The 64406-nt window shown below is 41.8% G+C and overlaps 1 protein-coding gene across 1 annotated transcript; it reads left to right on the top strand.

Moving 5' to 3' along the window:
• Nucleotides 1–27635: 27635 nt before the first annotated feature.
• On the top strand, nucleotides 27636–31847 carry LOC115790440 (extracellular calcium-sensing receptor-like). The gene is made up of 9 exons (XM_030744257.1): nucleotides 27636–27871; nucleotides 28016–28310; nucleotides 28462–28548; nucleotides 28795–29061; nucleotides 29295–29501; nucleotides 29610–29885; nucleotides 30413–30640; nucleotides 30727–30850; nucleotides 30937–31847. Exons 1-9 carry the CDS (start codon nucleotides 27636–27638, stop codon nucleotides 31845–31847), a joined length of 2631 nt encoding a protein of 876 aa, XP_030600117.1.
• Nucleotides 31848–64406: the final 32559 nt, after the last annotated feature.

Below are 64406 nucleotides of genomic sequence, written 5' to 3'. Positions count from 1 at the left end.
CCCATTTTATTTACATTATACATGCTTCCCTTGGGCAGTATTATTAGAAAGCACTGCATCAATTTTCATTGTTATGCAGATGATACTCAGCTTTACCTATCAATGAAGCCAGATGACACACATCAATTAGTTAAACTGCAGGAATGTCTTAAAGATATTAAGGCCTGGATGACCTCTAATTTCCTGCTTCTAAATTCAGATAAAACTGAAATTCTTGTTCTCGGCCCCACAAATCTTAGAAACATGGTGTCTAACCAGATACTTACTCTGGATGGCATTACTTTGGCCTCCAGTAACACTGTGAGAAATCTTGGAGTCATTTTTGATCAGGATATGTCCTTCAATGCACATATTAAACAAATATGTAAGACCGCGTTTTTGCATTTGCGCAATATTTCTAAAATTAGAAACATCCTTTCTCAGAGTAATGCTGAAAAGCTCATTCATGCATTTATTACTTCTAGGCTGGACGATTGTAATTCATTATTATCAGGCTGTCCTAAAAGCTCCCTGAAAAGCCTTCAGCTGATCCAAAATGCTGCAGCTAGAGTACTGACAGGGACTAGAAAGAGAGAGCATATTTCTCCCATATTGGCTTCTCTTCATTGGCTCCCTGTTAAATCTAGAATAGAATTTAAAATTCTTCTCCTCACATACAAGGTCTTGAGTAATCAAGCACCATCTTATCTCAAAGACCTCATAGTACCATATCACCCCAACAGAGCACTTCGCTCTCAGACTGCAGGCTTACTTGTGGTTCCTAGGATACTTAAGAGTAGAATGGGAGGCAGAGCCTTCAGCTTTCAGGCGCCTCTTCTGTGGAACCAGCTTCCAGCTTGGATTCGGGAGACAGACACCCTCTCTATTTTTAAGATTAGGCTTAAAACTTTCCTTTATGATAAAGCTTATAGTTAGGGCTGGATCAGGTGACCCTGAACCATCCCTTAGTTATGCTGCTATAGGCCTAGTCTGCTGGGGGGTTCACATAATGCACTGTTTCTCATTCACCTTATTTACTTTGTTTATACTCCACTCTGCATTTAATCATTAATTGATATTAATCTCTGGCTCTCCACAGCATGTCTTTCTCTCCCCTCAGCCCAACCGGTCGCGGCAGATGACTGCCCCTCCCTGAGCCTGGTTCTGCTGGAGGTTTCTTCCTGTTAAAAGGGAGTTTTTCCTTTCCACTGTCGCCAAGTGCTTGCTCATAGGGGGTCGTTTTGACTGTTGGGTTTTCTCTGTATTATTGTAGGGTCTTTACCCACAATACAAAGCGCCTTGAGGCGACAGTTTGTTGTGATTTGGCGCTATATAAATAAAATTGAATTGAATTGAATTGAATGAATTGAATTGAACTGTTTGGACCCAAATGTTACATAATCTTGTTGAGACCAGAGACGAACACAAAGAAAGCTATAATGGATCGTGGCATTGTGTCATAAAAACATTTACAACAGAAAAATACTTGCACAAAAATGTATACATATAAATAATAAATGTAATAAAATATAGTGAAAGTTAAAAAAAAAATCCCCCCACTGGAACATATAAACCCAGATATTTATTCTGCATTCTGTGCATGTTATTTTTTTAATATGCAGTTAAAATCTAAAACACATACTGTTCAAATACTAGTATTTACTCTGTAAGACTTCATGGTGAAATCTTACCTCATTTTTTTTTTTTTAAATATCAAGTACAGTGTCTAAATAAATTAAGATTGATTGGATGGATCTAGTACTCTTAATGCATATCTATGTATCTTTGGCCTTTCTGGAACTGATGTGTACTGAGAAACATAGTGGCCAGTGTTTATACTGTTTCCACGTTCCATAACCAAGAACACATTTTCATGTATCAAAATGTTACAAAATGGATGATACACTCTTTTTTTTTTTTTTTTTTTTTTTTTAGCCTGTCATGTCTGGTAGATCTTGCAAGCAGAACTGTGATCTGAATGCGTTGTTGTGCCAAACATATTTGCTATTTCAAGATGAGCTCTATAGGTTCTCAATAGGCTCTTCTTGTTGATGTTTTAACCATTTATTTTATTTATCTTATTTATTTTTCCACATACTTTGTAACAGCCAGTGCTGACAGGCTTAAGAAGATGAAAATAAATAGAATAAAAAGGGAGAGAGAAAGGGAGCAAAAAAAAAGGGGAAAGAGCACAAGTCTATTAATCAGATACTTCATCACTTTAACATAAAAAAATACTATCAATACTTGCAAAAATAAATTTGTGTGTGAAAAACAAAACTAACAAAGCATGTTACGCACACCAACAATTTTGTTGAGTTGTGATTGAGTGGGCGTTTGTGTCTGTGTCATGTTTGTGTCTGTGTCATGGAACGTACTTACTAATGAGGGCAAAACGCTGCAGCTCCACCCATCAGAAGCCAGAGGCAGGTACGGAAAGCCCCCGGAACCCCAGGCCACCAGCAGCCCACCAAGAGCCAGGAAGACCCCCGGCCACTCAGTCCAAAGACAACCGCACACCTACCCCAGCAGACGGGAGAGGGTGGTCTCAGACGGAGCCCCCCCAGTCGAGGAGCGAGGGCTCCAGGGAACCCAAGGCGATGAGAAGCCAGCCCCCCCAGCGGCCAGCCCCCTGCACTGGCCGGCGGCAGGGCTCCCGGGCCCACGGCACCCAAGGACCGCCCGACCCTCCACAGAGCCCCCCCCACGCCGAAGAAGCCAACGCAGCCCCGCACCGCACCCCCAAGGGGGGCAGGCCAGCACCCACGCCAGAACACCCAGCCCCCCCCAGGAACCCCGAGGCACCCCCATCCCAGGGGGGTAGGGGGGAGGAGGCAACCAGCAAGGAGCGGCCAGGAGGCAAGGCACAAGGCCCAGACCCAGGTCCAGCCATACATACAAACACACCCAGACACCCGTGTACACATTTATACACAGATACTCATACATGCCCATACATACTTACCCACACACAGATATGCCATACATACACATTCACTCACCCACCCATACTCACGGAGACGGTGACAAATACACAAAGACACACTTTCATCCATAGCTACCCACCCTCTGAAGGCGGGGCAAGTGGAAACCACCCCAGGGCCAACAGCGACCCCAGGACGCCACCAGCCCGGTCCCCAAGGAACCACCCGACCCCTACCCCGGGCGAGACGCAAGAAATCGGGGTGTAAGATGACCCATCCACCCTCCTCCTCCCCAACTTGATACACTCTTTAAAAGAAGCATTAAGCCATATGATTAATGTGATGTCTTTAATGTAAAGACATTATTAAGTTAAGAAATCAGTTCATAGTTAATTAATAAATAGATTTAATTCATTGTAAATCAGTCTTAAAAAGTGTTCTGAGAAATTATAAGAGTGAGATATCTGTATGTTTCTTTTTCTTTGTGGTGACTGTTGGAGTAGGAGTGGTGCTCACATTACAATAGAACATCTTTGACATCTTTTTCTCCAACGTTAAAAAGTCAAGCTAGCCTTCTCCATCGAGAAACAGCAAAGCACTGCTTTAATGTTAAATGTGCTCTTTACACTTGTTCCTTGGGAAACATTTGTCTTTTTACAAAAAAGAAAGATATTAAAAGAGAACTCCATAAGATACAAATAAAGCAAGCCTTGTGTGGAGCTATCTTAAGTTTGTTCGGTGGCTGTCTAGCAGCATACTGGCTCACATGTTCTGAGGACAGCACAGTAAAAAGACAATTACACGGCGGGTTCAAGCAATACAGAGAAACATTAAGCAAACATGAGTCTACGCTCAGGAAGAAATTATCGAAGAGACTACACTGCTGAACAACCAGAGGTTGCAAATCAACCACCAACAATGCAGCAGCCATCACAACCATTTGACACAGCTTCACAGTCATCTAAAGCAACCACCAGGCATTCTCAACGATCATCATCAACAGCCTCTTCAGCTACAAAACCCTACGCCAAAGCAAAGGCACACAAGCTCAACTAGCTTTTGCTGAAAAAGAGGCCAGCATGATGAGGCAAGCGAGGGCAGAATTGGATGCAAACCCTCATCTTCTACAGTGTCAAAGGCAGTAGCAGCAGCTGAAGCACAGTTGCAGCTTATGAGGAAGCAGACATTCAAAGCGGGGAACTCAGTAGAAAATCTGTGTCGGAAACCGAGCTTGTCAGTGCAGCCCAGCGCACCAGCGAATATGTTCAACAACATTGTGAATATCTCTTCCCTGACAATCTTTCTCAACACACTGCAATGAAGCCTCCGGAAACAAAAGATGACAAATTAGTCATACAAGACATTAACCCAACAACAACTACAACCCAGCATGACCTGGTACAAGTGAGTAGCGACATGAAACAGGACCAACAGTAAATGTTCATCCTACCATACTCACCTGTACAGCCCTCCAGAACACACAGTCACTCCTCCAAATGACTACAAACTGAGCCCAGCGGTGCAGAAGACTTTGCAAGATATCTTGTCTGCAAAGAACTAGTAAGCACAGGTCTCCTGCAATTTGATGACAAACCCGAAAATTACTGGGCATGGAAAGCCTCATTTAGTAGTGTAACCCAAGAATTAAATCTGACTGCTAGAGAGGAATTGGACTTGTTAACAAAGTGGCTGGGTCCCAAGTCATTAGAACAATCCAAAAGGATCCGCGCTGCGCACATCCTCAATCCTTCTGCAGGTGCCAAGATGGTTTGGGAACGTCTTGAAGAGTGCTATGGCTCACCCAAGCGATTGAAGATGCACTCTTAAAAAAGGTAGAGGATTTTCCAAGGTTGACTAATAAAGACAATGTAAACTATGAGCTTGGTGACATTTTAATGAGTTGGAGCGTGCAAAAGAAGGACACTCTACCAGGGCTCACTTACCTGGACACAGCTCGAGGAGTTAGACAAATAGTTCAAAAACTTCCCTTTAACCTACAGGAAAGATGGACAACTGCAGGGACACAATACAAAGAGTCTCACAATGTACCACTTCCTCCTTTCTCAGTTTTTGCACAGTTTGTTCGGCAACAGGCTAAAATGAAAAATGACCCAAGCTTCGCTCTATCCAGCTGCAGCAGTCATGTCTCACCACGTGCAGAAAAGCCCACACCGTTCAGTCGTAAAACTACGGTGTCAGCACACAAAACAGACATTGTGACAGAGGTGGTCTCAGGCAGTCCTGCAAAGAAAATGGAGGAACCAGATCGTCAGTGCCCAATCCACAAGAAACCACACCCGCTCCAAAAATGTAAACTTTTCATAGAGAAGCCAATAGAGGAGCGGCTAGCCTATCTAAGAGCACCGTATTTGCTATAGATGCTGCGGGTCTACTCAGCATATCGCCAAAGACTGTAAGGCTGTAGTCAAGTGTATTGAGTACAGCAGCACAAAACATATCAGCCCTACATCCAGGTCCTGCTCCCACCCCAAAGAGCATGGCACCAGAAAATAATGACAGTGTTGAACAAAGTGAAGATTCCCCTTCTGTTATCTCCAATGCACAAAGGTGTGTGGCCAAAGTGATGCTCCACACTTCTGTTCCAAGATCTGTTTAGTAAAGACCTATCCTGCAAGGAAGAAAGACAAAGCAATTAAAATGTACGCAGTGATAGATGAACAGAGCAACAGATCACTTGCCAAGTCTGAATTCTTCAATCTGTTTGAAATCAAAGACAGACCTGCTCCATACACCTTAAAGACCTGTTCAGGAAAAGCACAGACAGCGGGAAGGAGAGCTGTCAACTTCTTTATAGAGTCCATGGATGGCAAACTGAACATCCAGCTACCTCCCTTGATTGAATGTGACTCTGTGCCAGACGACAGAACATAAATACCCTCTCCAAGATTGCTCACCATCATTGGCATCTCCTCCCAGTGGCAGACAAAATCCAACCTGTAGACCATCACGCTCCTATCCTTTTACTGGGTAGGGACATCCTCAGGGTGCATAACGTACGTGAGCAAATTAACGGGCCAAATAATGCACCTTATGCCCAAAGGTTGGACCTAGGTTGGGTCATTGTAGGAGAGGTGTGTTTAGGTAGAGCTCACAGTCCATCAGAAGTCAATGTCTACAAGATAAACATCTTGGATAATGGCCGTGCATCCTACTTAGAGCCATGTCTGAACACTATTCACATTAAAAAGGACTATGGGGCCACAGCACCACGTCACACCGCAACAGTCACAAATTGTGTGGATACCATAGGCCACGCCTGTGTCACAGACAACATAGGGCACTTAAATCAAAAAGATTTTTCCATCCAAAACAGCTGAAAAGTTTACAGACGATTCAGTTCATACAGAGGTTTACTATTCAGAATGAACGCTGATATTAATATGAGGAAAAAAAAATAGGAGGCAACGTAGCTGCTCCTATTGTCCTTTACTCGTTAGCTAACATAACGGAAATGGCGGTGCTTAGCAAACATTATCCATGAGAGCTTGTTTCAGACAGGTAAACTTACAGAAACATTACTGAACAAACATTAACAGGGTATCAATGACGCACTAACGTACCCATCCAGAGCTGACATCACAGCTCCAGGGTGCTGGCGTTTTAAACGCTCAGCATTGCAGTGATGCTGCCTTGGAAGGAAAGCTCTGCTTTGCACAGTCTGCATTCAGCTTTATTTTGGTTTCTGTCAAATGCCCCAACACCTTTGACAGTCTGTCTCCATTTTCTTTAATTTTCTCCACCCTTTACTGCATGAAAAGTGGGGTTTTTGACAGTTACTGGCATGTAATATTGCCGCGCGCCTTGAGATTTAGGGCTCTCAGCAGGAGGTTTGGTCAGAACAGAAAACTGTAGGGAAACTGCCGTGGACTTTCTGTGTCAGTGTTCCCCCAGCTCCCCCCGCTCCTCGGGTCTGGGGCAGGTTTTCAGATGTAAAAGAGGTTTCTGTGAGTCATACAAATGCAAATCAAGTACTCACCAGTGGTCACCAGTACTCACCAGTGGTCACCAGTTGACTCCCCAGTGGTCTACCCCTCCCAACAGTTGTAACCAACATATTTTTATTTTGAGATATATATAATCAAATTTACATTGTCATTTTTTAAGCCTTTTTCCATTACAATGTGCCTACACATAAATTATTATACAGTGAAACATTCAAACAAGACTAAATTTTCTCTGTATTATTGTAGGGTATTTACCCACAATACAAAACACCTTGAGGCGACTGTTTGAATTGCATTGAAATGAATTGTATTCCGTGTGGCACCTTCCTCGCCTGTGATTGAACAATACAGATCACGTGCGGGATCATGCTGAAGGTCTCGCAAGACCAAAGGAATCTTCCATTCAAACTGAATGGCGTTCTTTGTCTACGCTGCTTTCCTGGTACGACAATGGAGGACGTCGTCTATATTTTCAACACCCCAGAAGCTCCTCGTGAAAGCGGGCCTCTCTACTGGCCAGCTTCAACCAGCTCCGCTGCAGACAAGAAGACACTGCTGGCTGCAATGAGTGGGTTATCTCGTCAGTTACTCAAGTTTCTACTAGCGCATCTGAAAGACAAGATTGCATCTATTGTGTAGAGACTCAACAAAGACTCCGATTCACAACCGTTTGGGTCCGGTGGAGCTACAGGTACAGACTGAACAAAACCCACGCTCTTCGGCCTCCTAGCGCTCTGGTCATGTTCTTTACGCTGGAGCGAGGGACAGTTAGCTACGAGATGTCCAATTTCGTGACAATAGAAACATTCACGATTAGCCATGGGTACAGGACTGGGCCGTGATCGTTTAGGAGAGGTCTTCCCTTGTTTCACGGGTTTAGACGCCAGTGTAAGTTTGCGACGCGCAGACAAAAATGTGCCGCGGTGCGTCAACACAAACTCATCCGCGAGCATAGCAGCTTTTCATAAAGACTCCACCTTTTGCTCATTCAACTACAACACCACGTTTTCCGGTACACACTTTGTGAACTCCTCCAGAAGAATCAATTCACGTAGCTGAGCAAAGTCTTTAACCTTACAAGCAGAGCACCATTTATCAAATAAGTGGGATTTTTCCCTGGCAAATTCCACATGCGTCGTAGAATAGTGGTCTTAACAAGGTCATAATCTAAGCTATCGTCTATGGATAGGCTTGCACATACCTCTTGTGCTTTTCCCACCAGTTTACATTGCAACAGCAGACTCCACACATCTCTAGGCCATAGCAGAGTAGTCGCGATGCGTTCAAAGGTGCTAAAGTATGAATCAACCTCACTCTCCTTAAAAGGTGGCACTAAAGCAATGTTTTTGCTGGCACTGAATTGCTCAGGGACAGCTGCAGCAAAAGGGACACTCACAGGCGTGGAAGTGGCATTGGAATGCCGTAAAGGCTCCAGCTCCATGGCTCGCAACCGAAGATGCATCAGCTCAACCTCCTTGGCCTTCGTTTGGAGCTCCACCTCCTTCAGTTGCAAAGCTAACCGCAGGTCCTCTGTGCCCATGCCTGCTGGCAAAAGACTGGCAGGGCCCGTGGCGGTACCCAGGCTGGTCTCAGAAGCCTCCCCCCCAGTCGCCACCTGCCCGCCGGCATCCGGTGTGGCAGCCCCACCCCCCTTCCGCCTTCAACCCCGGGGAGCACCCCCCTCTTTTGACAGGCTGACTATCCCCCTCTTAATCAGCTGCTCAGACAAACACTGCTTCATCTCTGCCTTACGGGCGTTTAACGGCAGCGCAACATTAAACAAATTCACCACCAGCAACAAATCCGCCTTTGTGCACTGCTCCAACTTATCGAGGGTGGGCTGTTGCGCAAAGCTATCCATATCAAACGACATCGCACCAACTGACAACCAACACCAATACCCAACCACCGCCCCCACCAAAAGAAAAAAACCGCCAAGCAAAAAGCATCAACACACCATCACGCACAAGAGAAAACAAAGCAAACGGACGAGCCCCCACTTGATGTTACGCCCCGGTCTAGGGGTTAGAGCGCAACACCAAACGTTGGGCAGGCGGCCCCCTTGCCTCAGCCCCAAAAACACCACACACCACAAGCGGATCAGATATAACGATTTGACAGTTTATTGAATGTGCGAGAACATAAACTCCAGGGTGGGCCAAGGCCAAAACAACAAACAAAACAGCTAACCCAGGGGAGAGAAAACTAACTAAACCCTACCCGAAACAAAACAAACAAATGACATTCACTACCCCTAACTCCCTAACCAAAAAACAGGAGAAAAGATCCCAAAAGAAAAAGGCAGCTCACCCCTTCCATTTTGCACCTGACACACACGAGAAAGAACACAACACTCTGCACTGAACGGGTGGATGAGGCAAGGTCTGACACCCAACATGCTCAGCTCAGGCCGCCCCCTGGGCACCAGCTGCAAAGAGCCTTTGAGCTGTCAGCTGGCCATCAGCTGGTACCCGGAGCCAATTGCCAGCAGCCAGATGGGGCGCCAATCCCCCAGGACATCCAATCGCCAGTGAAGGAGCTGGGGCCGCCGAGAACATCCAACTCCTGCAGAAACAGACACTCGAAACACAGACATGTACACAAACAGTTACACACACAACTGACATTTCGGCCAGGGCTGTAACAATGTTGATTCATTTTCCCATGAGGAATGAATACCTGCACTCACGTAATGACCTGATTATGTTTTTTCTCACACGTGACTTTTGACCTAAATATAATTCCATACTCGTCTTATCCATAATTGGAATTTGCAGTTTTCCAGCAAGCACTCATTAAAATGGCGACTCTCACCTTACGAAAATTCACTATAGTTTCCTATGGTTTTGATGCAGTAACCATGGTTTTACCATGGTACCTCATGGTGATTACAAGTACTATGGTACTACTATGGTTTATTCGTAGCACTTCATAGTAACTATGGGATTACTATGGTTTTAAAAAAAGATGCACTGCACTGTAAAATAGCTACCTTGACTTACATACATTAGTTAACTTTACTAGGTTATCAAAAATATGCTCTTATGACTTGTATTTATGAAGTAACATTTACTGCCAATATGAAAAGTGCAAAATACTTAGTGTTTAGAATGAACATTACTTAATTTAGAGTTAAGCTCACTAGAAGTAGCCAGCGTTACTCCCACTGCACATTCAAAGAAGAAGTGAGCATGCACAGGTTAGTCTCCCCCACTAAGCAACTCAACAGTCCAACACGCAGACTGGGGCATTGAGGGTACTCTGCTGACTCGACATTTGTGCCATCCTGTTCATTCTTTTGACAAATAATAAGGTAAGGTTTTAAGCAAGTATGTCTGTCTTTGGGGCAGGCTCACAAACAGACTGACATGCAGACATGCAGGCCAAGACAAGGCAGAGAAATTTTAATTTCAGACTTTCCGGTTCATTTTATTTCTCCATTTCATAAGCGAACTGTTCAATCAGATAGTTATTTCTAAAAAAAAAAAAAAAAGGTTACAATTTCAAGCAGTTTCAAGCACTATTTATCCAAACTTCAGGCACCTTTCAAACCTTGAAGAGACAATAATAAAATCCAAGCATTTTCAAGGTTTTCCAGCACCCATACGAACCTTGTAATTTAGGTGTCATTTTTAACAATTCAGTGTCCCTTAAGCATCACTCCAAACAGCTGGTTCGGAATTGCTTTTATCATTTAAGGAATATTTCAAAACTCAGAAAACTCAGTATATCTCTGACCTACTGAAACCATGTTCTTTGTCCCGAACTCTAAGATCATCAGGTTAAAGGTTACTGTTGGTCCCACGCACTCGGTTCAAAACTCGTGGGGATCAGGCTTTTCAGGTAGTGGCACCAAGGTTGTGGAATTCTTTTTCACTGTCTTTACACTGTACAGACTCCATTGACTCTTATTAAAAATAGCAGCTGAAGACATGATTATACAGACAAGCTTTTAATTAACGTGTCCTTTATACTGTATTCTATTGCTTTATATTGTTATACTTTTATTTTCTGTCTTTTATTGTGAACCACTTTGTAATTTTTATCCGTGATAGGTGCTATATAAATAAATTTTACTTACTTCCCATGAATCATGAGAGGTAAACAAAGGGAAAAATCGACACACTGAGTCAAGCTTCTCCGGAGGACTAGCTTTCAGTCCAGCAGTCAAGTGTTTACTGTACAGAACCTTGTCTGGTATCATCAAACTTTTTACTATGTTTCAGTAATTGTGGTAGTGAATTCCATTCATGCATTGCTTTAAACATCATTGTACGTTGGCTTAAACTATTTAGAAAATTTGTCAGTGCATACAACCCTCTGTCCTTCACGCATAACCAGGGAAGCTGATAATGCATTTTAGCAACATTTGTCCTAGTACCACATTTTAGAGCCACATGTGCTGCCTTATTTTGAACCAGTTGTAATTTTTTAAAATATTGCTCAATGATGTATTGGACCAAACAACAAAGCAATAATCCAAATGAGACAATACAAGAGTTTGAATGACATCTGGGATTGTTTGTTTAGTTAGATATTCAGAACATCTTTTGATGAAAAACTACTACCCATTTTAGAACCTACTCTGGATATGTTTATCCCAGGAGAGTTTACTATCTATAAGAATTCCTAAGAGCTTCACCCCTTCCACAGATACATCCTTTATGCAGAGATCCAGTTGAGGTTTGGTTCTTCGAGAATGATTTGTACCAATGACAATACTTATTGATTTGGAAACATTTAAAATGAGTTTGTTGCTGTCCACCCAGTCAATTACTTTACTTCCTTTACTTAATTCATTTTTAAAGCACTTTAAAAACAGAAACTGCAACAAAGTGCTGTACAATAAAACAAGAAAAACACCAAGAGCAGAAACAAAAGCAATAAAAACAGACAATAAGAATCTCAATGTGTACTAAAAGCCAAAGAATAAAAATGTGTCTTAAGAAGGGTTTTAAAGGCTGACAGTTAGGGTGCACTCCTAATGTGTAATGGCAGGTCATTCCATAATTTAGGGGCAACAATACTAAAAGCTCTATATTCTCTGTGCTTCAATTTTGACCTCGGTACCTCTAGGAACAGCTGATCAGCTGCTCTGAGGTAACGAGTTGGGAGATATGGATTAAGTAGCTCAGAAAGATAGAATGTAGATAGAAAAAGTAGTGGACCAAGGATTGAGCCCTGCGGAACCCCGCAAAGTAAAGGAGTGGATGAGGATTCAGCATCAGCAATTTTTACAGACATGGTTCTGCCGGACAGGTAAGACCCAAACCATTTTAATACGGTACCACAAAAACCAAATTGGGTTTGTAAACGAGATAATAAAATACTGTGGTCTACCGTATCAAAAGCAGCGGTTAGGTCAAGGAGAACGAGGACAACATAGTCCCCAGAATCAGTAGCCCTAAATATATTAAGGACTCTCACAAAGCCGACTCTGTGCTATGCTGGGATTTAAAACCAGATTGAAAAACCTCCATGATATTATGTTCATCTAAAAAGGGCTTGATCTGGTAAAGGACAATTTTCTCTAGTACTTTAGAAATAAAAGGCAGTTTAGAACTGGGCCTAAAATTTGACATGACAGTCTGGTCAAGGCTAGATTTCTTAAGAAAAGGCTGCACCAGCACATGCTTAAAGCTCACAGGAACAGCACCTGACAACAAGCTACTATTTACAATAGTAAGAATGGACTGATCAACAGTAGAAAGGGCTTCCTTAAGAAAGTGAGGAGGAATAGGATCACGAGGTGGCTTAATATGTTGAACTATATCCTGTAAGAAAGTCAGATCCACAGGTTCAAATTTATCTAACACAGCTGAATATGAAGCCATACAAGAAGGGTCATTTGCAGGTGGCAGAGTAGGGGTTCTTGCAGTAGCAACCTTGTCTATAAAAAATTTCATATTCATTACATGTTTTAGGACAAGCTTCCAGAAGACGAGCTTGTGAGACGTTAAGAACAGAGTCAAACGTTTTTGAACAATACATGTGAGTTATTTTAATGAGATACAATAATTTTGGACAGATGATCTCTTTTAGCGTCCTTAACGGTGTTGTGGTAGGATGCCAACAGTTCCTAAGAAACTGCAAAGAGGCCCGCAATTTATCCTTTTTCCATTTTCGTTCTGCTCTGCGACATTTTCGCTTGGCAGCGCGAACTTTATCATTAAACCATGGCTCAGGTTTAACTTTGGACTGCATAAGTTTCATAGGGCCAACCGTGTCCAGAATACTCTTACAAGATGCATCTAACCAAAGACTTAATTGCTCTGTATCTAAGTCTGGAGGAATATTAAGCTGCTCAACAGCAGCAGAAAACTGGCTGGCAGAAAAACTGGCTGACAGAAAAGAGTTAAAAACTCGGCAGTGACAAGCAGGAGCAGACAGTTTAACTGTGGCGTCAGATAGAACAACATTGAATAAAACAGGTATATGATCAGAAATAATATTGTCATCTATTTCAAGATCAATACCAGACAAGCCATAAGAAAGGACAAGGTCCAGTATGTGACCATGTCATGTGTGGGACAAGACACCCATTGGTACCAGGTTAAAAGTGTCAATGAGCTTAAGAAAGTCCTTCACCAACGGTTTTCACAGGACAACATACATGAATATTAAATCCCCAAGTATGAGCACACGATCATAGTCAATCATTATTCCTGACAAAAGTCAGAAAAGTCGCTTAAAAGTCCTTGTCGAACCTTGGAGGGTGATAGATGACAGCACACAACACAGGATCAGAACGATTCACTTCAATTAGAGTTACCTCAAAACTTAGAGATGGAATAAGTCGTGGCTTACACTTGAAGTGTTTTTTGTAGACAACTGCCATACCTCCTACAACGTCTAAAAGACCGAGAACAGCTGGAGTCGAAATATCCAGACGGTAAAAGCTCCACAAAAATGCTGCAGAGGAAATCCAAACTATTGGAGGTGATAAAGTCCCTTAAGATGTACATTTTGTTTGCCAGGGATCTGGCATTCACCAATGCAAACCTGGCAGGGGCCACAGCCTGCGGTTTGGCTGGCCGAGGCACCCGAGGTAATGTCCTCAGATTCTGCAGGTTTACCCCACGCGTTGGGGCCCAGAGAAGCAGAGGGGGCGTAACATTGGAACAGAAATAAAACGTGCCAGGCGACTTTTAAATTTCACAAGCTGCCCACTACGCTTACCACGGTGACTGCGGCATTTTCGCCGAAAAGGCAAATTCCATGTCCGTAAGAGACAGGTTGGAACTATCAAAAGGTGTGGGGGCAAAGCCCTATGTCCATCGTAAATCATTACTCCTAGACTTTTAGCACGTAAATTGATGTCCAGGAGAAACTGACGATCATACATAAGCAGAAATTCACATGCTGTAAAATAAAAGAACACAAATAAAAGAAAAGAGAGACGACGGTCAGCCGAACACACCGGCGCGATCTTGCCCCCTAACTATACATTCAATCTCTCGTTCAAGGTCAGTTTTAATCTCACTAATAGACTTTGCTGCTAGATATACTGTAGCGTCATCAGCAAAGATGCCTGCTTTGCTTAGCACTGATGGTAAGTCATTTGTAAATATTGTATATAGAATTGGGCCAAGACAACTGCCTTGTGGCACTCTATGTTTACAGTTTTACTATCTGAATAGCGGCCATTATAGTAGACCATTTATTTCCTGTCACTAAGATAACTACTGATAAACTGTAATGCTGATTCTACAAAGCCATAGGATTTAAGTTTCTTAAGCAAAATCTCATGATCAGTAATAACAAAGGCTGCTGCGAAATCTAGTAACACAACCCCAATTATATTATTATTTCATCTGTCATTTGAGTTAGAGCAGTTGTAGTGGAATGTTTTTCTGTCTTTAAAATCTGTTCATGTATAATTTTTTCCATTATTTTACTCAGAATTGGCAGGAAACTAAGGGGTTGACAATTTGTTTCAGTAAATGTAATTTTTTAAATGTTTTTAATAGAGGTATTGCTTTCACTATTCATAAAATACATTCTGAATAATTTGGTGACCAGAACCTAGTGTTTATGTACATCAGAGCCTCCAACAGTTCAAAAGATCAGCATTTTATTTAGTTTTGCACACCAATAAGTCTTGAATCATTTAAATTGGAAAAAAAAAAAAATAAAATATATATATATATATATATATATATATATATATATATATATATATATATATATATATATATATATATATATAGTAAATATTGTTTAGATTGTATTGATCCTGAAAGTCAAGTTTCTCAAACTGCAGCCCCTGGGGTTTTGATGCCCCATAATACAGTTTTGTGTGGCCTGCCAGATACAAAGAACAGAATTTGTATTTTACCCATTATATTCTAGACACCATAGCTAACTACATTCCAGTCATTACAGCAGTCAATAAATGCCAACTCACTTACTGAAAAAAAACAAACAAAAAACACCATTATAGGAGTCATTTCACAGCTTACCTCACTGACCTTCCTGTAATACAAAATGAAATACTTTTGCAATAAGTCATTCTCAAACATGGCTGTGTACTAGAGAACTTGAGTCCATTTACATCCAGATGTTTGATTTCATACATACAGCACCTTGAGGTCAATGTTAAGAAATGTTCTGTGCTGCAACGCGTTTTACAGTGATGCCATGATGCCTCTCTTAGATGCATATACAGATTCACAGCCTGATATGGGTCTGTTGGTGGAGTCTGATGGGACTCACTCATAAGGATACTGCATAGTTCAATACATCTTGATCACATGGTTTGGTCTGCCGAAAAACACACTCACTTTTACACAGTTCAACATGCTCCTCCTCAACGTGGCAAATGAAGTCTCTTGTCCTGTAGAGCTCAGGTAATGTATACATCACATTGGGCCGGCCACTGGGGGTGTTTGATGTTTTTGATGGCCTGATGGAGTGTGCATTCCAAACCTGTGCAGTCTCATCCAGCTCATCCTGTTAAAAAGAGTACATAAATTTAGGAACTGTGCATACATGGTGGTCTAAAAATAGAGACTAAATATAGCAATTTTAGTTTAATTTTATTTACTGTCCTGGTCCTCTTGATTCCTCTCTCCCTTTTCCATCTCCCCTGTCTCATTGTTCCTCCAAGTCTGTCCATTCCCTCTACCTGCCCCTACTCTCAACTCTCGCTTTACTTTCTCTCCTCTCTCTCTATGCTTCCTCCTTTCTTTCAGTCCCCCCACTTTCTCTTTCACTCACATACAGACATTCACACATGTATGAAAAAAGCAATTTATTAGCTCACCTGGATAGGGCCCATAAAACAATACTGAAGGAGGTTTTTTGTTCAGAAATCCACCATCAAGGTACCCATTGTTTCTGATGTCTTCAAACAAGGACAACCAAAACTCCAGACACTGGCTGCGAAGAATACGCCACCAATATTCAATTCTTTGATTGCCAGAACTCCAAGTAACTGTCAAGGGTGTCATTTGGGTTCATGGGCACAAGAAAACGCTGAAAGCCTCTAACGTGGCCATTTTCAGTTCCAAGATCGCCCCTCACAACTCTAGAGCAGTCCCTTAAACGCTGTACCGCTTCTATGTAATAGCCCCCAATAACCTTTGGATTACTATTTGTTGTGTAGGCATTAAGCCAGATTATTTTCCTTGAGAAACCATCAATACTCGCATTAATACAAATGCCATATGGCTTTAGTTTATCATATGAGTCCAGGTGCCAGATGAAGTTCGGTCCTTTGGAAAAATAGTTCCTTCGCCTGATACATCTTGCTTGCCTTAATGCCACTCCTCGGGATCCATCTCCTTCAATACCAAGCGCACATCCTCTTTCTTACACATTGTCCATGTTCCCTGCATTTAGCGTACATCCATCGGTATCCGTGAAGCTGTCCAGAGTACTGCAGATCATTGCTAATGAGATCAACCCAGGCTGCGAGGTCAGAGTACGCTTTACGATGAGTGGTGTCCCCTTGCCCTGAGAACTCTCTTCAGATGTCTCTCACTAATATGAAAGCCGTGTCTACTGCCAAGCACCGACATAATGTCTTTATAGTTTTAAACCAAGATCAAAAATAAAAATCTATGTATTCCCCCATGGGTGTGCGTCCTCCATTATTGTGATTGTTTCTAAAGTGGCAAGACTAACCTGGAAGTGCATGGCCTTAAATTGAAAAGTTTTGTGGGATCTCACAAAAGTTTTGCAAGATCTCGCAAAACTGCCTCTTTTTTTTTTCTCCCATGTTTTTTTTTTTTCCATGTCCCTTGCAGGGTTCTGTAGAAAAGTGATGCAATGCTTTCTAATAATACTGCATAAAGGAAGCATGTATAATGTAAATAAAATTGGTCCTAGCACAGAACCCTGTGGAACTCCATAATTAACCTTAGTGTGTGAAGAAGACTCCCCATTTACACGAACAAATTGGAGTCCATTAGATAAATATGAATAATACAAAAATTATTTAATTAAAAAATATTTAATCCTGTATTTCAGTTCTCAGGCTTCCTGTTTTCCTGGCTCTGTTTGGTGTTTTATTATTTCTGGTTTATTCTCCTGTTACGTGTATTTAGTCCTGGTCTCTGTTCCTTGTGCTAGTTACCTGTTAGGATCTTGTTTCTCTAGTGTAGGTGTTGTAGTCCCTCAGTGCTTCCCTGTGTTGTGTCAAGTCAGTGTTTCTCTTTCTGTGTCTACTTCCTTTGTATTAAATTCAGTTTTGCTTCCCTTGTGTTGTTCATTGTTCTCCCTGGTGTATCTCCCTAATTACCTCGTGTGTATACAGTGGTCATGTTCTCCTGTGCGTCACGTGGTCTCAGTGTGTTTGTTTCCCAGCTTATTCCTAGTTGTTGAGTTATTAGCTCCAGCTGAGCTGTCCTATTTTCCTTCTATCTGATATGCAACAGCAATAAATCTACGTTTTTCTGCTTTGCCTCATGATTCCTGTGTTTGCGTCTTTATCCTGCCTGCCACACTGCAGAATCCTGACAGTGACATGTCAGGGCTGTTGCATATTTACAAGGTTCAGTGGACAGGACATGCTAGCTGGGCATATCTTAGCTTTATTCATGCATGCATGTTCAGACATGTTCTGGAAGATTTGGTGGTTTAATCTAACTGGCTTAGTAAGGATTTGAATGTGTGTACTGTCTGGGCTGAGCAAATATGGAAAGGAAGATTATTCCAAAGGTTTGGTGCTGCCGCTGCAAACGCTAGATCACCTCTTAGTTTCAGTCTTGTTTTTGGCCTTTGTAAGAGTAGTTGATGATAACATATTTATGGCACTTTATGGCACACTGGCCCAATAGCTGACTACCAGTGGTAATTTCGACAGCAAATTTGATTTAGTTTTAGTCATAGTCTTTTGATGAAAATGTAATTTAGTTTTAGTCATAATTTCAGGGTTTCCACGGGGTAGTAAAAGGTAGTAAATTAAATGAGCTCATATTAAGGCTATTGAAAGGTAACAAACAGAATTTGACTTGGTAGTACATTTTTCATCACCCCTTCAATATATTTTGACTTTTCCATTGATGCAGCCTTTTTATTTTAAGTTCGTTTAACTATAAAATCTGTATAAAAATATAACGACTCAGCAGGACCTGAGCTGACGTTGATAGACTCAGTTGGTTCTACTGTCCGATCTGCTGTGCACATGCGTGGTGTTGCAACCGCCTAATATGTTGAGACTAGTGATTTTGCGCCTTGTCATGGGATAATGTAAGTTTTCACAACTTTGGCTCGATGACCCAGCATTCAAAACTGGCTTAACTATCTGGAGTCCGCATCAAAATGACATCGCCGATTTGAGATGATATAGCATTGGGACGCTGCTGCCATGAATCTAAAGTGCTGACTTCAAACTATGTACCAGTTTTTAAATTATGTTGATAGGCCAAGTAAAACCAGAGTTATGCCCAGTAATTTATGTCATGCTTTTTCCTGTATATTGTCCTCACCTTCGATGCTCGTTTTGTACAGAAATAAACGGTGAAAACGTGAGTTTCGCTAACAGGAAGGGCTTGCTAATAAAAACAAAACAACGGGGAGGGGGACTTCCAGTTAAGCGCGTGATGGAGTAGGACGCGTCTCTCTGAGCTCCCGCAATAATTAGGAAAAATTAAGTTATTTCAGGCACAATTTTGGTAGTTTTCCCCCCTCTTTCTTGGTGTGTGTGGGTTTTTTTTTTTTTTTATTATTTTTGTTTTTTTCCTCCATTAATACGTCCTGAACGGAATTTTGGTTTTTTACTGTCCAAAATGCCTCGAAAAGTTAAACCGCCTACACATCCACAGAGGCCTGCTTCTCAAGGTACATCTCCCCCTCGTAGTGACTCTTCCTCCAGTTTGGACGAAGCTACTGGCAGCATTCCTCCCTCGACCTTTAAGGCCGATCTGCTCTCTGCACTTCGGTCGAAATGGCAACCATTTTCAAGACCGAACTCCAAGCGGCCCTGACCGAAAACTTGTAAACATCAAGACTGAGCTCCAGGCAGTGAAGTCGTAGTTAACCAGCAGTATTACAAGTATTCAGTCGGATGTCCGCGCTTTGAAAGACACCGTAGGTGAGATCGAAACATCACTTTCTACATGCACCGACGATATCACTACACTACAGGCAAAGGTGGAACAGCTGTCAACAGATTTGAAAAGATTAGACAAAAAATGTGATGACTTGGAAGCCCAGATCTTGCCGCAATAACATACGGTTGGTGGGTATTCCTGAGGACTTTTCCACCTCTCCCACTGCCACAGCCATCGCTACTTTGCTTAAGGAGGCCTTTCAGCTGGAGAAAGAGCCCTTGGTGGACCGTGCCCATCGCACTTTACAACCCAGGGCCAAAATCCGGAGAACGACCTCGCCCCATAGTCGCTTGCCTGCATTATTATACGGGACTGTGTGGACATATTACGCCGAGCCAAGACTCAGCAATAGATCAAGATTGGTGATATGCGTTTCTCTGTTTTTCTTGACCACACTCCGAGGACGGCCCGGGCCGCCTTTAACGATGTTCGCCGTCAGCTCCGTGAGATCCCGGGATCCATTTCGGGTTGCTTTACCCGGCACGCCCCCGGGTTACCCACAATGGCATGGAGAAGGAGTTTAAATCACCAGAAGAGGCCAACGATTTCATCAGGTCGCTCAACACATAAACAGACTTTGTAAAGGTACATAACTCTGATTAAGCCATGATGTCTCATAACTACTACTGATAATTTTTTTTTTCTCTCAGCTACACTGTCGTTCTGTATTTTCTTTGAAATTACATTTGTGGTTTTTTCGCTTAACCTAAATTTGGCTAGTCGTGCTGCCAAGTGTTGTTAAGTTTGTGGGAGCTCAAATTGCAACTTTACTGCTATTATCGTGCTTATAACCGTAAGCATCTATTTCTGGGTTTGGACTCCTTATGGAGTTTGCACTGGGTCCCCATCATTTGGGGATGGGGTCGTTGTAAGTGCTTTGGGGTGGGGGTTGGCGGGGGTTTCACATTTTTTTTTTTCTTTTTGTGTTATCTTTTCTTTTCCCTTGTGGGTGGGGGTGGTCCACATCCAGCTTTCTCGTCCCTCCTGTAATAAATTTAAAATATGCCTACTGATGATAATGTTGTGAATAGCCCACAACCTGGGTCTTCTGTAAAATTTTTTAGTTGGAATATTAAAGGCATGGGCAGCCCACTTAAAAGATCAAGGGTGTTTGCCCATTTGGAAACATCTTAAAGCTGACCTAGTGTTTTTGCAGGAAACCCACATGTGCACCAAAGATCAGGTCAGACTTAAATGTCCCTGGGTTCTGAAGTGTTCCACTCAAACTTTAACCTCTAAAGCCAGAGGGGTTGCTATCTTAGTCAGTAAATGAATACAGTTTTCTGCTTCTAATGTTATATCAGATAAAAATGGCAGATATTTGTCATTGGTACATTATTCCATGTCCCAGTCTTATTAGTGAACATATATGCCCTCAATTTTGATGATCCAGATTTTATGAATAAGCTATTTGAACTTCTTCCATCTTTGAATAAGACCCTCCTCATAATCGGAGGGGATATGAATTGTGTCATTGACCCCAATCTTGATCGCTCCAGCCCATGGAATTTGACCCCATCATTAATGTCTAAGTAACTCTCAGATTTCATGTCAAAGAATGGTTGCATTGATCCCTGGAGATTTTACAACCCCCATAACAAGGAATTTTCCTTCTTTTCCCATATGCATCAGTCTTTCTCTCAGATTGATTATTTCTTTGTTGATACTAAACTAATTCCTGACCGTTAATTATCATCCTATTGTCATCTCTGACCATGCTCCTCTCACATTAGATATCAAATTTCCCATTCAAACGTCGATATGTAACACCGTGGAGGTTCAATCCTTTACTTCTCTCAGATGACAGGTTTAACACATTCATTGCAGCTTAAGATTGATGATTTATCGCCACAAATCAAAATGAAAGAGACCCAATCTCATATTCACTACTGTGGGAGTCACTAAAAAGCATATTTGCGTGGACAAATTATCTCATACTCTGCCCACTTAAGTAAGTCCCGTAAAGCAAAATTGCTAGAACTCAGCATTAATAGTACCAATCTGGATCAACAAATTGCTATTTCCCCTTCTCCAAATTTATTTAAACAACGTGTTGATTTACAGGCCGAATTTGATCTTATCACTACTACTGATGCAGAGCGACTTCTCTTGCGATCACGTTCTACGTATTATGAACATGGCGATAAGGCTAGTCGGCTTCTTGCTCATTATCTTTGTCAACGGGCCAGCCTCACATATGATTCCTCAAATATTGATTCGATGGGTACGTTACATCAGGATCCTACCACTATGAATTCGGTCTTTCACTCATTTTATTCCTCTTTATGTAGCCCCTTAACTGGCAACGGCCCGGTGACGGGCCGTTTGTAGTCCCTTTTATATGGCAGGCTAGACCCCCCCCATTTTTATTGACACGTCATTCGTGCCAATCATGTAACTGGCTGCACCAAATCACCTGACAAAGCTACGTGACGCCCTCTGAGTATTATTGGCTCTGAACAACCCATTTCTTAACATGATTGGCCGAATGAGGTGTCAGTCAAAATGGGCGGGTCTAGCCTGCCATATAAATGCACTTCATTCGGCCGGCGGACCAGACGCAGCCAGTTAATAGGCTATGAAATGGGTTGTTCAGAGCCAATAATAACCAGAGGGTGTTATGTAGTTTTTGTCAGGGTGATTTTTTGCTGCCAGTTAAGGGGTTAAGCGTGAATTTCCAGTTGACACCACCGAAATGAATTTGTTCCTTGATAGCCTTAAGTTTCCCTTGATAAGTTCAGATGTTGCTAAGGAACTTGATTACCACTAACTATGGAAGAAATTATTGTTTGCTATGAGAGGATGCAAAGCAATAAAGCTCCTGGACCAGAACTGATTTCCTGTTGAATGTTTAAAAAATTCCAGGATAAGCTGTCCCCATTATTGTTTGGCAGTATATAAGAAATCATTACATTATGGCGATCTTCCCCCCACTTTAACACAAGCTTCCATCAGTCTTAAAAAAAGATAAAGATCCAAGTCTTTGTAGCTCATACAGACCTCTCTCCTTAATAAATGTGGATGCTAAGATCCTTGCCAAAGCTCTGGCACTTCGTTTGGAAAATATTACACAACTATTGTTTCAATTAGATCAAACTGGATTTATTAAGGGCAGGCAACTATTCTTCAATATCCGTACACTCCTGAATATTATCTACTCTAAAACTACCTCTGAAATACCTGAAGTAGTGATTTCAATCGATGCTGAAAAAGCATTCGACATGGTCGAATGGACTATTTATTTACTGTTCTAAGTAAGTTCGGACTGGGAAATGTATTCATCTCATGGATACGTCTCCTGTATACATCTCCTCATGCCAGCATTTCTACTAATGGTATTCAATCCAGTTTTTTTAGGCTTTCCCGTGGTACTAGACAGGGGTGCCCATTATCCCCCCTTATTGTTTGCATTAGCTATAGAGCCCCTGTCAATTTTTTAGGTCCTCTTCCACTTTTACTGGATTTTCCGATTTGGCACAGAATTCAAGTTATCGCTTTATGCAGATGACTTATTGCTGTACGTTGCGATCCTGCTCTCTCCATATCATCAATTTTACTTGCTTTTCAGAGATTTGGCTCATTTTCTGGTTATAAAGCAAATGTTGCCAAAAGTGAATTTACCCTATCAATGCTGCAGCATTACAGCTCAAACATAGTGATATCCCTTTAAATTGAGCCCCTCTGGCTTTAAGTATCTAGGGATCAATGTAACCAGATCACTAAGTTCTCTTTTTCGGCTAATTTCCTTCCTTTAATGTCCAAAATTAACTGGACGTCCAAGATGGAGAAGTTTACCTCTTTCATTTATCGGGAGAATCAGTGCAATTAAATGAACATCTTACCTAAATATCTTTTTTTGTTCCCATTGTCTTCCACTTTTCTGCCAAAGCAGTTTTTCAAAACAATTGATCAAACTATTTCTCAATTCCCATTTGCGGATCCCACCCAGGATCCGCAAATCCGTACTGCAGAGATGTAAATTCAGTGGCGGATTGTCACTTCCGAACTTCTTACTGTACTATTGGGCAGCACAAATTCCACAAAATCTAATTTTGGTTTAGATCTGTGGACCTCCCATGGTGCAAGTTAGAGGCATTATCTTGTTCCCGATTCTCTTTAAATGCTTTGCTTACCTCTTCCATTCCATTCAACCCCTCTGGATTTACAAATAATCAAGTAGTTTGCTCTGTTTTGAAAGTTTGGTATCAATTTAGAGGCACTTTAAATTTAACTCAGCATCTACGTTAGCTCCTTTATTGAAGAATCAACTGTTTCAAACCTGCACTCACAGATCCAACCTTTTCGACATGGGATAATAAAGGGCTGACATGCTTTAATGACTTTTACAAGGATGGTATTTTTCATAGCTTATACAGACATTTCATTAGAAGTTCATCTTCCTCCTACTCACCTATTTCGATATTTTCAGATTAGACACTGTGCCAAAGTTTTATTTTCCAGTTTTTCCCTCCAAACCACCAAATCTGCAGTGGGAGAAGTTTTTGAGGCCGTGACCCTCTTCAAAAGTCATACATCTCCAAAGTTGATTGTGAGATTCTGTCTTTGGATCCCTACCAACCTCTAAAGTTAAGGCAGCCTGGGATCTTGAACTGGGCTTAAATTTGGGAGATGACTGGTGGGACAATGCTCTCAAAAAATTCATACAAGTTCAATCTGCACTCGACTTTCACTTATACAGTTTAAAGTCCTGTTCAGAGTCCACGTCTCCAAAACTCGACTATCACAACTCTATTCCAATATTTCTGACAATTGTGATAAGTGTCATGCTCCATCCTGCAATTTAACTCATGTTTTACTCTTGTCCATTACTTACCCCGCTTTTGGCAGACTTATTTTGAATCCATGTCAGAGATACTTTGAACGACTATTAAACCCCTCTGCCCATGTTGCCATATTTGGCCTCCCAGTTGATCACTATCGGTTCACTTCCAATCAATTAGACATTTTATAGCATTTACCTCTTTACTGGCAAGACGCCGTCTTCTTTTTCACGGGAAATCAACCAAAGCGCCCTCCATCAGCCAGTGGCTAATGACACTATGTCTCTTCTAAAATTGAAGAGGATTAGATATTCACTGAAAGGCAACATTAATAAATTCTATGACATCTGGTACCCATTTTTGGCATTTTTCACTCTCCTCACTCTCTGCTCCTTGACTGATATCTGATGGACCCCCCCCCTCCCCTTCTTTTTTTTTTTTCTTGTCATGTATGTATATGGATATGTATGTATGTGTGTATGTGTATGCATATATATATATATATATATTTTATTTTTGTCTTATTTTGATATGTTATAAACTTTTTTAGGAAATGGACCGTAGGCCTTATTTTTCATGTACACAGCACCTCTTTTTTTTGTGACACAGGTGCTGTGCTTTTATGTTCTGATTTATGCTGTATAAGCAATACCATTTTTTTTTTGCCTCATTGTCCTCCTTACCCCATAATAAAAATATTAACACCAAAAAAAAAAACAAAAAAACAATAAGACAAAGTCACAGTGGGGTAAAGTTTTTGTCTTTGGTGAGAGATGGGCTATCATCTTACATGGCTTAGTGCTGTGAATCCACTGCCACCCCAAAAAAGGCTGCTGCTTCGATTCGTGCTGGTAGTAAAATATTGTAGAGGTAGTAAAAATAGGTAGTAAAAGGTAGGAACTCTAGGATTCCTGTATAAACCCTGAATTTAGTCATCTGAATAGTTTTTAGTTTTAGTCTAGTGTTAGTCGACGAACTATCATAAGAATATAGTCGACTAAATCTACAGTCGATTTAGTCGACTAAAATATAAAGGGTGTAAATGTAAATGCTTGTCTTCAGTGCCCTTGAATTAGTCATTTTACACACTTACACAAAATTAAATATTTATTAAAAGTTATGGAATATTTTTAATAATATTAACATTAGAGTTTTACCTGCTTCCCACAAACCTGATCATTAACACCACCTTACTGAGATAATACGAGCGTTTACAGCAGGACATGCTCTGAAAGGTACAGGCAGTGTTCAGGACTAAGATTAGGAAAGGCTAAGCCACCGCAGTGTGGTGATTTCTCTAAACACAAACGCTAAACTGGGAAAAACACTTTACCCTGCATGACATTTAAAAATGCTTACCTTTGTATGGAGATCTGGGCGACTGGTTTAAGATTCATCGTGATTTTACCCGAGATAGTCGCCCCACATGGTTTGGCACACCGTTTTGTTTGTCGCAACAAAGGACAAATGTGTCCATACTTCAGCTCTTCTTTCTCCCTGCTGGCAGTATTTACATAACTTAGTTCTATTGGAAGTAAAGACAAATCACAGGCTAGTTTGGCTAATTTATTTAACTGTGCGTTTGATTGGATGTTTTCCTAAATTGTTCCTGCCTTTCACAAAATTAAAAAAGTTCTGATTGGATGCCGTCCCCACCAAGCATTTTTGTCTCGTTTTCATTTGTTCACAAAAGTGTCAATTAATTTCGTCATTGTTTTTATTCTTTTAGGTAGTTCTTATTTAGTTATTGTCTCCTTTTCGTCATGAAAAAAAGGGTAGTTGACGAACACTGTGACGAAAATATTTCGTCAAAAAAATTAAAGCTGCTGACTACTTGTATTCAATATTATTTCATTGATGCTCAGATATTCTGTATGCTGAGTAATTGCTGAGTGTTGTATAAGCGCTTTGAGTGCTCTGACTGAGTAGAAAAGCGCTATATAAGAACTAGTCCATTTACCATTTAATTCTTATTTATACATTACAAATGGGCTTATGTACATGAGGCTGAAACAGCAATGTATCCCAAAAAAATAATATTCAACTTCAACACTCCAGCATTTACAAGGTTAGATCATGTGACAATGAAGTGGTATGAGGGAGGACCCTAAATCAAATTTGCCTAGGGCCCCTTCAAGGCTTGGGCCGGGCCTTCTTTTATGTGTATATTTTTGTTTTGGTCTTTCAAGATGCAGTTAAAATAAATATCACATTTCAAATACAAGTATAGACTCAGTAACACTTTGTTGTGATCTTTTACAATAAATGCATAATTTAACTATAAAATACATCGTCAAAATAAACCAAGCAACAAAATTTTCATCCTCCTATTGTATATTCATGTACATCTGGTCTTTCTGGAACTGATGTGTAAAGAGAAACATATTAGCCAGTGTTTATAATGCTTCCATATTTAGTTAAATTATCAAATAGTACAAAAATGGGTGATTAAAAATAAAAAGCACAAATGAATTCCATACAAGATTGGGTCTTATCCACAACACGTCTTTTGTCTTGTTAGAGAATTTCTTCTTTACTCACCTCTCCTCAACTCTATAGGTGCTTATACACCACTCTGCATTTATTTACAGCATGTCCTTTGTCCTGTCTTCTTCCCCTGACCCCTGTCAGTTGAAGAAGATGGTCATCGGAAGTTTCTTCCTATTAAAAGGGAGTTTTTCCTTCCCACTGTCACAAAGTGCTTGCTCAAAGGGGCTTGTTTCATTGTTGGGTTCTTTGCCTTTACCTTGCCTTGAGGCAACTGTTTACCTCTTTACTGGCAAGACGCCGTCTTCTTTTTCACTGGAAATCAACCAAAGCGCCCTTCATCAGCCAGTGGCTTAATGACACTATGTCTCTTCTAAAATTGAAGAGGATTAGATATTCACTGAAATTGAATATCGATTTGTGATTTGGTGATGTGTAAATAAAACTGAATTAAAGTAAACTGAATTGAATGTACTCAACTTTTAAACTGAAAACACAAAGCTGGAAGAAAATGTACTTTTCCCAACAGGGACAATGGAAACAGATACTTTAACACATGCACACTGAAGTCTACAGAGGGTGGCATTCAAGTAGATTAAAAAAACATGAAAAAGTGAAAATATTCTGATAATATGGAAAATTTACAGTCAGATTCAGTGAGATTTGAACTCAGAAATTTTCCATCTTGTGCGTTAGTTGAATTACAAGAATATTTATTCTTCCTATATATGGGTTAGAAGATATAAAATATGAAATTCACAAAACACAAAAAACTGAGTTCTTCTTGATAACTAATTCAAGCAGAATAAAATGGCTGGATGCCCTGCTCCTTCTTTTTCCCTGATGGGTGGTCTGCAAGAATAAGCAAAACAACATGTCAATAAAAGGGAATGGCAAAGCAATAAAACCTAATGAGTAGGCTCAGAAAATCAGAAAGCTGTCATGTGGTCATTTTTACGAATGAATTTGCTCTTTCTCTATTTGCTGTATTACTACTTTTGTTCTGCTGTATCCTCTTCTTTGTTTACCGCCTCTTGTCAGTTACAGGGACAATTTCATCTAAATGGGATGCAGAAGAGTGGAGATGTTATTCTGGGTGGACTGTTTCCAGTCCACCTTTTTTCAGGTGTTCCTGACCTGTCTTTTACCTCAAAACCACAACAGCCTACATGCCAAGGGTAAGTATACAATAGGGGAAAAAATGGGTCAAATCAATGCCAATGTAATTATGTATTTCATATCTAAAGTAATTACATTTGGTGTATTAATACCATTTAGAAAAAAAATGCAATAATTTCAAGAATTTTTTTGTTTTTTGTTAGTTTTTATGTTCTAGGATTTAGGCTCGCACAAACCATGGCCTTTGCTATTAATGAGATCAACAGAAACTCCAACCTACTACCTAATGTGACTCTTGGATACACTCTATATGATAACTGTGTCAACCTAGGAATTGGATTCCGTGCAGCATTGTCATTAGCAAGTGGTCAAGAAGAGCAAATTATATTAGATGATACATGTGTTGGAAATCCTCCAGTCCTAGCAATTGTTGGTGATTCTTCCTCTACACGTTCTATTGCTATCTCTAACATCTTAGGTTTGTACAGAGTACCTATGGTAAGTTTTCTGCTTAATCATGTAATAGTCTCCGTGCATGATTTTAATTGCAAGTATAGTGTAAAAATACACTGCAGTCAACCCGAAAAGGTTAAAACACAGAGTAAAGGCTTTGAATATTCATACAATATTCAGTCTGTATCTTTTACAGGTCAGTTATTTTGCCACATGTTCCTGCCTGAGTGACCGTCAAAAATATCCATCCTTCTTTAGGACGATCCCAAGTGATGCTTTCCAGGTGAAAATATATCAGCTAAATTAAAATGGAAAAGCGAGAGTGTTTTTTTCCAGGAAGAAAATTCCAGTTGTACAACCAAATTCTTAATGATTTCAAAATATTAACAAATGTATATTTTGTCAGTTTTTACAGTTACACTCTATTTATTTACATATGGTCTCAGAAAACAAAGCTAAATTACAATGATAGGCCAATGATAGGATTTTTTGAGTCTATAGCCTTACCCACTAATCTGTATTCACTTAGGTACGTGCTATGATTCAGATTCTTAAACATTTCGGCTGGACTTGGGCAGGTCTGCTCATCAGTGATGATGATTATGGACTTCATGCAGCCAGATCGTTCCAATCTGAGCTGAGTGTGTCTGAAGGCTGCCTGGCTTACTTTGAGGTTTTGCCCTGGGAAAAAAATGCAGATGAACTCAGGAGGATTGTGGACGTGATGAAAAAATCCACAGCTCGAGTTGTCATTGCCTTTGCACATGAGAGTCACATGATAAATCTTATGGAAGAGGTTTGGCTTTAAAACACTTTGATTTATTATTAGTAGTAAAGCTCTGGATCACTATACTGTGTAAAACGTTTTTGGTTTGTGTTTTGTCTCTGTCTGAATGAGTACAGAAAAATAACCATGTAGAATTATATTGCAAATTGAGAAACTTGAAATATAACAGTGCATGACAATGTCACTAAAGTAGTTGCCAGCTACAATATCACTTTTTACATTTGCTGTAATACAATGTACAGGTAGTGAGGCAGAATGTAACAGGTCTGCAGTGGATGGCCAGTGAAGTCTGGACAGCAGCTGGTGTACTGCAAACACCTCAGCTTATGCCATACCTGGGTGGTACACTGGGCATCGCCATTCGTCAAGGTGAAATACCAGGGCTCAAGGAATTCCTGTTACAAATACGTCCAATCCTACATCACAACAGTAGTTCTGGAAACATCATGGTGAGAGTTTAACATTAAACAAGGGTACTTGTAAGAATTATACACCCTTTGCTGTGGTAGTTACAAGTATTTATTGTCATTTTTTATAAATAAATAAATACATTTCAGGTAAATCAATTTTGGGAATTCACATTTCAGTGCAGATTTCCACCTGCTCCAGCAGGCTGGGTGGAAGGTGGAGGTACACTGTGCACTGGACAGGAAGAGCTGGAAAATGTGGAAACTGAGGTCTTGGACACTTCCAGCCTCAGGCCTGAGTACAATGTGTACAAAGCTGTGTATGCTCTGGCATATTCCCTTGATGACATGCTGCAGTGTAAGCCAGGAAGAGGGCCTTTCAGTGGGAACAGCTGTGCCACTTTGCAAATGCTGGAGCCATGGCAGGTGTGATATCAGTTTACACTCCATCAATTACTAAATTGTTTGCTTTATAATTACTTTCAGAACGTAATTTGGCCTGTAGGATTAAATACAATGCCAAGAGATTAACTATGAAAAAGATGGAGTGAGCTCAAAGCAATTTTTTGTACTCCAAAGCAAAAAAGGTGGTAAATCAGAGTTAGTATCAAACAGTTTACAGATAGAGCATTACTAGTGATGTGCCTTGTTTAAATTCAATGATTTATTTATTTTATTTGACCTTTATTTATCCACGAAAGTCCCACTGAGATTAAGATTTTCAAGGGAGTCCTGGCCAAGATAGGCTGCAACAACTACAAATACAAGACCTTTACAAATTTACATAGTTAAAAAATACATGACATCAAAGACATAAATGGTTTAAAAAAATTATAGCCTGGTATAATATGTGTAATATTACATTTGATTATAGAATAGCTACTGAACTGTAAAAAGTAATTGTAATTTTTACAATAACTGTAATTTATTTCTTATATATCCCTTCTGAACAGCTTGTTTATTACCTGGAAAGGGTGAACTTCACCACTCCATTTGGCAATCAAGTATCATTTGATGAGAATGGTGATGTACTACCAATTTATGATGTGATAAACTGGTTGTGGCTCCCTGATGGAAGCACTAAAGTTCAGAATGTGGGGGAGGTTAAGAGGTCAGCTTTCAAAGATGAAGAACTCATACTTGATGAAGACAAAATCTTCTGGAACTTTGAATCCAAGAAGGTTATATATGTTTTTTCAGGTTTTAGTTTTTTTTTAACATGTACAATATATTATTGTAGCAGGTAATATTTAGTTTCATCCTATAGCCACCTCGATCAGTATGCAGTGAGAGCTGTCCTCCTGGTACCCGCATGGTTAGAAAGAAGGGAGAACCCAAATGCTGTTTTGACTGCATCCCTTGTTCTGAGGGAAAAATCACTAATACAAGCAGTAAGTGTTTATCTTTCAGCATGGCATATTTAGTTTCATTTATGTTAAATATAGTATGTATTTCACCATCTTTCCCCTTGTTTCAGACTCCTTGGAGTGCACCAGTTGTCCAGAGGATTTTTGGTCAAACCCCCAGCGTGACCACTGTGTTCCAAAGAAGACAGAGTTCCTGTCCTACCATGAGCCTCTGGGTATCAGTTTGACAGCAACCTCATTGCTGGGAACATTTATATGTGCTGTTGTTCTTGGGATCTTCATCTACCATCGCAGAACACCTATAATACGTGCCAACAATTCAGAACTTAGTTTCCAGTTATTGCTTTCACTTAAGTTGTGTTTCCTGTGTTCACTGCTGTTCATTGGACGACCCCGCCTGTGGACATGCCAACTCAGGCATGCAGCATTTGGGATCAGCTTTGTGCTTTGTGTCTCATACATTCTGGTAAAAACCATGGTTGTTCTGGCTGTGTTCAAAGCCTCCAAGCCAGGAGGGGGAGCTAGTCTGAAGTGGTTTGGTGCTATGCAGCAGAGAGGAACAGTTCTGGTTCTTACATCTGTTCAAGCAGCCATCTGCACAACCTGGCTTGTCTCGTCCTCTCCAGTTCCGCATAAAAACACCCAATATCACAATGATAAGATAGTTTATGAGTGTGCAGTTGGGTCCACTGTTGGTTTTGCAGTCTTATTGGGTTATATTGGTTTGCTGGCTTTCCTCAGTTTTCTAATTGCATTCCTGGCAAGAAATCTACCTGATAGTTTTAATGAGGCCAAGCTCATCACATTCAGCATGCTGATCTTCTGTGCTGTGTGGGTGGCCTTTGTTCCTGTTTATATCAGCTCACCAGGAAACTATGCAGATGCAGTGGAGGTATTTGCCATCTTGGCCTCAAGTTTTGGCCTTCTGGTCACACTGTTTGGACCCAAATGTTACATAATCTTGTTGAGACCAGAGATGAACACAAAGAAGGCCATTATGGGTCGTGGCATTGAATCGTAAAAAACATTTACAGCAGAAAACTACATGCACAAAAATTTATAAATATGAATAATAAATGTAAACAATTATATTGAAAGTTAAAGAAAATCTCCCCACTGGTGTCATTGGATGAGAACATATAAACTCAGATATTTATTCTGCATTTCTGTGCATGTTTTTTGTTTTTCAAGATGCAGGTAAAATATGAAGGACATAATTTTCAAATATTTGTATTGACTCTGTAAGACTTCATGGTGAAATTTTACCTTATATATGATTTAACTATAAAGCACATTGTCTAAATAAATTAATCATGAAATATTAAAGATTGATTGGATTAATCCAGTACTCTTAATGCATATCCATGTATATTTGGCCTTTCTGGAACTGATGTGTACTGAGAAACATAGTGGCCAGTGTTTATAATGCTTCCACATTCCATAACCAAGAATGCATTTTCATGTATCAAAATATTGCAAAATGGATGATGCTCTTTAAAAGAAGCATTAAGCCATATGTATGCTGCATGTAACCATAAATGAGCCTCAAATACATGCATGTTTTATTATATTTGAGCAACCTTTTTCAATCATTACGAGGTGAAACTTTGTGCATTCAGAATTATTCTTTCTTTCTTTCTTTGTATGAACAGTGTTTGAAAGAAAGCAACACATGCATGCACAGATGATAAAAGCATAATTCAGAATGAAAGACTGAAAAGACTAATCAGCAATAACAACACAGTGCAACTACATTTGTACACTTCTCAAAAACATTAAAGGAACACTCTGAAAACGCACCAGATCTCTGCACTCTTGTACACATCTGGCTGCAGAGCTCCACTTACTACACTATAATAGTTCATCCATATAATATTACAGGTTCTGTGAACAGGCAGTCTGTGGAATGGGCAGGAGAAGAGGCTGTGACAGGCTGTCTTTGTACAACACAATGTGACACCAATTAGTAGCTCATTTATCTGATATGAACTAGTGCCTGATAAAACAGTGAAGATTGTTTCTATCATTTTGTGTGAATCTAAATGTTCTTATAACTACATTACACATCCTTGTAGCTGCTGTGTGCTCGGTATGCTAAGTTTTTATGGATTGTGGTTATCTCTGTGCAGCTGATTAGGTTTAGTTATGTCTGCTGTAGATCCATAACTCCAGTCTCTGCTCTGGACCTGCAGACCATAGGGAAATTCCACACATCTATCTGTCATCTGTTATCACTGTTAAAACATTTCTTGTATAACGTTCTTGATTTACATTTGTATTTTAATTTAATAAGTTCATATATTTGTTTATTTATGAATCTCATGTTCATAAAGAGACTAGATGTTTGTGGTAGGCACTTGGATCTGTGATTATTAGAAAAATTTCTGTTCACTGTTTCCATAAATCAGTGCTTCTCAATTATTTTCTGTTTTGCCTCCCCTAGGAAGAAGAAAACCTTTTGTGCCCCCCCCCCCCCCCCCCCCCCCCACACACACACACACACACACACACTCTCCGGCACAACTGTAAATAGTCACTGCGGAGCCTGCTCTACGCTGTGAGTAGGCAAAAAAAAAAGTATACCACAGAGTTATTACTTACGGCGCACACTGACAATGAGAGTGCCACTGCCACGTACTGTACACAGTAAAAAAAAATTCCGTTAAAAAACAGGACAATGTCCTGGTAATTTTCTGCCAGGACATTGTCCTGTTTTTCTACAGTCATTTCCGTTAAATGAAATACAGATAATTCCGTAAATTTACAGTACCTTTTCTGTGACATTCACGGATATTTCTGTTAATTTAATACGGATAATTCCGTAAATTTACAGTACCTTTTCTGTGACATTCACGGATATTTCTGTTAATTTAATACAGATAATTCTGTAAATTTACAGTAACTTTTCTGTGACATTCAAGGATATTTCTGTTAATTTAATACTGATAATTCCGTAAATTTACAGTACCTTTTCTGTGACATTCACGGATATTTCTGTTAATTTAATACAGATAATTCTGTAAATTTACAGTACCTTTTCTGTGACATTCACGGATATTTCTGTTAATTTAATACGGATAATTCCGTAAATTTACAGTACCTTTTCTGTATCATTCACAGATATTTCTCTTAATTCAATACGAATAATTCTGTAAATCTATAGTGCCTTTTCTGTACCATTTTATGGAGACTTCTGTTAATTCCACCACAAATCATTTAGTAAATTTACATATATTCTCTAACCTTAACTGGCAATTTGCTAAGTGTTCTGAAAATGTCTTTACCACTGAAAATTCTGTTAACTAAACCTGCACCATTATGCTAAAATACAGATAGGCGTGATGATTTTAAAAAGTGCCAATAAAGCAACATAAACAAAAGACTAATAACCATTATGTAAACATAAATTGAACAAATTTATTTTTCCTTTTGTAACAACAATGTATTCATAAATGCCTTTAATTGGTATTCTTTCCTTTAACCAAGATAACTGGATAAACCACTGTAAGCAAGAGTTTTGTTTAAAAGAACATTATACAAAGATGCATATCCATTAAACAACAGAGCTGTCAGAGCTGTATAATATTTCAGAAACAGAATTTGTTATACAAATTCTATACTACTAAAACTATACTACTTCAAAACCAGTCTAGCATTGTTATTTCTTTCTTCCCCAGTAACATGAATGAATAAATAACTGAAATGGGAAATTATTTCTGTAAACTGCATAAAACCTACTGTGATCAATGCCCTGCTACTGATAAAAGTCCAATCAGTGAGTTTAAACAGATTAACATAAACATTTGAAATGTTAATTCATTTGCAACAATGAACAAATCAACATTAAAGTGCTACTTTCTAAAACATTAACACCACACATACAAAATAGAAAATGGAAACAACCCTTTAAACTGCAAGCAAAAATTAAAAAAAAAAAAAAAGTTGTTTTCTAAACCACAGCTGCAATACAAATGCTACAGTGTTTTTCATCATGAACATTTCTTGCTAAGAACAAAGATCTTGTTGTTTGACCTAAATGCTAACTGTGGCATTTTACAATATCAATTGGCATGCTTCTGCAAAATTACTGGATTCCATTTTGTACTCTATGTCAAAAAGTCCAAATAGTCATGAAAATCTGCTGTTGTAAAATAAAACAAAGAAACACAATGAATGTTCTATAGATTTCTTTACTGCCAAGCTCCTCCCATTAGTCAACAATTCAGAGATGCTGAAAGATCAAGTTTAAAAAAAAAACAGCAAGGAGTATAAAATCCTTTTACTAAGTAGCAAATAATCTTTTCCCCTTTGTTTCCTACCATGTGTCATGTCATTTTTAGAACAAAGGTGTTGAAAGTTTTTTTTCATACTTCAAAATGGGCATTTGGGAGGTAAGCATAATTGTTTGCATTAAGTTTAAGGTATTTTGGCCATTTCATTCAAAAGTGTATCTTACGCTTGAGTAAACTAAACCAGACCAACAAAAAACAAGACATTTTATTCTCAGAAATAAAATTAAAGAAAAAAAATTTAAACCCACCTCATTTTGGTAAAAAAAATGGTCAGGGTTTTCCTTGAAGAATTTTTGCAATCCCAGCAACCAGTGGTAATGGACCTTCATGCATCTCGATTCCTTTTAAGTCAAGAAATTCCTTGATGGCCTTTTCTTTTCTTGTCAGTTCATCTGATAGCCTTGTTTGAACTGGAAAGCCAAGGAGCTTCTCTGTGTGATCAAAAAGGTGGACTGCCTCAAAAAGGAAGGGCCACTCATCCACTATTTTGTTTATAGCAGTTCCTTTGTTTATAGTTGCACGTTGGATACAATATGTTTCAGCCATCAATTTTAGAACAGATGACTCCTGAAGACGATTGGTGTGGAAGGCACATTTTAACTCATCTTGTTTGCTTTCTAGCTCTGTTGTGTCCTCAACCACAGGATGCCATGCAACACATCCATAAGAGTCTGATTGCATGGGCTTCTTCCTCACAGCATCTTCCTCTTCTATAGATCTCCTTGCTGAGCAGACTGTTAATGGCCTCCTAACATTATCCACTCTGTTTTCTAGCTGTATAAACAGAGAATCAAATCCTGTTCCAATGATTTTAGTTCCACTGAGTTCTCGGTCTTGGAAAGAGCAGGGATACTGCTGCACAACCTGCTTGGCAATCTCTCGCAGTTTTGTTCTCCCAGGGCGTATGTGGCTGTTACAGAGTACATCATCAACTACAATACGAACAAGCTCTCTTCTCTCCTTAGGCTTTGGTCTTTTCTTTTCTCTTAAGGCAAGCATCAGGTTTGGGGGGCATTTTATGCCATGGTACAGCATATGCCTCACATGGTGAGGAACACTCCATGGGACCAGGAGTCTGAGGTGGCGTTTGGGGCTGATGGTCATTCTGTGGCAGTGTTGTTAAAGTGGGGTCCAATCGAGCTGGCTGCACTATGAAAGACATATTGTTTTAATGTTATTTACATACATGAACGGTAGCAGTATTGTACAACTGTTTGCTATTGCTAATAGCCACGCCATTCAGCCATGTGCTTCCAGCACATTGCTGAATCTGTGCCATGAAGAATTAAGGTAGCTCTGAAGGCAAAATGGGCCCAACCCAGAACCAGCAAAATGTACTTAGGTAGTGGGCAGTGACTGTATTTCTATATTTACTTATACACACATAGTAGAGCCTGACCAATACAGGATTTTTAAGACTAATACTAATATTTGATGGTTTAAAAATCTGATAAGCCAAGATGGAGAAGACACACACATCCGAGAAAAAAAAAAAAAACCTCAATGAGGGTGCAGGAACAAAAATAGAATAATGCAAAAAGGAATTCCGCACACCAGAAGAGCTCCTGAATGAAATTTTAATACAAAAGTCTTGGAAAAAAAAGTAACATTCTGGGCACAGCTTCTTCAGACTTGACCTTTAAGTCTGTAAAAGGGCAGCTTTTCGGATTAAAAATCTGATAACCAGTTTTTTTTTCCTTACACACACCCACCCATGCACGCTAGACTAAAGACTTACCACCACTGAAAGCTTGAATTAGTCTTCTACACTGAATGGGTTGCAAAATTCCATCGACGTCTTCAATCCTGACAAAGTTGAGATCCTCTACACTGTTTACTCCAATCGCCTCCAGTCGAGCCATGAGTGAGTCCATGAGATCATTGCTGAGTGATGGCATAGCTTTTTGAATTAACTCTTTCACAAGCTCCATAGTGGCATATGCTTAAGTGGGAGGAGGAACCTTGTACCTTTGTGGTAAAAAGAAAGTGGACAATAATCACTGAGCTTGTCAATATTTTTGCAAATGAGCTTATAAGAACTACTTTTATCCATTTCATAGAGTCCAAGCTCAGGCACCCAGGTAGCATTTTTCTCCCTCAGCAGAAGTATGACAGTTGTTTCATTTTTAATAACAATGCTTACTATTTGTCCTAACTGTAGCTGTCTTTTAGTGTATCTCACTAAGACAAGAAAACCATTTGAATACATAGTGCCTCTGACTTTGACTTTATCTGTGACAACTGAGTTACTTGAGGTAACTTCAAAGTCTGCAATTGCTACTTTTATGCCAGAGTCATAGAGATCTGGATAAAATCTTGTTGAGTCTAAAACCTGAACCTGAGGACTGAATAGGCCACTTTGGCTCTGATAAGCCTGGAACAATTGATGTCTATCAGCAAGGGACTTGGTGACATTTTTGAAATTTTTACTTGATCTGATGCACCTCTTGAAATAACTATGCTTACTTTCAAAGCGCATAGTCCACGTATGTATGAGTGGACCAAACTGCAAAGTCAAGTCAGCATAGTGAAGCAGAAAATGGTGTTTTGGTCTGACATTTACATGTGGGAATAACTCTTGCCTCATTTCCACATACTCTTCAATCAGTACCTTCATGTAAGCAATCTGAGACTCTGAAAGCCTAGGTGCAGAGACAAATTCAACCAGCTCCCTCAGAAGAAGTACCAGTTGCCATACAGCATTGTCAGCATCCTCAATTCTGTCATGCACCAAAATGGGCAAGAACCTCAACAGCCACCTGTTCTGGGCTGCATGGCCTCCAAGTTTTGCTCCCTTGTTGGAAATGGTGTTTGGCTTTTCGCAGCTTTCACCAGGAAATAATCTGAGTCTTTCATTTAGTGACTCATAGCTGAACCACTTTTTTGTTTTTATTAAGAACTGCAAACATATTGCTACATCATAGTCAACAACACCTTCAAAAAGGTCATGTGCCAGACATGGCGGCAGTCCAGGCTGACACACATGGAAGTTAGACAGTTTGTTGAAAACACTATTGCTTCTGATTCCATGATGCATTGTTACATCAGGGTGACTCTCCAAAAAATTCAGAGATTCATTATATCCAACAGGATCTCTATGCACAGCAACTGTGAGGGAGTTAGACTGAAAATCTTCTTTTTTAACAAGACAGTACCTACAGAAATACTCAGAAGAGCTGAAATTTTCTGTAAATCCACCAATCATGTGGGAGCCCAGGTTATCTCCCATTATGCATGCAACAGTACCAGTATACACCTTGCCCTCAAAAAATATGCCCTTTACCTCTAGCTCACACAAGTCTGACACAAGTTTACTGAAAACTTTGTCCACACCAAAATATTTGCAGTCTTTCTCCAGACAAAGCAATACCAACTGTATTTGTTCAACTGCTGATCGGTGGTGTGAACAGAAATTTCCCAGAGTTAAGTAGACAGCTAAAACTTTGTGCTTTTGCTTGGCAGATCCAAGAGGATTAGCCACCTCAAAGGCATCTTGAAAAAGCATTACCTTTAAAGAATCTGGATTTGAAGAAAACATGGCATTAGATCTAATGACATGTCCATCAGTGATATCACAGAGCACACCATCATCAGCAAGAACAGAACTCAAACTGGGTTGAGTTACCTTACCCTTTTTTAGCATTTCTCTAAGGGTTTCCAGGACTGGGATGTAATGATAGTGCCTCTTCTGCCCAATATCATTGTACCCAAGTCTGACTTCCATAGGCTGAACATAGTTATAGTGTGTCTTATAATACTGCAGTCTTCTATGGTGTGTAGTTAAAGGACCATTTGCATTCAAGGTCTCATACATAGGACTCTGCTTGTAAACAGTGTCCCCAAGACATCTTAATCTCTCTGCTGGAACACCATACTGTTCAAGTTCTTGAGATAAGACATCCATTGTATACTCCTGCTGAATATCATGGAGTGTTTTCATTTCATTTGCTATCTCTGTAATTGTAGATGCTGGAACTAAATACTTAGCTTGCAAACTCAAGTAAAACAGAGCTAGATTCATTGTATATGCATCTTGATCTTTATCACCCTCAAGATCCTTGCTTTGGGCTGCATCAATCAGATCAGTGCTTTCAGTTCCACTGTCTGTTCCATGTGCTTCTCCACTTTGAAAAGACTGTCCTGTCACTTCACATATATGAGCAGGTGCTATCTGGGTGACACTCCACCCTCTATGACACCTGGAGATGTGAGATGAAAAGGATGTCTTTACATTAAAGGTCTTTGTACATCCATTGAAAGGACAAGCTACTGTTAGACCCTCTTGTATGTGGCCACTCAAGTGAGAGACAAGCCCTTTAACATCTGCATATTCTCTGCTGCAATTATTCAACACACACTTTAACTGCACAGACACATTTCTCTTCCAGGTTTGTCTGGTACTTGTGTCTTTGTGTGTTCGTGACATATGAACAGCAAAGCAGCTGAATGAAGAAAACCTTCTCCCACAATCTTTATGGCCACACAAAAAAATAGCATTGTGAACATGCCTGTGTGTTCTGCAGTGCTTCAGGTACTTTGTCAAAGAGACGCAGTTAAATTTGCACACATTGCAAGTCAACATAATTTCCTAAGGAATGTGACACAAAAACTGGATCAGATCAGTCAGTCTATGTTCTGATCCATTTCATTTAGCCCTGTTCTGAGTTAACCTTGCCACCTTTCAGTAGAAGCCAGTGGGAGAGCCAAGGCAGCAACCAAGCAGACATTAACATAGAAAAGTGTGATCATTCCCAATTTACTATACCAAAAAGTTCTTAATCAAATTATGACAAGCATTGTTTGTGATTCCTCCCCCCTCTTTCACTTACACCAGAGCTCACAATGATGGCAAAATTTTGAGTGCAAGGAAGCTCAAATGACCACGTTCCATAGTCCCTCTTGTTCTCTGTTGCAGAAAGCATTTAAGACTCTTGCTCCACACATCAGAGCCATCCTATGATAAAAAATAAAATAAATAAAAGCTGCTGAAAGTGAAAATTATTTTATTTATTTTTATATATTTATATATATATATATATATATATATATATATATATATATATATATATATATATATATATATATATATTAGGGGTGGGACTCGATTAAAAAAATTAATCGAATTAATTACAAGCTTTGTAATTAATTAATCAAAATTAATCGCATTTTAATCGCATTTCAATATTTGACATGAGAAATATTAATTTAAGTTTACTTGATGAATGAATCAATATACATAAGCTTAAACTTCATAATTTTATTTTCCCACCAGTCTACTACACAGACCAACAAAGGGTGGAAGTGCTCCTGTGATAAACTCCTGAATTTAAAGTTCAGCATCATAACTGGATAGTTTTATTCAACATTAATGTCTCACTTAATATAGTTGGAAATTAATCATTCGCTCAGCTATATTCCTTGATGTTGAAATGTGTTATGCTTGTTTTAACAGCTTATTTTGAATTAAAGACTTAAAATTAAACCACAAAAAGGAGAAAAAGTTCGTTCTCCGTTTAAACAGCTGCTTTTACACAGCTGTGCTTCGCACTCACGGTTGCTAGGCGACATGAGCTACGCAGAGGTGACGGCAGCTGATATGAAGGCTAGCCGCTCACTTCCGGCCTTTGTGGCGTTCGTGGGCTGCGAAAGACGTGGGCCGGGTCCTTCGAACGATGCTGCCCCTAATTTGGACATTGTGCGTCGATATAATCTGTATGCCGGGAACTCGCGCACTGAGAAACGTTCCACGGTGCAAAGTGCGATTAAAATGCGTTAAAATTTTTAACGCGTTAATTTCCCCGTAATTAATTAATCGAAATTAACGCGTTAAAGTCCCACCCCTAATATATATATATATATATATACATATATATATATATATATTAGGGGTATATATATATATATATATATATATATATATATATATATATATATATATATATATTAGGGGTATATATATATATATATATATATTAGGGGTATATATATATATATATATATATATATATATATATATATATATATATATATATATATATATACACACACACACACAAACCAAGTTAAATAGCATACATACTAAAGAAACTGTTTTATTAACAAAAGTAGTAAGTCAGTTAGGTCTGCAACAATTTGATTTGATTCATTTGATTAGTTTCAAACTAAAAGCGGAAAATGTGCAAACGCCATCTCCCATCGGTCCTGTTTACACTAGATTTTGCGGGGCAAAATAGCGATCAGCTTTACTTTCAGAGGATCGTAACCACAGACATATATACGTCTATGATCGTAACACAGACTAGAGGAAGCTACAATACGGCATCAAGTCATATGGTCCAATCAGATTCAGGTGCCTTCAATGACCCGTACGACCAACCATTATCATAGAATATTACATGCATATTATCTAACTGTTCAGCGTCCCTGAATTAGCAAACTGGCACTAATTAGCCCCCACTTCCCAACACACACATGTGGGCTGAAAGTTTTTTTCTGACAGTACCCTAAAACAGTGACCCGAAGAATGCGCATTTTCGTACATGTTTAAAACAAACCATTCCACACCAGGCAGGCAGTCCTTTACAGAATGACAGGCCAACAAAGCTAACGTTAGCATTTGTAATCCCTTAAATAAAATAAATATGAATCACAAATGCAGTGGTCAGCTCTGTACTAAAACATTAGCTAAAGTCAGTTATAAAACACAAAATATAGATATTACATTTGCATTACAAGATTTTACCAAGCTCTGTCAAACAACAGTGTATGCCTGAGGATAAAAGTGGGATTAGCAATAAAGAATCGAATCTAAATGCAATTGTTGAACGTAACTAGCAGACACAGAAAAACTTTAAGTCACAGTCACAGGCTCCTTCTGGCTCTTCTGTGAAATCGTCAGAAACGGGAATCCGCTACGGGCCAAATATCTTGATAATACTCGTTAGTTCATTAGCTGGTGGACACGTATTTAGCAAAGGCGTAGACTATTAGATATGGGGAAACAGACCTCTGCCGTTAGCATTTCTTTATACCAGACCTTGTCAAAAAATAAATAAAAGGTGACGATTACACAGCCACACCTAACATACTTTAAAAAATGAAGTACAAATAATGTTAGACTTAAGTCACCACATTACTCTGCAAATTATAACTCTGTTCTCGGTAACGGCAGACGTGGGCTGGCCATTCTTACAACAAAATAATGTTTTTAACATAGCACATTTGTAATTAAACATTTTAAGATAGTCATTTTTTAATTAAAAAGATATTTACCTGAAAAAGCGTGCAAAATCACATCCAACTCTGAATGTCGAAGAAGATGGCTGCTTTGTGTCTTAAATGTTCCCGCGTCTTGTCGATTGTCCCAGAATGCAATGCGTGATTTAAAAACTACGGAAAAGGGCCTGTGAAAAACCAATACGGACAATTCCGTCATTTAAAAACAGTAAATTGTACTGTATTTTTACGGATTTTTTTTACAGTGTAGTGGATGTGCAATTACGCTTAATTTGAGTACGGCAAAAACAAGCATGTTCTCCGGGGTCAAACGTGCCCAGCCCACCCTCTCCTCCCACTCAACATGTTTGAGGTGATGTGCTGGGTGTATGTGAGTGTATGTAGTGGAAAGAATGTGTATGACTGTGTGAAAGCTATGGTGCTACCAAATTGGAGGGATAGATGTCACATGAGCACTGATCGACAGTGCTCATCCCCCCTTTTTCTGACATATCTGAATTGTTCCAAATGGGTATTAATTTACAAGGGATACGTCATTTGTAAAAAGTCCCACTGAGCTGTCACAGAGGTGTTTATGGTAAGGCTTTTAAAGCAGCTATCACTGGAGCTAATAAAAGGTAGGTCACAATTTTTTACTTTTACACAGAGTGCTTGTTCTAGGTCCAGCCATGGGCTGTCTAACAGGCTTGATTTTATCCATTTTGAAACATACTACAATCTATTGCCTAAGAAATAATGATAGAAGTTTGGAAGTTCTAGACCACCATGGCAGGGAAGGTGTTTTATAGACCTCGATGGGCTTTCATGGTAGTTGCACAGTGGCTCAGAGCATTGGTTATTGATATTCGGTGATATTCACTTTGTGGTGGGCTTTGTGTAAGTTGCATTGTGTTTGTGGGGGTGGGGGAAATTGTTTGGGAGGAGGTTGTAAGTTGTGTATCAGAGAAGGGCTGTTGGGATTGTGGTTTTTTATTTTATGTGTACATGTAGCATTTACATTTACTATAACTTTTGATCAATATACAATTTATTTATTTTGGGTGTGTGTTGGAATCATTGAAAATAGACTGTGTTTTTTGTGAATCAAGACCTAACATTGTCCTTCTTTTACAAATTAGGGCAACCTCTGATTTATATGTCTATAATTATAATTAATTTGTACTATGAGTGAATTTGTGTATAGCAGAGGATTCCGCTGGATATTATCTTTCATTAGAGCCCTCACTGATGACTGTAACATTATATCACACACACGTAGGGTCTTGGGTGAGCAGGGCTCGTGCTGCAGTGAGTAGGGCCACTTCTTCAGCTCTGCTTGCTATGTTGTGTGATGTCCCATTCCATCCATCCATCCATCCATTCTCTTCCGCTTATCCAGGGCCGGGTCGCAGGGGCAGGAGCCTAAGCAAGAAGCCCAGGCTTCCCTCTCCCCAGCCACCTCCTCCAGCTCATCCGGAGGAACCCCCAAGGCGTTCCCAGGCCAGCCGAGAGATATAATCCCTCCAGCGTGTCCTGGGTCTACCACGGGGCCTCTTCCCGGTGGGACATGCCCGGAACACCTCACCTAAGAGGCGGCCAGGAGGCATCCTAATCAGATGCCCGAGCCACCTCAACTGGCTCCTTTCGATGTGGAGGAGCAGCGGCTCTACTCTGAGCCCCTCCCGGATGGCCGCACTCCTCACCTTATCTCTAAGGGAGAGGCCAGCCACCCTTCGAAGGAAACTCATTTCTGCCGCTTGTATTCGCGATCTTATTCTTTCGGTCACTACCCAAAGCTCGTGGCCATAGGTGAGGGTAGGAACGTAGATCGACCAGTAAATCGAGAGCTTCGCTTTTACACTAAGCTCTCTCTTCACCACGACAGACCGGTGCAGCGTCCGCATCACTGCAGAGGCAGCCCCGATCCGTCTGTCGATCTCCCGCTCCCTTCTCCCATCACTCGTGAACAAGACCCCGAGATACTTGAACTCCTCCACATGGGGTAAGAACTCGTTCCTGAGCCGGAGAGAGCACTCCACCTTTTTCCGGCTGAGGACCATGGCCTCAGACTTAGAGGTGCTGATTCTCATACCGGCCGCTTCACACTCGGCTGCGAACCGTTCCACTGCGAGCTGGAGGCCACCCCCTGATGAAGCCAACAGAACCGCATCATCCGCAAAAAGCAGAGATGAGACTCTGAGGCCACCGAGGAAGAAGCCTTCTGCCACCTGGCTACGCCTAGAAATTCTGTCCATAAAAATTATGAACAGAATCGGTGACAAAGGGCAGCCCTGACAGAGTCCATCACCCACAGGAAACGAATCCGACTTATTACCGGCTATACGGACCAAGCTCTCACTGCGGTTGTACAAAGACTGAATGGCCCGCAACAACGGGCCAGACACCCCATACTCCCGCAGGACCTCCCAAAGGACACCCCGAGGGATGCGGTCAAATGCCTTCTCCAAGTCCACAAAGCACATGTAGACTGGTTGGGCAAACTCCCACGCACACTCGAATATCCTTGAGAGGATATTCGAGAGAGCTGGTCCAGCGTTCCGCGACCAGGTCGAAAACTGCATTGTTCCTCCTGGATCCGAGGTTCGACTAACGGACGGACCCTCCTTTCCAGCACCCTGGCATAGACCTTACCGGGGAGGCTGAGGAGTGTGATGCCCCGAAAGTTGGAGCACACCCTCCGGTCTCCCTTCTTAAAGATGGGGACCACCACCCCGGTCTGCCAATCCATTGGCACTGCCCCAGATCTCCACGCGATGTTGCAGAGGCGTGTCAGCCAAGACAGCCCTACAACATCCAGAGCCTTCAGGAACTCAGGGTGAATCTCATCCACCCCAGGGGCCCTGCCACCAAGGAGTTGTTTAACTACCTCAGTGACCTCACCCCCAGTGATGGTCAAGTCATCTCCCTCGTCCCCAGACTCTGCTTCCACTACAGAAGGCATCTCAGTGGGATTCAGGAGGTCCTCGAAGTATTCCTTCCACCGTCCGACTATAGCCTCAGTTGAAGTCAGCAGCACCCCACCCGCACTATAAACCGTGTGAGTGGAGCACTGCTTTCCCCTCCTGAGTCGCCTGACGGTTTGCCAGAATCGCTTCGATGCCGTCCGAAAGTCTTTTTCCATAGCCTCACCGAACTCCTCCCACACCCGAGTTTTTGCTTCGGCCACTGCCCGAGCTGCATTCCGCTTGGCCTGCCGATACCTGTCAGCTGCCTCCGGAGTCCCACAGGCTAACCAAGCTCGATAGGACTCTTTCTTCAGCTTGATGGCTCCCTTCACCTCCGGTGACCACCATCTGGTTCGGGGGTTACCACCACGACAGGCACCAACCACCTTGCAGCCACAGCTCTGAGCAGCAGCCACAACAATGGAGGTGCGGAACATGGTCCATTCGAACTCAATGTCCTCAGCCTCCCTCGGAATGCTGTCGAAGTTCTGCCGGAGGTGGGAGTTGAAGATCTCCCGGACTGGGGCTTCTGCCAGGCGTTCCCAGCACACCCTCACAATACGTTTAGGTGCGCCAGGTCTGTCCAGCATCTTCCCCCGCCACCTAATCCAACTCACCACCAGGTGGTGATCAGTTGACAGCTCAGCTCCTCTCTTCACCTGAGTGTCCAGAACATACGGCCACAGATCTGATGATACGATTACAAAATTCAATTCAATTCAATTCAATTTTATTTATATAGCCAAATCACAACAAACTGTCGCCTCAAGGCGCTTTGTATTGTGGGTAAAGACCCTACAATAATACAGAGAAAACCCAACAGTCAAAACGACCCCCTATGAGCAAGCACTTGGCGACAGTGGAAAGGAAAAACTCCCTTTTAACAGGAAGAACCCTCCCGCAGACCCCGGCTCAGGGAGGGGCAGTCATCTGCCGCGACCGGTTGGGCTGAGGGGAGAGAAAGACATGCTGTGGAAGAGAGCCAGAGATTAATATCAATTAATGATTAAATGCAGAGTGGAGTATAAACAAAGTAAATAAGGTGAATGAGAAACAGTGCATTATGTGAACCCCCCAGCAGACTAGGCCTATAGCAGCATAACTAAGGGATGGTTCAGGGTCACCTGATCCAGCCCTAACTATAAGCTTTATCATAAAGGAAAGTTTTAAGCCTAATCTTAAAAATAGAGAGGGTGTCTGTCTCCCGAATCCAAGCTGGAAGCTGGTTCCACAGAAGAGGCGCCTGAAAGCTGAAGGCTCTGCCTCCCATTCTACTCTTAAGTATCCTAGGAACCACAAGTAAGCCAGCAGTCTGAGAGCGAAGTGCTCTGTTGGGGTGATATAGTACTATGAGGTCTTTGAGATAAGATGGTGCCTGATTATTCAAGACCTTGTATGTGAGGAGAAGAATTTTAAATTCTATTCTAGATTTAACAGGGAGCCAATGAAGAGAAGCCAATATGGGAGAAATATGCTCTCTCTTTCTAGTCCCTGTCAGTACTCTAGCTGCAGCATTTTGGATCAGCTGAAGGCTTTTCAGAAAGCTTTTAGGACAGCCTGATAATAATGAATTACAATAATCCAGCCTAGAAGTAATAATCCGATCATCGACCTGCGACCTAGGGTGTCCTGGTGCCATGTGCACTTATGGACATCCTTATGTTCGAACATGGTGTTCGTTATGGACAAACTGTGGTTTGCACAGAAGTCCAATAACAAAACACCATTCGGGTTCAGATCGGGCAGGCCGTTCCTCCCAATCACGCCCCTCCAGGTCTCACTGTCATTGCCCACGTGAGCGTTGAAGTCTCCCAGCAAGACTATGGAGTCCCCAGATGGAGTACCCTCCAGCACCCCACCCAGCGACTCCAAAAATGTGGGTACTCTGAACTGTCATTCGGTGCATAAGCGCAAACAACAGTCAGGACCCGTTCCCCAGCTCGAAGGCGCAGGGAAACTACCCTCTTGTCCACCGGTGTAAACTCCGACGTACAGGCAGCAAGCCAGGGGGATACAAGAATACCCACCCCAGCTCGCCGCCTCTCACCGAGGACAACTCCAGACTGGAACAGAGTCCAACCCTTCTCCAGGAGACTGGTCCCAGAGCCCAGGCCATGCGTTGAGGTGAGCCCAACTATATCTAGCTGGTATCTCTCAACCTCACGCACTAGCTCAGGCTCCTTCCCCACCAGAGAGGTGACATTCCATGTCTCAATAGCCAGTTTCGATAGCCGGGGATCGGTCCGCCAGGGCCTCCGCCCTCGGCCACCGCCTGACACACACTGCACCCGACCCCTACGACACCTCCTGCGGGTGGTGGGCCTACAGGAGGGCGGGCCCCTGTAACCTCTTCGGGCTGCGCCTGGCCGAGCACCACGGGCTAATGCCCGGCCACCAGACGCTCTCCCTCGAACTCCCTCCCCAGGCCTGGCTCCAGGGTGGGGCCCCGGTAACCCTATCCCGGGCAGGGTAAACTGTTCCCTCGTTGTTGCGAACATAGGGGTCTTCTGAACCGCTCTTTGTCTGGACCCTCACCCAGGACCAGTTTGCCATGGGAGACCCTACCAGGGGGACAAGCCCCCGGACAACATAGCTCCTGGGATCACTGGGGCACACAAACCCCTCCACCACGATAAGGTGGCGATTCACGGAGGAGATGTCCCATTCCGCCTTTTTTTTTATATCATACAGCTCACGACACGTCATAGTACACATAGGGCCTTGGGGAGCAGGTGTGTCACACAGTGGTTAGTGCGTGGAGCTGCTGAGGTGGCCCCACTTGTCTGTTCACTGCTGCCTGCTCCTCAATTTTATTTACATCTTAGACATTGAAGGCCTTGGGGGGTGGTGTGGATGGGCGCTGTTGCTCAGTGCTCATATTATATCTGTCCCTCCAATTTTAATAGCACTGCAGCTTTCACACAGTCATATGTATTCTTCCCACTACATACACTCACATACACCCAGGGGTGAAAGAAGTTTTAAATTCTTGCCGGTACTATGACAAGCACACACACACACACACCACACACATATATATATATAAAAAAATGAAATCTCTGGTCACAGCTCAGTGTTTCTGAGCTGTGCTGTGTTGTTGAAATTGAGCAAAATAACATGAAACACAATTAGTTAATCTCTATTTGCTTTTAATTGAGATAGTTTGTAACAAGCAGACTGACATTAAATGTAGCGGTGAACGTTTTAACCTGTTAACTGGCCGAACCAAAATCACCTGAAAAAACCTATGCCCTCTGGTTATTATTGGCTCTGGAAAACCCCTGTCGTTGCCCTTTAACTGGCCATGTCCTGTCCTCTGGGATGTAGTGCATTTTATATGAAAGGCTAGACCCTCCCATTTTGATTGACACCTCATTCAGCCAATCATATTAAGAAATGGGTTTTCCAGAGCCAATACTATCCAGGTGGTGCCACGTAGCTTTTCAGGTGATTTTGGTGCAGCCAATTACATGATTGGCCGAATGAGGTGCCAATCAAAATAGGATGGTCTAGCCTGCCATATGAAATGCTCTGCATCCAACAGATGCTGTGCATTTTATGTGGCTGTCCTCGATCTCTGAGGGGAGAGAAGCTAGAGATTTGAGGTGCCAGCATAGCACGAACAGTTCAGAAACCATTTGAAATGAGAAAAAAAAAAAAGCAATTTATTAACTGATTACATCGTGTTTTAGACTGCTGATTGCTAGCAGATTCATTCTGACCCAAAGTACAGCCGTGACCGGTTCTGAATGACAGCTTTACAGCAGACAGCTGCTCCAACTTTTGCCGGTACTGTGTACCGGCGCAGAATCTTTTAGTGGTATGCAGTACCGGACCGTACCGGCTTACTTTCACCCCTGCATACACCCAACACATCACTCCAAACACGCTGAATAGAAGGAGGGGGTGGATCGGTCTTTCCACACCCTAGTTTCATGCACCATGCCTGGGGTAGGGAATGGCTAGTGGTTTGGGGCCGGGTTGGCTGCTTCCCTAGGGTGCCGCTGGCTCAGTGCTGGTACCTGCTCTCCCACACTTGGTGTCCATGTAAGATTAAGATTAAGATTAAGATTAAGATGTGTTTATTTGTCACATGCACAGTTATACACAGTACAATGCACAGTGAAATGTATTTTGTACCTGCAACCATATATACACACACATATAAATAAGAAGAATAAAAATTAAAAAAAAGTAATTCACACTATACACTATACTCTATATACTATACACTATACACACTTTTATAAATTATAATATTTACATTGTGCAATAATGGTCCAGTTAGGGCTCAGAGTTGAGCAGACGGATGGCTTGTGGGTAAAAACTCTTCTTCAACCTTTCAGTCTTAGTCCTCAGGCAGCGGTAACGCCGGCCTGATGGGAGCAGGGAGAAGAGAGAGTGTCCGGGGTGGCTGGGCTGTTTTAGGATCTTCATGGCCCTCAGCCTGCACTGCTTGGTGTAAATGTCCTGCAGGTTGGGGAGGGTGGTTCTGATGGTCCATTCAGCTGAACGAACCACCCTTTTTAGGGCCATGAAGTCCTGCTTGGTGCAGTTTCCCATCCAGGTGGTGATGCTCCCACGCATGATGCTCTCGATGGTGCAGGTGTAAAAGTTCCTGAGCACCTTGAGTGGGAGCTTGAAGTCTCTCAGCTGCCTGAGGAGGTAGAGACGCTGTCTGGCCTTCTTCACAGTGATGTTTATGTGATGAGTCCAGGACAGGTCCTGTGAGATGGTCACTCCCAGGTATTTGAAAGTGTCCACTCTTTCCACCTCAGCACCACTGATGACAAGTGGATGGTAGCCCCTCTGCTGCTTCCTGCTGAAGTCCACGATCAGTTCCTTCGTTTTGCTGACGTTGAGCAGGAGGTGGTTCTCCTGGCACCAGTTCTCCAGGCGGGAGACCTCTCTCCTGTAGGCTGTCTCCTCATTGTGAGAGATTAGTCCCACAACAGCAGTGTCGTCAGCAAACTTGATGATGACGTTGGACTCTGACGTGGCCTCGCAGTCATGGGTGTACAGTGAGTACAGCAGAGGGCTGAGCACACAGCCTTGGGGGGATCCAGTGTTGAGGGTGAGGGAGGATGAGGTGAGGTGACCCACTCGTACCATCTGTGGTCTGCTGGTCAGGAAGATGTGAATCCACCTGCACAGGGATGGGCCCAGGCCCAGGTCCAGCAGCTTAGAGACCAGCCTGGAGGGAACTATGGTGTTGAATGCTGAGCTGTAATCTACAAACAGCACTCTCACATAGTTCCCCTTACCAGTGTCTATGTGTGAAAGGGTCTTGTGGAGGAGGAAGGATATGGCGTCATCTGTGGATCTGTCTGGCCGGTATGCAAACTGTAGTGGGTCGAGGGTGGTGGGCAGTGAGGAGGTGATGAATGTCTTGATGAGTCTCTCAAAACACTTCATCACCACAGAGGTGAGCGCTATGGGCCTGAGGTCATTGGGGCTGCTGGGGTGTGGTTTCTTTGGGACAGGGACTATGATGGACTTTTTAAAGCAGGTGGGAATCACACACAGTTTCAGTGAGAGGTTGAATATCAGTGTAAACACAGGTGCCAGCTGGTCAGCGCAGGTCTTAAGGACACGTCCACTAATACCGTCTGGTCCAGCCGCTTTCCTGGTTCTGTGTGTGTGCGCATGAATGTGTGACAGTCATATGTGTGAGTATGAGTATATGACGTTTGTGCGTGTGCGTGTGTGTGGGTGTGTGTCTGTGTGTGTGGACAGCAGGGCCTGGGTCTGTAGCTTGCTGAGCCTTGGCACCTGTGGGACACGGTTACGGAGGGTGGGAGTCACCCCTCCCTATGGCTCCCTGCTACTTCCCACTGATCACCACTGTCGCCCCTGGGGTGTTGGGTGCCCGTGCGGTCTGCGGGGAGGGTTGGCTGCTCATTGCCTCTGGCTCTCTGGACTCTTGTCCTTTGACTGTAGGGGCTCCGTCTGGGGTCTCCCTCCTTCCCCCTCTGGGATCACGGGGGGACGTAGTGGCAGTTTCTTGCCCTCATTGGTGAGTACATTCCATGACAGAGACACATACACACATTATTGCAAGCAGCAGCAGGATTTTGTGTGTTAGGGGTGTGCGATATTGACAAAAAATAATATCTCGATATTTTCTGTAATTTTCTCAATAATGATAATAAACGATATTTCGCATTATTTAAAAATGTGTTCATACAAGAAGTGCAAGCTGGTAAAATATAAGACTTAAATCAGTGTTTTTCAGACATTAACTTATTTTTTATTTTATTTAACCTTTATATAACCAGGAAAAACACATTGAGATTAAAATCTCTTTTTCAAGTGTCCTGGGCATGACAAATGTAAATAGAAAAATTTCAGAGAGTTTTTCAAAAGCAATACGGAAGACTTGACAGAAGGAGAAAAAAAAAAATCAAAAAGGAGTCTGTCCAGAGGGACTCCACCTACATTATCCACGGGTTTCTGGAAGAGCACACGTAGGCTGCCATGACAGACTGCTACTTCTGCTGTTCGGTTTTATACTTCCGGTTACCCAAAGTTACAGCCAGAGTTAATGACAAAATTTGGTTACTTTGTGCTGCAACAGGCGGCTTTATTAGTTGGAACATGAGCTCAGATTCAACTTGTGCTGTTGTCGGTTGTCACTACATGAGTCTGTACATTTTTTCAAATTATTTTATTCTGTAAATTTGTTCTTTTTCCCCCAAATTATACTACTCAGTTGCACATCCTATTACTGTATTTTCTCCTTATGTTTTAAGTTTTCCTTTAATGTACAGCCTCTTTTTTTTTTACATTATTTTATTTATAGTGTGACACTACAGTATACAGCCTACACAAAGCTTAAACAATGCCTGCCTTCATGTAAACACATAGCAGTTAGCAAGATGACAGCTGCGTGTCTCCCCGATCCCGGCTTTCGGCCAGTCCAGTGTTTCTGTTTCAGTGATCTGAACACTCTGATATCCAGATAATTGATATACCTTCCACAGAATAGCTGCAGCATCACTACATGATTTCCCCAATCCGCCATACAGGAACAGCTGACTGTCTCCACCACTCCACTTTCCCTTAGCATGACCCATGCTAAGGGATGCTTAGCTTGGCCGATGTGCTGGCTCGGCTCTACAGCTACTTTGAGGAAAACAACGTTGCCTTGTTTGTTAAGCATTACTTTATTGATTTTATTGATTTGAAGGTAATCTGGTGCTCTTATAATTACGTGATTTCCCCGCCATCAACACTTTCGGAAAAAACAAGGTAACTGATAATGTCGATGTAGCTGACAATCAGGCCATAATTTCATGTCATTTACACAAGTGATGGGTGAGGCACTGTTACCTCGCTGCTTCTTAAAACATCCTTGCAATGTATCCACCTCCGATGTTGTACCAAAAAAAACTAATCTCAATCAAAAAAAAATTGCGGTCAAAACTTTCAGAATTGTAATGAAATATTTTTTTTGTAAAGCTATTTTTTTTATTTAAATGACTCATTTTTTTCTCATGAAAAAAAATGTATTTGCAAAACCTAAATTTTTATTTGCACATGTCAGAAATCTTTGGTTACGATTCTCCAACTTTTGGTTTTGACGCTCCCTTTTTTTTGGTTGAGGTGAGTGTTTTTTGAACTCTAGTTTTTGATGCTCCCTTTTTTTGTTTGAGGTGAGTGTTTTTTGAACTCTCGGAACGTGAACATCCAGGGGCGGGGCCTAAAGATGAACGATGTAACACGTGTCCCTATTGGTTAGCGCTGACTAAAGCGGCAGACTCTGACCCCTCCCACCTGCTGAGAACTGCAGGGCTTGCTTTGTTTCAGTTCCAGGACATCAACACTAGAAAAGAAAGGAGGTAACACAGAAACTGAATGGTAAGTAATCTTCACAAATTTACACTGTTTAACAGCTACTAAAGTGTCCATCCTCTTTTCAAAGAACAAAGCCTTACACAACTTATGAGGACAGTCGATATTATCTTGTGTGCCGCGGCATAGGATAGCATGCTAGCATCAGGTAAAGTGCATAAACTAGGCTTCTGTAATGTTCGCCTGTCTTTATGTTGAATCCGTTAACTAGCGCACCTTTGTCGAGTTGCATTAAGCGTGGCAAAATACCAAATGTACCTGGAAGAAATATGTGTTAAACTGTTACATAATCAGTGTTCTAGGTAGTGGTTGATAGCCAGGTGCTGCACCGGGCTGAGATGCCCTGGAGTCGGGCTGAGACGCCCAGGCGCCAGGCTGACTCACTTTCGGAGCTCTGCAGGGACACATGTTACATCGTTCATCTTTAGGCCCCGCCCCTGGATGTTCACGTTCCGAGAGTTCAAAAAACACTCACCTCAAACAAAAAAAGGGAGCATCAAGAACCAGAGTTCAAAAAACACTCGCCTCAACCAAAAAAAGGGAGCATCAAAACCAAAAGTTAGAGAATCGTAACCAAAGATTTCTGACGTGCAAATAAAAATTTAGGTTTTGCAAATACATTTTTTTTTCATGAGAAAAAAATGAGTCATTTAAATAAAAAAAAAAGTTTTACAAAAAAAAATATTTCATTACAATTCTTCAAGTTTTGACCGCAATTTTTTTTTTGATTGAGATTAGTTTTTTTTTTGTTTGAATAATATTGAGACAAATTTAATCCCATAGCTTCAGTGTATTATCCGCGGCTCCAAACAGGTGAGCTCCGAGAACGGGTTATGACGCAGTGATTGTAACATACCTACTTTAACTTAAAGGACATTAACATCTATCCATCCATTATTTTTCTCTTTATTCCGCTAGTCGTGGTTTGTCTTGGACAGTGAGTTCCCGAATCATTTCATATTTCATATTTCATACAGTAGGGGTTGCACGACTCAAGATTTTTTAAGGTCGAAGTCAACATGATAAAAGTCGAGTCGACAGCGACTAGTCGCTATGACGTCATACAAACTTGAGACACGATGCTTTGCAGTAACTTACAGGCTTTATTACCCATATTCACAGATAAAACATTTGTTGTGCGAAATTCTGTTCCCCCGTGACAATCTGTTCCCCGTGTCAGGAGAGCGCAGCCAGAGAGGTGGATCCGACAGTCTTCATGGTGCTTCTGATCAATTTCTCGGTAAAAGTCTTTTACAGTGTTTATTCCTCTCATCAAGAGCAACAACTCCTGTGAATATGCAAACATTTGCTCTTTATTTGCCAAAGTTACATGGGGGGAACCAAATATTTCAGCCATCCAAAATATTGTGTTCCCCTCCATGACATGGGAACAAATTAATTTACCAGCAAGTCTTTTACAGTGTAATTTTACTGAGAAATCGATCAGAAGCGCCGTGAAGACAGTCCGATCTGCCTCTCTGCTTGCAGTTCGTACTCCCGACACAGGGGGAATAGATTTTCATGGGGAAACAGAATTTCGCACAACACCGGAACAGCTAAATACCTTCTGCTGAGTTTTGCCAATCAGGGAAATCTGTCCTGATTGCTGGCCCACCACTCCAGCGGGTTCGCCATGGTGGGAATCTGTGGTAACAAAAAAAAAAAAATCACATACCTCTTCTGCAGCAGGGAAGAAGTGTGCTGCTGATCTGCTGTCACTCTGATAATGTGGCCCAAAAAGGTGCTCAAAATCCTTTCAAGTGACTGTGCATCAATGTCCTACTTTTGTTGTACTTCAGCACAGCTTTGCAGATTTGGCATGTAACGGTAGTTGAACCAGAAGAGTCATCTTTAGTAAAATACTTCCACACTGTTGATTTTCTAGCTGTTTGCGAAGACTCGGCCTGCTCCTCGTCCTCGCCTTCCATCTCTTTGGAATCCATTTTGTCGCCAGCAGTCATGTGACTGCGACTAGTCGATGTGAAATTTAAAAACTCGCGAGATTTCCTAGAATCGACTACTCAACAAGTCGACTAGTTCATGCAACCCCTAGCGTACGTGGATGTGTGTATGTATGTATGTATGTATATCATTCTTTGATTATTCTTTTCTCCTCTTTGTTTTATTTCTTTTTTAATTTATTTTCTCTTTCTCAGTCTTTTTTCTTACCCTTTCCTTTCTACCTGCCAGGCCTGGCGTAAATAAATTAAATTAAATTAAAATACAAACATTAACAAGCATATTCTATTGGAAAACTTACAGAGCTATTCTTGGAAAAGCAAATATGTTTGGTACAGCAGAGCATTTGGATCATATTCCGATTGCGAAAACTGCCAGACATGACAGGCTTAAAAAAAAAAAAACGCACAAAAACTTAAGATAGATAAGATAAGATAAGATAGTGTTTATTTGTCACATGCACAGTTATACACAGTACAATGCACAGTGAAATGTATTTTGTACCTGCAACCTTATATACACACACATATAAATAAGAAGAATAAAAATTAAAAAAAAGTAATTCACACTATACACTATACTCTATATACTATACACTATACACACTTTTATAAATTATAATATTTACATTGTGCAATAATGGTCCAGTTAGGGCTCAGAGTTGAGCAGACGGATGGCTTGTGGGTAAAAACTCTTCTTCAACCTTTCAGTCTTAGTCCTCAGGCAGCGGTAACGCCGGCCTGATGGGAGCAGGGAGAAGAGAGAGTGTCCGGGGTGGCTGGGCTGTTTTAGGATCTTCATGGCCCTCAGCCTGCACTGCTTGGTGTAAATGTCCTGCAGGTTGGGGAGGGTGGTTCTGATGGTCCGTTCAGCTGAACGAACCACCCTTTTTAGGGCCATGAAGTCCTGCTTGGTGCAGTTTCCCATCCAGGTGGTGATGCTCCCACGCATGATGCTCTCAATGGTGCAGGTGTAAAAGTTCCTGAGCACCTTGAGTGGGAGCTTGAAGTCTCTCAGCCGCCTGAGGAGGTAGAGACGCTGTCTGGCCTTCTTCACAGTGATGTTTATGTGATGAGTCCAGGGCAGGTCCTGTGAGATGGTCACTCCCAGGTATTTGAAGGTGTCCACTCTTTCCACCTCAGCACCACTGATGACAAGTGGATGGTAGTCCCTCTGCTGCTTCCTGCTGAAGTCCACGATCAGTTCCTTTGTTTTGCTGACGTTGAGCAGGAGGTGGTTCTCCTGGCACCAGTTCTCCAGGCGGGAGACCTCTCTCCTGTAGGCTGTCTCCTCATTGTGAGAGATTAGTCCCACAACAGCAGTGTCGTCAGCAAACTTGATGATGACGTTGGACTCTGACGTGGCCTCGCAGTCATGGGTGTACAGTGAGTACAGCAGAGGGCTGAGCACACAGCCTTGGGGGGATCCAGTGTTGAGGGTGAGGGAGGATGAGGTGAGGTGACCCACTCGTACCACCTGTGGTCTGCTGGTCAGGAAGCTGTGAACCCACCTGCACAGGGATGGGCCCAGGCCCAGGTCCAGCAGCTTAGAGACCAGCCTGGAGGGAACTATGGTGTTGAATGCTGAGCTGTAATCTACAAACAGCACTCTCACATAGTTCCCCTTACCAGTGTCTATGTGTGAAAGGGTCTTGTGGAGGAGGAAGGATATGGCGTCATCTGTGGATCTGTCTGGCCGTTATGCAAACTGTAGTGGGTCGAGGGTGGTGGGCAGTGAGGAGGTGATGAATGTCTTGATGAGTCTCTCAAAACACTTCATCACCACAGAGGTGAGTGCTATGGGCCTGAAGTCATTGGGGCTGCTGGGGTGTGGTTTCTTTGGGACAGGGACTATGATGGACTTTTTAAAGCAGGTGGGAATCACACACAGTTTCAGTGAGAGGTTGAATATCAGCGTAAACACAGGTGCCAGCTGGTCAGCGCAGGTCTTAAGGACACGTCCACTAATACCGTCTGGTCCAGCCGCTTTCCTGGTGTTTACACGTCTAAACACCCTCCTCACGTCGCGCTCCGTCACAGTGAGTGTCTCCGCCCCTCCGGCCGGGAGCGCAGCGGGCTGTCGGCTTCCCGACTCAAAGCGCGCAAAGAAGATGTTGAGTTCATCAGCCAGAGAAGCGTCGGCACTCACCGGGTGTGTGTGTGGTGCTTTGTAGTCCGTGATGGTGCGTAGTCCCTGCCACAGTCCCCTGGGGTCAGACTGTTGTAGTTGCTGTTCCAGTCTGCGGCCGTAGCGATGTTTAGCCTCTTTCACCGCTCTGCGGACGTTGTATGATGCAACCTTGTAGTCCTCCATGTTCCCAGAGGCGAGGCCGGAGTTGTAGGCAACGGTGCGGGACCTCAGGGCGTCGCGGACAGATTTATCCACCCACGGCTTCTGGTTGGGAAAAGTCCTGATGGTCCTCCTAAGTGAAGTGTCTTCAACAACTTTCCCAATAAATCCCACAACAGTTTCCGTAAACTCCTCGATGTCTCCGCCCACGCTGCTGCGAAACATGTCCCAGTCGGTTGAATCCAACGCACCCTGCAGAGCGGCCTCTGTTTGATCAGACCACCGTGTCACTTCTCTCACAGCAGGGGGTTCCTGCCTGAGCTGTTGTTTGTATTTTGGCATGAGAAAGACAGAGGTGTGGTCAGACTTCCCAAAAGGCGGAAGAGGCTTTGCTTTGTAGCCATCTTTGAATGAGAATAGCAGTGGTCTAGGGTCCTCTCTCCTCTGGTGGGGCAGTCGATGTGTTGAATCAACTCCGGTATCAGCTTTTTCAAGTTTGCACTGTTAAAGTCCCCGGCTACGATGAGAGCCGCATCACGCTGGTTAGCCTGATAGGTGGAAATCGCCTCATGTAGCTCAGATAGTGCAGTGTTTGTGTCCGCCTGAGGTGGAATATAGACGGCGCTGAAGATGACCGAAGTAAACTCGCGGGGCAGGTAGTGGGGACGGCATTTCAGGGTTAGGAGCTCCAGGTTAGGTGAACATGATTGTTTCAGAAGGACAACATTCCTACTGTCACACCAGTTGTTATTAATCATTAGGCACACACCTCCTCCTCTTGATTTTCCAGACTCACTCGTTCTGTCCGTGCGATGAACACTGAAGAACTCCGACGGCTGTACGGCGTGGTCCGGTATGAGGGGAGTCAGCCATGTCTCCGTGAGACAGATGATGTTGCAGTCCCTTATGTCCCTCTGAAACTGTATCCTGGCCCTGAGTTCGTCCAGCTTGTTATCCAGTGACTGGACATTAGCCAACAGGATGCTCGGCAGTGGCGTTTGGTGCGCTCTGCGCCTCAGCCTCTCTCTTACGCCGGCTCTTTTCCCTCGGGGCCTTGTCCGTGACCTGGTCCTTCCTGTGTTTGAGCTGGCCCACTGGAAACGCAGTATCTCCCGAGGCCAAGTCGGGTCGGGAGAAAAAGGTGTCAGAATACAGCCAGAGTGCTGTATTCTGATATTAAAAAGAGTCTGTCTGTCATACGTGATATGACACAGAGCAGGCGGAATTATAAAGTCCAAAATTAGAGCTAAACCTAATATATACAAACAAAGCGTAGGAGCAGGTACGACGGCTGCTGACGTCACCAGCGCCATCTTGAAAAAAAAAAAAAAAACAGTACGTTGTCCAAAACAGTACGTTTTTGTGATATTTTGATACATTTGAAATACAAGTAGACAAGACTTCATTCTACAGTTTCATTTTATTTTCCAGTCGATGAGTCTAATAATAGATTAAATGCAGTGTTGAGGTTGTCATTTTCAGCATCTACATGGATCTTAAAATCACCCACTATAATTATTTTATCTGAACTGAGCACTAAATCCAATTAAAAGTCTGAGAAATCAGATAGAGACACTGAGTAAGGACCAGGTGGACAATAGATAATAACAAATAAAAAAGGTTTTTGAATTTCCCAATTAGGGGGGACAAGACTAAGAGTCAGAGTTTCAAAAGAATTAAAACTTTGTCTGGGTCTTTGATTAATTACTAAGCTGGAATGAAAAATTGCTGCTGCTCCTCCTCCTCGACCTGTGCTTTGAGCATTCTGACAGTTAGTGTGACTCGGGGGTGTTGATTCATTTAAACTAACATATTCATTCTGCTGTAACAAGGCAGAATAAATCAATATGTTGAGCAATTATTAAATCATTTACTAACAAGGACTTGGACAAGAGAGACCTAATGTTTAATAATCCACATTTAACTCTTTTACTCTTTGGGGCAGTTGAGGATGCTATATTAATTTTTATTTTTAAATTATTATTTTAAATTACTACTTAAAATTATATTAGTATATTTGGGTTTTTGTCTGGTTCTTTTCATGGCTTCAGTTATATTATTTTCCTATAGGTGCTGTTAGATCCCACAGGTATTTTACCTCTGTGACAGCTACTCCGTTTCATAGGGTCCAGGCCACATCTCCAGTGGGGTATTACCCTCTTCCGAACTCTGTGACACTACTAAAGCTGTGGCGGGGTGGCTCGTCTGGCTCTAACCACTGATAATCCTAACATCTGCCCTGCTTCCTCTATACTCCGATGCTGCCGGTCAGGAATGCTCACACAGCCGACCCCGAAATATAGCCCAATTAGTTATAGCGGCCCACCCCTAGATCAGTGCGCTTGTTACTGACCAGATTTCTTTTATCGGCTCGGACAGTGAGCCCAAGGGACATAAGTAAAGTTGAAGTGAACTACTGAAGACTAGTGTGTCCAAAACAGAACCTAGATGTTAGAGCTTAACTTGCCTAGTTTTTACTGTTGCATGGACATATTGTACCGTAAGTAGGGAAAATAACTCTCGAGAGAATTATACTGACTTTTTAGAGTCAAATTTTATTATGCAGGTTTCAGCTCAAGCTGTTTGCATTTAGCTCAAAATCAATTCATAATTAATTCTTAAAATTCAACAATCTACTTAGAATTTAAATTTCAGAATCAAAATTAATCAATCACAGAGCATAACCTTCAGTATTACTTAATCTGAATCAAGATGTTATACTTAAGCAGGGTTGTTGAGGAAAGGGGCTTGTTAATGTCCAATTGTTTAAAATCCTTTTTTGGGAAGAAAGGGCCTTGAGTGAGTCACTCGGCCGAAGCGACCACACCCAATGTCCAGTCTATTACTGCCTCAGCAAAGTGGAGAAAAGGAGAAGTCCAAAAAGGAAGAGATGTTGGTTTTCTTCTGTTAACTGTCCTCCTTTCTTAGTCCTTACTGTTATACGGGAATCCTTTTTAAAACCAACAGCTTAGGTACTTCCAATCTTCATCTGAAAGTGCAGGGAGAATGCTCACAGAATGTTTTAAGTCAATTAGATGTCCACATCGGGGTTGGCTCGGTCCAGTTTGTAGACTCGTCCTGGTGCTGGGAAGAGCTCCCTAGATTCTCGTTCGATGCTTCTGTGCATCACCTTTTATAGTTTAAATCTAAGACTCATCCTAGTTTTAAAACATCATCATGACAAATTATCACTCCACCGACCGTGTCCAATTATGGTGTTTGGCTTAATCATTACTTCATTTCTCGTTAACACATGTCCAGTTTGGTACTTTCCAGTTAAAACTATTATTGACTTATTTTTCTCCTCTGTTCCTACTTATTCCTAGGCAGCAGGTTTCAGTTCCTCATTTTACCCTGCTCAGTGATTTTCCAAGATTTCACAACTTTCTTAACATGCTGTGCTTAAATCATTTCTGTGTTACACACACTCTTATCAACTTTAAGTAGAAATCATACAGACCATTTGTTACATTCCATAAATCAACCTTTAACATTTTCATAAATCGGAATCATGATTGTCCACATAGTACCAAGCATAGGCCATCAAGTAACCAAGATCTCAACCTTAAGATGACTTCATTCGACAGTGCCTGCTTCCCTGTGTCAATTCTGCTTTTCTGTCTGTCATTTTTAGCAACCGTTCAGTTATGTTCGTCTCCTGTGCACTGAATTTTGGGTTGCACTGTGGGATTGGATGGACAATAGTTTGATCCTTTACCCCAGGGAAGAAGCAGTCTGTTTGGACCTAGCTAATCCAGGTGGTGTCTGACAAGGTTAAGAGTCAGACCTGGACAAGGTGTATCTCTTGTTTGACTTTTGTTTCTACAGTCTTGCTATGGGTGGCTCATCCTTCACCACCACAGCTCCCAGATAACTTCTCATCCTCACCAGTGCAGACAGTCTGTTCTTCAGCTTCACTGCAGCCTATCTACACAGGCTAGTATTAACCTGTTAACTGGCAAGGGCCCGCCCGCGGGCCCTCTGTAGCGATTTCCGACTTTGAAGCCTCATAGCGTCACAGTAACGCTCCCGTTCGCCCTCACGATGCTTTTATATGACAGACTAGACCCTCAGAATTCGATTGACACCTCATTTAGCCAATCATGTTATGAAATGGATTTTCCAGAGCCAATAATATCCAGAGAGCATCATGTGACATTTAAGGACATGCCTCCAAATGTTCTCCAATCGTTCTTATTGGTCAACTCTAACCCGAAATCTAAAACCACAGATGGATAGCCCGACACGTGGGTATATGGCACTATGGGGTGTGTTTTCACATGAAGGCATAAACTCCCTGCGTATTCAGTGCGTAGTCGGTGCGTCCTCCATGCGTAAACCAAACAGGAAGTAGGAGTCTATGCGCTGACGTGCATAAACAGTATTTACAATGTTTTCTCTCGGCAACGGATTGTCAGAATGCATCAAAAACAGACTACATTTATTCAACGAAGTGACTAAATGACTCACGAGAGTGGATTATTTTGTATTAGAGAATGTCGTCGCTGATTTGACCAGTTTTATCGCTGCAAATGAACACCTGTTACTCAGAAGGCAGAAGGTAAGTTTTTATTCTCAGCTCGTCCTCGTATTATATGCCGTTCTGATGTAAATATGTATGTAATGCTGAGCTTGGCATGCACCATTACACAGAAAATATAACCGTGCGCCGCTGTGGCGCCACTTATATTGTGTGTTTGCGTGGGCGCTGTATAGTGGTGTGATTTACGTATTGAAATGTGCCAGGTGTTTGGGGGTAGGGAAAGGTGTACTGTAAGTATCGATTGGGGGTTTCGCGGGCTTCTCTATTACGTCAGCATCACCCGATAAAAGGGCAAGGTGAGGTGGACAACGTCTCAGAGCTTCATTTGAGATTCGTCGTGATCGCATCGTTGTTTTGGAGTTTTGCGAAATGGCACAGCGGGCCGCCGGCAAGACCAAGTTCAGCGCTCAGGAGGTTGTGGAATTGCTCACACGGAGAGAGAGCGACGTTTCGGCATCAGACTTTTCGGGTTCAACTGATGATCCAACATCAGAAGAAGATTCGTTTTCCGATGGAGATGACCAGTAAGTGTCTAAAGTTTTACAAGTTGGGGGTGGGGGTTATTGTATGGGAGGAGGTTGTACATTTTGTATCAGACAAGGACTACTGGGAGGATTGTGTGGTTTTTATTTTATGTGTGTATGCACTGTCTGCATTTACTGTAACTTTTTTTGATATACAATGTATTTATTTGTGTGTGTAAGGGAATCACTGAAAAATGACTGGGTTTTTTGTGCATGAAGGCCTGACATTTTCCTTCTTTTACAAATTAGGGGAACCTCTGATCATGAGTGGCAGCCAGCCAAAGAGAAGATGGTGGAAGAGGCTTCTTCATCTGATGAAGAGGATCTAATGCCTGTTACAGCACGGGCCAGAAGGGCCAGTGCACCACATGTGACAAGCCATTGTGCTTTGTCCCAAACAGAGACTGTTATAACCGGTGGCACATTGAAAATTCCATGTGAGGGGGGGTGGGGGTAGAGCAGAATAATTGTAAATAGTTGCAGTTTGCTGTGCTGTGTTTTTTTTTTTTACATTACTCTGAAAAATAAAATAGCATTTACAGAAATGGTGATTTGTTTTGTGACTAGTTTTTTTTTTACAATGTACAGTAGTGTCATTCATATTTTATTGGATTAATATGGCTTTATTTATGATTTATTCAGTAATTTTGTGTGTAGTACAGGATTCCTCATGGTAGTATCTTTGATTAGAGCCCTCATTGATGACTGTATGTTGAAGCATTGAGGAGTTACAGCCCTTTAAAATTTGCATGTCAAAGGGGGCTTAGATGCGGCACTTGGACTATCCAAATGGCACGTGAGAGAGCACGCCAGGGCATCAATGCACAAAAACCTTTACAAAACAATAGGCTTTTGTGCTATCTTGATGAAATTCGAAATGCACGACAAAAAGACTTCATTCTACAGCTCCAATGTATTTTCCAGTCGATACCTTCTATATTCAGTGTGTAGTTACATGATAACAATCAGGAAAAATCTAGGCGAGGCAAAAATTGTCTACTTTTTCTGTGTTCCAAACTTAATAGCTACAAACTCATTACAGTTACAGTGCTTTTGACTACATAAATGAAAAATATAGGTTGTCTGCTTCGCAAAGACACTAAACTTTTGTGTGTACTCCAAAGAGTTCAGGAACAGCAGCTGATTTAATTTGGGTATGCTTTTTCAGGCGTTTGTTGTTTTTTTTAGCCGCAGTTAAGGGGTTAAATCTTAATGTTGTGTTCCTGAGCAGGCAGTTTTTTCTTATGTTTCTGACAGTCCCTACATGACCATCACTGAAACCAATAAGTTGATGTATACCACACCAACAGTGATCCTTGAGATGCTTTGCTAATAGATGAACAGCCACAAGAAGCAGTACCCTCCATGGAAAAGACAATTAGAGGCTAAGATCAAAGCACCAAGGAAGGTAGTTAGCCAATTATCAGAGTTGCAGAAAGGTGTGATGAAGAAAGGGGCACGTAAGAAGTACAACAGGCTGTCCATACCTGAGCAGACCACAGCAACCTCCCTGAACATAGTGGCAGACATCCAGGAACAAGTCTCACATATGACGAGCTGGACAGCACCAGGCCATGATATGATATACACCTACTGGCTAAAGAAGCTAACTGCACTCCACAACCACCTGGCAGCACAAATGAACCAGCTGCTTGAAGCTAAGACACACCTGGAATGATTGACTGATGGTCGGACGATCCTGATCCCCAAGAACCCCCAGAAACTACAGGCCAATAACTCAGGCATGAGTGGGGCCCAGAAAGGAATTGGCAGAGACCAGGGGAGCAAAACACCAGCTACTGGCAGATAGAGCAGTCACTCAAGACTGTAAGACCAGACTGACCAACCTGTGCACTGCCTGTGTTGACTACATGAAAACCCATGACTTACTGCCACACACATGGATACTGGAATGCCTATAACTGTACAAGATCAACA

The sequence above is a fragment of the Archocentrus centrarchus genome, chromosome 13, assembly GCF_007364275.1.
Source record: "Archocentrus centrarchus isolate MPI-CPG fArcCen1 chromosome 13, fArcCen1, whole genome shotgun sequence".
In the NCBI taxonomy this organism is placed as follows: domain Eukaryota; kingdom Metazoa; phylum Chordata; class Actinopteri; order Cichliformes; family Cichlidae; genus Archocentrus; species Archocentrus centrarchus.
Note: the sequence above shows the minus strand (reverse complement) of the source record. Positions and strands in the feature narration are given on the sequence as shown.

Bases quoted from the DNA above. Each gene is read 5' to 3' on its own strand.
- LOC115790440 (XM_030744257.1), top strand. From the start codon at position 27,636: ATGTGGTCATTTTTACGAATGAATTTGCTCTTTCTCTATTTGCTGTAT. The intron at 28,549-28,794 runs GTGAAAATATAT...GTATTCACTTAG, and splicing joins TCCCAAGTGATGCTTTCCAG to GTACGTGCTATGATTCAGAT. The intron at 29,886-30,412 runs GTGTGATATCAG...CCTTCTGAACAG, and splicing joins AAATGCTGGAGCCATGGCAG to CTTGTTTATTACCTGGAAAG.